The sequence below is a fragment of the Aegilops tauschii genome, chromosome 5 (assembly GCF_002575655.3).
Source record: "Aegilops tauschii subsp. strangulata cultivar AL8/78 chromosome 5, Aet v6.0, whole genome shotgun sequence".
Taxonomy (NCBI): Eukaryota; Viridiplantae; Streptophyta; class Magnoliopsida; order Poales; family Poaceae; genus Aegilops; species Aegilops tauschii.
The window spans coordinates 225,764,789-225,836,877 of NC_053039.3; the positions used below are offsets into that span (position 1 = coordinate 225,764,789).

A 72,089-nucleotide genomic window follows, 5' to 3' on the forward strand; every position below is an offset into this window, starting at 1 on the left:
TTGTAATGGGTCCTTTGATGTTAGTGAAAAGGGTCTTAGGAACCCAAATAGACCATTCAATGTACTCATAAGGAGAACCAACAAATTTGGCATAAACATGCCCATAACTAGCACGACACAACACATAAGAAGGGTTAAAGTCACCGGCTTTGTTGGAAGGGGTGGCATTGCTTCTCTTGGCACCACCACCCTTCACATTATTCTTCTTCTCCTTGGAAGCACCCTCTCCCTCCTTCACAAAGGTTTGCTTGAGAGGGGGAGGTCGTTTGGTCTTGTCATTCTTCTTCTTGTTCTTGGGCATGGGTGCGAACCCAATCCCTTCCTTGGCCACAACTTCCTTTTGATTGCTCAAAAGGTCATTGAGGTTCTTCTCACCTTGTATGCACGACACAAGGCCTTTCTCAAGTTGCATCTTCAACTTGGTATTCTCCTCAATAAGATGCACATGCTCACAACATGGGTTAGTAGCATTTGCATTATCAATCAAAACCATATGAGGAAAGGTGGCTTTCTCCTTAGTTAGCTTCACTTGGAGTTGATCGTGAGACTCTTTAAGACTAGCATGAACACCTTTCAAGGCTTTATGGGCCTTGTCAAGTATATCAAACTCTTACTTGAGTCTAGCAAGATCAACTTCAAGTTTGGCCTTCTCGGAATTTAGCACACGAGATAAGACACAAGCATGATCAAGATCTTTCTTTAATTTAGCATGATCATCGTTGTGTGACTCCTCAAGAGCCAAATGAAGACCACGCTCTTCCTCAAGAGCATTAGAGAGATCCGATATCTCATCGGCATAGTCACGACTATGCCCCTCCATCTTAGAGATGGTTTCTTCGTGAGCCTCGATGGTGTCATTGGCTTCACCAAGTTGTTCCAAGAGAGCAACAAAGTGCTTCTTGGACTTACCCTTGAGCTTACTCATAAAGGAATCAAACTCATTTTCTTCCTCATTAGGCCCCATATTTTCATCAATGCAATCCGTCAAGGAAGGATTAGTAATGATGGTAGTTTTGATGTTGGGGGTTACCTTGTTGGTTGCTTTAGCCATGAGGCACTTGGTGATGATGTTCTCATTGGGTGAGTCGAAGAGGGATACCCGAGGAGTTGTTGCAATGGCCACGGAGGCCATAGCAATCGAGTCACCGCCTTCATCGTCATCATCATCCTCATTGTACTCTTCTTGTGCAACCAACCCCTTGGGAGGAGTCCTCTTGGTGAAGTTGCTCTTGTTAGGGAAAGACTTGGCTTTGTCCTTTTGAATGAGCTTGCCACCATTGTCCTCTCTCTTCTCATAAGGGCATTCCGCAACAAAATGGCTCACATTGCCACAATTATAGCAAGTCCTCACGTGTTGCTTGACCTTGTTGCCACTTGAGTTGTTCTTGTTGAAGTTGGGCCTTGAGTTCTTCTTACTCCAAAATTGCCGTGAAGCGAGAGCCATGTGCTCATGATAATCATACTTTGTATCTTCGGGGTTGCTCTCCTCTTCTTCCTCTTCTTCTTCTTCTTCTTCTTCCACACTAACCTTGGCCTTTAATGCAAGGTTGGGCTTCTTTGCTCTTTGAGAATGTAGCACCGCATTGTCGGCGGTCTTGTCCATGATGCTCATAGCCACAAACTCATCCAACACTTCACTTGAGGACAAAGTGTGGAAGTCCGGCCTTTGATGATTGACAGAGGACATGGCCTTGTGGTAAGGCATCATTGCCTTGAGGAATTTGCGCTTGATCCAATTGTCATCCGTGTCCTTGCTCCCATGATCTCGGAGTGAGACCGCGAGTTTGGTTACTCTCCGATAAAGCTCACGAGGTTCTTCATCTTCTTTCATTGCAAACTCATCGGCTTCATCTTGCACCACTTCATAGTTGGAGCGTTAAATGCTTGTGCTACCCCGGTAGAGGGAGACAACACAATGCCATGCATCTTTGGCCAAGGCGAAGGGCCGAAGATGAGGGAGATCTTCGGGTGGAATTGCATCTTGGATGATGAAGAGAGCATTCTCATTGAATTGATTATCCGCGGCTTCTCTAGGGGTGAAGTTGCTTGGGTCATGCGGATAGAAACCTTCTTCAATGATTCTCCAAAGATTAGTATTCACATGATTTAAATGATGCTTAAAGCGATAAACCCAAGAATCAAAGTCCTCATTTTTCACAATCTTAGGGGGAGGACCGGCATGATTCAAATGAGTAGAAGGAATCGGTCCACCATAAACAAGTGGAGGTTCCACATGGGCAAAGATGCCGGTGCCATTCTTACCACTAGAAGAAGGACCTTTTTCACTAGTAGCTTCCCCCTTGTCGGAGTTAGCATCCGTCACCTTGTTAGTGGGATCACCCACTTTCAACGGTGCGGTGGATAGTTTAAGCCCTTCAATGAATTTATTAAACATGCTTTCAACCTCGGTCGTCATGGAGGTTTTCAATGTGTCCAAGGCCACATTGAATTCCTCACGAGAGACCGAGGTTCCCCCATCGCCCGTAGACGAGACCAGATTCAAACCGGAGTGCTCCTCCACACCGTCTACGGTGTCAACCATACTCTTCGGACGGCAAAGTCCTTAATAAAGAGACGAGGCTCTGATACCAATTGAAAGGATCGATATAGTTAACTAGAGGGGGGGTGAATAGGCAACTAACAATTTTTAGCCTTTTCTTTCTCAAATTAAACTTTGCATCAAAGTAGGTTGTCTAGATATGCAACTAGGTGAGCAACCTATATGATGCAACAACAACAAGCACACAAGCAAGCAAGAGATGCAACACAATATAAGCTTGCACAAGTAAAGGTACGAAATAACCAAGAGTGGAGCCGGTGAAGACGAGGATGTGTTACCGAGGTTCCTTCCCTTTGAGGGGAAGTACGTCTCCGTTGGAGCGGTGTGGAGGCACAATGCTCCCCAAGAAGCCACTAGGGCCACCGTATTCTCCTCACGCCCTCACACAATGCGAGATGCCGTAATTCCACTATTGGTGCCCTTGGATGCGGTGACCGGACCTTTACAAACAAGGTTGGGGCAATCTCCACAACTTAATTGGAGGCTCCCAACGACACCACGGAGCTTCACCACAATGGACTATGGCTCCAAGGTGACCTCAACCGTCTAGGGTGCTCAAACACCCAAGAGTAACAAGATCCGCAAGGGATTAGTGGGGGAATCAAATTTCTCTTGGTGGAAGTGTAGATCCGGGCCTTCTCAACCAATCCCTAGAAAATCAACAAGTTTGATTGGCTAGGGAGAGAGATCGGGCGAAAATGGAGCTTGGAGCAACAATGGAGTTTGGGGATGGAAGAGGTGAGTCTTCTTGGAGAAGAAGACCCCTTTATATAGTGGGGGACACATCTAACCGTTATGCAACCCGCAGCCCGCATCTGGGCGGTACTACCATTGTTGGAGCGGTAGTACCGCTGCCACAGCGGTACTTCCGCTGTGGAAGGCAGGCATAGGGCACCCATGACCGAGGGAAGAGGAGTACACGCACTAGGGCGGTACTACCGCCTTGAGAGCGGTACTACCGTCGATAGGCGGTACTGCCGCTTCCTACAGCTGCTGGAAAAACAGGGGAGGGCAGCGACCTGAGGGCAGTGGAGCAGAAGTAGGAGCGGTACTACCGCGCCCTACTACCGTCCCTACTACCGCCCCCCTGCGTGGTCTTCTACGAAAACCCACGAAGAAGTTGAGACCACAGTAGGGGCGGTAGTGCCAGCGGCACTAACAAGCGGTACTACCGCCAATAGGCGGTACTACCGCTTAGCACAAGGCACCCCATGTTTTTCACAACACGGAAACTCCAACAGGCAGGAAGACAACGTGGGTGCAAGGAAAATGTGTACGTGATGATTCCACCCATACTCTTCCGAAACGGGTCCCCTCTTGATAGTACGGTTATCCCTACGACTCAATTCCACCGAAAAGAAACGAAGGAAAATAATCCGTCCAAAGTGAAGACCTCGAGGGGTAACAATCGCAAAGTGCCCTTATATTAGATCACCTGAAACACTTAGTGCACACGATTAGTCCGCAAACGTATTGTCATCAATCACCAAAACTACTTAAGGGATAAATATGCCCTTACAGTGCCCCTGACCCTTCTCATTCGCGTGACATGTGTCACCCACGTACTGATAGGTGGCGATCGTGCGAGATCGTGGGTGAATAAGATAATGTATCGTGGAATGTGGAACGGTTTGAGCGGCAAACACCGAAAATTGAGATAAGATAAGTTTTAAAGTTTTCGTTCACAAATTCTTCAGCTGACAAGGACACAATGAAGATTTTGAACGAGTTTCAAATAGAACGCACATGAAGAATTTGTGAATAGACTGGGTTGAGTTTAGCATAGAGGGGGAATGGTCCAATCACATTCACTTAGCAGAAAAGGCAATTTGAAGAAATAGCAATAAGTGAATGTTGTAGAGGACATAAACTCATGTATATATATAGCCAATGAAGAACAACAGCGGAAAGAGTGAAGACATTGCAAAGTTGAAGAAAATGAACAACTGAGGAATTTTAAAAATGAGAAAAAAACTCAAATTGAAGATTTTTCAACTTTTGGTGGTGGCGTGACCCACCGTATAAGAATGATGATTTCAGACACCACGTACAATTGTCGTAGGGTTCTGAGAATCAAATTCTTCGTTAAATTCTTCACACTTAGAGTGTTAGTCTTTATTGATTGAAGAAAAATGTTTCTTCGTGTGTTGCACATCTAAGTCATCAATTTTGCATAAGTGTTAGGATGTGTGTCCTTTTCAAATGACATTCGAAGATTCTAGGATATTTAGCTCACACCGCAACTTGCTAAATCTCTTCTCATCCAAGGGGTTTGTGAAGATATCGGCTAGCTATTCTTCAGTCCTTACATGCTCAATAGAGATGTCGCCCTTCCACACATGATCACGAAGAAAATGATGACGAATCTGAATGTGCTTTGTCTTCGAGTGCTGAACTGGGTTATGAGCAATCTTGATGGCACTCTCATTGTCACAGTAGAGAGGCACATTCTTCATGTTGACGCCGTAGTCCTTGAGAGTTTGCTTCATCCACAGCAATTGAGCACAGCAAGAACCAGCAGTAATGTACTCAGCTTCAGCAGTAGACAGTGATACGCAGTTCTGTTTCTTCGAGGACCAACAGACCAAGGATCGTCCGAGGAAATGGCATGTGCCTGATGTTGACTTTCGGTCCACACGATCACCAGCATAGTCAGAGTCTGAATATCCAATGAGATCAAAAGCCGAGCCCTTGGGGTACCATAATCCAAGTGTTGGTGTGTGAGCTAGATATCGAAGAATATGCTTCACAGCCTTATGCTATGATTCCTTCGGTGTAGCTTGAAATCGGGCACACATGCAAACACTAAGCATAATATTTGGCCTAGATGCACATAAATACAATAAAGAACCAATCATGGAGCGGTATACCTTTTGATCGAAGTCAATACCATTTTCATCAGTGCATAGATGGCCATTTGTGGGCATAGGAATTTTGACCCCTTTGCAATCTTGCATGCCCAATTTCCTCAATACGTCATTGAGGCATTTCTCCTGAGATATGAATATGCCATTGTGCTGTTGACGAATTTGAAGACCTAAGAAGAATTTCAATTCTCCCATCATAGACATTTCATATTCCTCCCCCATCATATAACCAAATTCGTCAGTGTAACGTTGGTCAGTACAGCCAAAAATGATATCATCAACATATATTTGGCACACAAACAATTCACCATCATAAGATTTAGTGAAAAGAGTTGGGCCAAGTGAACCGGGTTTGAAGCCTTTCTTCATGAGGAATTCCTTCAAAGTATCATACCACGCCCGAGGGGCCTGCTTGAGGCTGTAGAGGGCCTTATTGAGTCTGAAGACTTTGTCGGGATGCTTTGGATCTTCAAAACCTGGGGGTTGAGCAACATATACTTCTTCCTCAAGCTTACCACTAAGGAATGCACTTTTCACATCCATTTGATATAAAGTGATATCATGATGGTTAGCATAAGCAAGTAATATGCGAATAGCCTCAAGTCTAGCAACAGGTGCAAAAGTTTCATCGAAATCAACTCCTTCAACCTGTGTGTAGCCTTGAGCTACAAGTCATGCCTTATTCCTCACCACAAAGCCATTTTCATCTTGCTTGTTATGGTAGGTCTACTTTGTGCCAATGATATTGTGCTTGTGAGGATTTGGACGTTTGAATAGTTCCCAGACATTGTTGAGCTCGAACTGATGTAATTCCTCTTGCATAGCTTGAATCCACTCAGGCTCCAGAAATGCTTCATCTACCTTAGTGGGCTCTGTGATAGAGACGAAAGCAAAGTGCCCACAAAAGTTAGACAAATGTGAAGCTTTTGAGCGTGTGAGAGGACCTGGAATGTTGATGTCCCTGATGATTTTCTCAATCTGAACTTCGTTTGCAACGCGAGGATGAGCGGGTTGTCATCGACGAATTGGATCATCATTTTCTTCAGCACCATTTTCTTCAGGTGCATCAGCATGATGTTCTTCACGTTCTGGGATGATTTCATCAACAGATTCTTCGGTGGGAATGACATCCTCAGTAGCCTTGAACTTGATAGTTTCCTCAGGTGACTGTTCATCTAACACAGAAGGTAGGTACTCTCTTTGTGAGCCATTAGTTTCATCGAACCGCACATCTACAGTTTCAACAACCTTGTGGTGAACGGCGTTGAAGACTCTGTAGGTGTGCGAGTCCTTTCCGTAACCAAGCATAAAACCTTCATGTGCTTTCGGTGCAAATTTAGAATTGTGATGAGGATCTCAAATCCAACATTTAGCACCGAAGATTTTGAAATAACTCACATTGGGTTTCTTGCCAGTGAGGAGTTCGTATGCAGTCTTCTTGAAGAATTTGTGAAGATATACCCTGTTGATGATGTGGCATGCAGTATCAATTGCCTCAATCCAGAAACGACGAGGCGTCTTGTATTCATCAAGCATAGTGCGAGCCATCTCAACAAGAGTCCTGTTCTTGCACTCCACGACGTCGTTCTGCTGAGGAGTATAAGGAGCAGATAACTCATGAGTAATACCAAGTTCATCAAGATAGTCATCAAGACCAGAATTCTTGAACTCGGTTCCATTGTCACTTCTAATGTGCTTGATCTTCACACCAAAGTTGGTTGAAGCCCTCGAGGAAAATCGTTTGAAGACTTCCTGCACCTCATGTTTGTAAGTGACAATATGCACCCATGTGTAACGAGAGTAATCATCAACAATAACAAAGCCATATAGAGATGCTTCATTTGTAAATGCAGAATAGTGATTAGGGCCAAAGAGATCCATGTGAAGCAATTCAAATGGTCGAGTGGTAGTCATGATAGTCTTCGCTGGATGCTTGGCCTTGGTCATCTTTCCAGCTTCACAGGCTCCGCACAAGTGATCCTTGAGGAATTTGACATTCTCAATGCCAATGACATGCTTCTTCTTCGCGAGCGTGTGCAAGTTCCCCATCCCAGCATGACCTAGTCGTCGATGCCATAGCCAGCCTTCTGAAGCTGTTGCAAGTAGACATATAGCTGGTTGTGTTCCTGTAGAGAAATCAACAATATACAGATCTCCTCTCCTAAAGCCTTCGAAGACTTTGGAATTGTCAGCTTCCATGATCACAACACAATGATACTTGCCAAATATAACAACCATATCAAGATCACAAAGCATTGAGACTGACATGAGGTTGTATCCTAAGGACTCAACAAGCATGACTTTGTCCATGTGTCGATCCTTTGAGATCGCAACCTTACCTAGACCCAATACCTTGCTTTTGCCTTTGTCAGCGAAGATGATATGCTTCAGATGCGATGGAGATAAGGGAACATCCATCAATAGATTCTTGTCACTAGTCATGTGATTTGTACATCCACTATCGAGGACCCACTCATTTGCTTTGGGTTGATCATCCTGTAGATGAATTAGTGCAGCTTACGAACTCATATACTTCATCAGTGAAGAATATGATATCAAATTCATCAGATCAATTTCATCAAGCAATGGAACAAATAAAGCAGTAAGAGGACGTGAGAAATGAGGATTCATTTCTTCACGATTAGCCTGCGTCCTTTCAGGCAATTTCAGGTCTCCAGCAAATTCTTCAGACGTTTAAGCACGTCTGGAGACCTGACCCTGCATATGAGATTAGTTCTTTTTCTTCACCACCCACATCTGAAGGGGTGGCAAAGAGTTCATCATTCTGCGAGCTCCATAAGAGAACGGTGGCATTGAAACCAGTCCACTTCGTTTCACATAAGAGGAGTTAGGGTAAGCATATGAATAAGCAGAGAAATTCTTCGAGGACTTATGAACATAATGGTTAGAAGAATAATGCTCATATTCATAGACCTTAAATCTTCCCTGCGAAACAGAAGCGTTAGCATGATGATGTTCATATGAGGACTTTGATCCTTTTGAGGAATTTGATCCACGTGAGGAATTTGGTCCGTATGAGGACTTGGATCCATATGAAGAATTTGATCCATATGAAGAATTTGATCTGGGGTTCCTATTCTTCACAGGTGGTGTCATGATGACATTCACCTGAAGACTTTCAAGGCACCTTTTGGGAACCCAGATTTTCTTCATAGGGGAACCGTTCCTGCAGTTAGTGCCAACATATCTAGGAAATACTCCACCATTCTGATTTTTGAATAGTTTATAGTTTGAGTCAAATGACTCATCAGAAGAATGAGGAGATTCACATGCAAAGCCAGATAAAGTGGATGGATCTACTGGAGGTCCCTTTGCAGCAACCCATGAGGTTTTGGGATACTACTCAGGCTTCCAGTATGTCCCATCAGCATTGAGTTTCCTCTCAAAGGCAATACCCTCTTTCCTAGGGTTCCTGTTGAGGATCTGTTTTTTAAGCACATCACAAAGAGCCTCATGCCCTTTGAGGCTTTTGTACATGCCTGTCATATACAATTCCTTCAGCCCTGCATCATTAGTGATACTAGCAGTGTCCTCAGATGAGGAATTAGTGATAGCAGAGACAGGTGAAGAATTTGTAACATTAGAAGCATTTGAACATTCAGGTGAAGAATTAGCAGATTCACATTCAATGCACTTCAAACATGGAGGAACAAATTCTTCCTGAGCAGCGCTGATTTGTTGAGCAAGTAATGAATCGCGCTCCTTCTGAAGATCTTCATAACTCACCCTTAGCTTTTCAAAATCTTGCTTTCTTTGAAGAAATTCATAAGAAAGCTTCTCATGATCAGATAAGAGAGTGTTATGATGACTTTGAAGGTTGTCAAACTTGGACTGAAGTCTCTGAAGATTTTCAGTCAAAGTTTTAGTGCGATCCATTTCTTCACCCAACATATCATCATTTTTGTCTAGCATGTTTTGAACCTTTTCAAAAGCCTTTTGTTGTTTCACAGCAATCTTAGCAAGTTTAGAATAGCTAGGCTTGAGGTTTTCATCAGATTCATCCTCACTTGATTCAGAGGAGGGATATTTGAGTACCTTGGCACCTTTTGCCATGAAGCAATAGGTGGGAATGTAGTCATCATCGCCTTCATCAGCCTTGTTGGTGAAGCCATTTTCTTCAGAGTTGAAGATGGACTTGCTGACGAACGCAGTAGCGAGAGCTAGGCTCGCCACACCAGATTCTCACTCCTCAGATGCCTCCTCTTCCTCATGTTCCTCAGATTCAGCTTCAGAGTCCATTTCCTTGCCAATGAATGCCCGAGCCTTCTTGGAGCTACTCTTCTTGTGAGATGAAGACTTCGAGGATTTTGATGATGAAGACTTTGAAGATTTCTTCTTCTTCTTTGAGTCATCAGAACTGTAATCCTTGTATTTCTTCTTCTTTGATTCCTTCTCCCACTAAGGACAGTCTTGAATGTAGTGACCGGGTTTCTTGCATTTGTGACATAGTCTCTTCTTATAGTCACTGGATGAGGAATCATTACTCCTTGAAGATTTTCCAAAGCGACCATGTCTTGAGAACTTCTGAAATTTCTTCGCGAGCAGTGCTAGCTCCTGGCTCAGTTCTTCAGGATCACCAAGGCTACTACCAGAATCTTCACCTTCAGATTCAGAGACGGCCTTGGCCTTCAGGGCACGTGATCTGCCATAGCTCGAACCATAGAGATCTCTCTTCTCAGCAAGCTGGAACTCATGAGTGTTTAGCCTCTCAAGGATATCAGTGGGATCAAGTGACTTGTAATCTCCACATTCTTGTATCATCAGTGCCAGAGTATCAAATGAGGAATCAAGCGATCTCAGCAATTTCTTCACCACCTCATGGTCGGTGATGTTAGTGGCACCAAGTGCTTGAAGCTCATTTGAGATGTCAGTGAGGCGATCAAAGGTTTGCTGGACATTCTCATTGTCGAGTCTTTTGAAGCGGTTGAAGAGACTGCGAGGAACGTCAACTCGAGAGTCACGCCGTGTTGGGACTCCTTCACTGACCTTGGACAGCCTATCCTAGATAAGCTTAGCAGTTTCCAAAGCACTCACTCTTCCATACTGCCCTTTGCTCAGATGGCCACATATGATGTTCTTCGCTTGAGAATCGAGTTGCTTGGATCTTTTCACATCAGCAGCATTCAGAGAAGGTGTGACTAAGGGAACACCATTTTCCACAACATACCAGAGATCGTTATCAATTGCCTCAAGATGCATTCGCATCTTATTCTTCCAGTAGGGGTAGTCTGTCCCATAGAAGGTAGGACACCCAGCAGAGACCTTGATCATACCTGCGGTCGACATAACTGAAACTCCAGGCGGTTAAACCAAAATCACACAGAACAAGGGAGTACCTTGCTCTGATACCAATTGAAAGTGCGTCATATCGACTAGAGGGGGGGTGAATAGGCGATTTTTATGAATTCTTCACTGAGGAATTCCAGGGTAAGGAAAATCCTAAGCGAAGAACTACTTGCAGCGGAATAAGTACTCAGATGCAAACATAACATAACATAAACATGAACATCGTGATGAAATGAAAACAGACACAGAGTACACGAAGCGTAAGCACATGATAAAACATGATGAAGACAAACAGACTGAAGAAATTAAACTGAGGAAATTGAACTGAGGAAATTGAGAAAGTCTCCAGTCAATGTCTTCGAACAGATATGAACAAGCACACAACACAATAATGAGGAAACGGAAGAGTTGAGGAAATAGAACCAGTAGGCTTGGTGAAGATAATGATTTGGTAAACAAGTTCCAACTATTGTGACAGTTGTATGTCTGGTTGGAGCGGCTAGGTATTTAAACCTGAGGACACACAGTCCCGGACACATAGTCCTCACCGTATTCTCCTTGAGCTAAGGTCACACAGACCTCGCCCAATCACTCGTGGTAAGTCTTCAGGTGACTTCCAAAACTTCACAAACTCAGTAACTCGGCGATCCACAATTTCCTCTTGGATGCTCTAGACCATGACGCCTAACCGTCTGGAAGATGCACAGTCTTCAAAGGTAGCAAGCGTCGGATCCACGCAGGATCAATCTCTTCAGTGATGCTCAATCACTTTGGGTTTGTAGGTGTTTGGGTTTGGGTTTCCTCACTTGATGATTTTCGCTCAAAGTCCTCGGAGGATGGGATGCTCTTAAATGACAAGTGTCAGTTTCTCTCGGAGCAGCCAACCAGCTAGTGGTTGTAGGGGGCGGCTATTTATAGTCTAGGGAGCAGCCCGACATGATAAGACATAAATGCCCTTCAATGATATGACCGTTAGGTGGGTAGATATTTTGGGACAGCTGGCGCATAGCACAACAACGGTCGAAAATTTGACTATCAAATTCCTCAGGGCTATCATGTTCCTCACTTGTAGGCAATCCGCACTGGCAAATTCCTAACTCTTCAGTCAGAACAAATTCCTCAGATACCAGAAGAACTTCGTCTCTGTCACTGAAGAAATTGACTGAACTGCATGAGATTTCCAATGGCTTCACTCAAAGGGATTGGTAGGTGTAGGATTTTGAGTTGAGCATCACATGGAAATTTTTCCTTAGTATTTCCTCGACCCCCTTTAACAGTACGGTGTTTCCTATGACTCAAGAAAGAGAATAATGAAACTACGAAAACAAAAGTCTTCACGCTTCATGTTCCTCGAATGAATACCAAGTCTTCAAGGTCATACCAATTTCTTCACTTTCAAAGTCTTCAGAAAGTCTTCAGAAATCCAAAGTCTTCACTCAAAGAACTTCATTTTTAGGGGTCGACTTTCTCTGTAAATATCAAACTCCTCATAGACTTATAGACCTGTGTACACTCACAAACGCATCAGTCCCTTAACCTATAAGTCTTCAATACACCAAAATCACTAAGGGGCACTAGATGCACTTACAATCTTGCAGCTATAGAACTTATTGGAGACTTCATATCTCTCAATTTGGGCATTGGTTGGAATATTAACTTCAACTCCTGGAACATCTCATATGCTCCATGACGTTCAAAACGTATTTGAAGTCCCGATTCTAAGCCGTAAAGCATGGCACACTGAACTATCGAGTAGTCATTAGCTTTGCTCTGCCAGACGTTCATAACGTCCGGAGTTGCTCCTGCAGCGGGTCTTGCACCTAGCGGTGCTTGCAGGACGTAATTCTTCTGTGTAGCAATGAGGATAATCCTCAAGTTACTGACCCAGTCCGTGTAGTTGCTACCATCATCTTTCAACTTAGCTTTCTCTAGGAACGCACTGAAATTCAAGGGAACGGTAGCACGGGCCATTGATCTACAACAACATAGACATGCAAAAACTATCAGCTACTAAGTTCATGATAAATTAAAGTTCAATTAATCATATTACTTAAGAACTCCCACTTAGATAGACATCTCTCTAGTCATCTAAATGATCACGTGATCCATATCAACTAAACATGTCCGATCATCACGTGAGATGGAGTAGTTTTCAATGGTGAACATCACTATGTTGATCATATCTACTATATGATTCACGTTCGACCTTTCCGTCTCAGTGTTCCGAGGCCATATCTGCATATGCTAGGCTCGTCAAGTTTAACCCTAAGTATTCTGCACGTGCAAAACTGGCTTGCACCATTGTATGTGAACGTAGAGCTTATCACACCCGATCATCACGTGGTGTCTCGGCACGATGAACTGTAGCAATGGCGCATACTCAGGGAGAACACTTATACCTTGTAATTTAGTGATGGATCATCTTATAATGCTACCGCCTTACTAAGCAAAATAAGATGCATAAAGGATAAACATCACATGCAATCAAAATATGTGACATGATATGGCCGTCATCATCTTGTGCCTTTGATCTCCATCTCCAAAGCACCGTCATGATCTCCATCGTCACCGGCTTGACACCTTGATCTCCATCGTAGCATCGTTGTCGTCTCGCCAACTATTGCTTCTACGACTATCGCTACCGCTTAGTGATAAAGTAAAGCAATTACACGGCGATTGCATTTCATACAATAAAGCGACAACCATAAGGCTCCTGCCAGTTGCCGATAACTTTTACAAAACATGATCATCTCATACAACAATTTATATCTCATCACGTCTTGACCATATCACATGACAACATGCCCTGCAAAAACAAGTTAGACGTCCTCTACTTTGTTGTTGCAAGTTTTACGTGGCTGCTACGGGCTTCTAGCAAGAACCGTTCTTACCTACGCATCAAAACCACAACGATTTTTCCTCAAGTGTGTTGTTTTAACCTTCAACAAGGACCGACCGTAGTCAAACTCGATTCAACTAAAGTTGGAGAAACATACACCCGCTAGCCACCTGTGTGCGAAGCACGTCGGTAGAACCAGTCTCCTGAATGCGGTCATGTAATGTCGGTCCGGGCCGTTTCATCCAACAATACCGCCGAATCAAAGTAAGACGTTGGTGGTAAGCAGTATGACTATTATCACCCACAACTCATTGTGTTCTACTCGTGCATATAACATCTATGCATAGACCTGGCTTGGATGCCACTGTTGGGGAACACAGTATTTCAAAAAAAAAATCCTACGATCACGCAAGATCTATCTAGGATATGCATAGCAACGAGACGGGAGAGTGTGTCCACGTACCCTCGTAGACCGAAAGCGGAAGCGTTTAGTAACGCGGTTGATGTAGTCGAACGTCTTCACGATCCAACCGATCCAAGTACCGAACATACGACACCTCCGTGTTCGGCACACGTTCAGCACGATGACGTCCCTCGAGCTCTTGATCTAGTTGAGGAAGAGGGAGAGTTCCATCAGCACGATGGCGTGGCGATGGTGATGATGAAGTTACCGGCGCATGCCTTCGCCTAAGCACTATGATGATATGACTGAGGTGTTAAACTATGGAGGGGGGCACCGCACACGACTAAGAGATTGTCTGTTGTGCTTTGGGGTGCCCCCCTGTCCACGTATATAAAGGAGGGGGAGGAGGAGGCCGACCAAGGGGGGCGCGCGCCACAGGGGAGTCCAACTAGGATTCCCAATCCTAGTTGGAGTCCCCTTCCTTTTTCCAAGAGGGGGAATTCGGACTTGCCATGGGGGGGGCACCCCTTGTGGCCCTTCTCTCCTTTCCACTAAAGCGTATTAAGGCCCAATACTTCCTCGGGGGGTTCCGGTAACCTCCCGGTACTCCGAAAAATACCCGAATCACTTCGGAACCATTCCGGTGTCCGAATATAACCTTCCAATATATCGATCTTTACCTCTCGACCATTTCGAGACTCCTCGTCATATCCGTGATCTCATCCAGGACTCCGAACAAACTTCGGTCATCAAATCGCATAACTCATAATATAAATCGTCATCAAACGTTAAGCGTGCGGACCCTACGGGTTCGAGAACTATGTAGACATGACCGAGACAGATCTTCGGTCAATAACCAATAGCGGAACCTGGATGCTCATATTGGCTCCTACATATTCTACGAAGATCTTTATCGGTCAAACCGCATAACAATATACGTTATTCCCTTTGTCATCGGTATGTTACTTGCCTGAGATTCGATCGTCGGTATCATCATACCTAGTTCAATCTCGTTACCGGCAAGTCTCTTTACTCGTTCCCTAATGCATTATCCCGTAACTAACTCGTTAGTCACATTGCTTGCAAGGCTTATAGTGATGTGCATTACCGAGAGGGCCCAGAGATACCTCTCCGATACTCGGAGTGACAAATCCTAATCTCGATCTATGCCAACTTAACAAACACCATCGGAGACACCCGTAGATCATCTTTATAATCACCCAGTTACGTTGTGACGTTTGATAGCACACAAAGTGTTCCTCCGGTATTCGGGAGTTGCATAATCTCATAGTCAGATGAATATGTATAAGTCATGAAGAAAGCAATAGCAATAAAACTAAACGATCATTATGCTAAGCTAACGGATGGGTCTTGTCCATCACATCATTTTGTAATGATGTGATCTCGTTCATCAAATGACAACACATGTCTATGGTTAGGAAACTTAACCATTTTTTATTAACGAGCTAGTCAAGTAGAGGCATACTAGGGACACTCTGTTTGTCTATGTATTCACACATGTACTAAGTTTTCGGTTAATACAATTCTAGCATGAATAATAAACATTTATCATGATATAAGAAATATAAATAACAACTTTATTATTGCCTCTGAGGCATATTTCCTTCTGTTAACTTGTGATTTACATGTAAATAATAATGCGATTGTGTAAATAAATGTTCATCAAATTCTGACCTTGAATTACCTTATATTTTGATTGGAAGTTTGGTAAGTAAATTAAAGTGTAATTGGTTCAGAAGATAAGTAAATTAAGGTGATTGGTTATCATATACATGGAAGGTTGGACGAAGGGGTGGTGGGAAGAAAGATGAAATGAGAACCTTACGTTCTTTTTAAGTTGTATGAAGAGATTAAAGTGGAATTGATTCAAAATGTAAGTAAATTAAGGTGATTGGTTATCATATACATGAAAGGTTGGACGAAGGGGTGGTGGAAAGAAAGATGAAATGAGAACCTTACGCTCGTTTTAAGTAGTAGAGATAAAGATAGAGATGACAGACATGACGACTACAGTTAATAACACATGGCAACTAAAGTTGATTACACACGCGCTTGCACTCACGGGGTGGAGGTGAGCAGTTGACACACATAATCGGTCGTAGTTGCACCCGAATGTGTGGACAGTTTTAACGTTCACCCACACACGGTCGTGTGGGCTGACTCCTGGTACAACCGGCCAGTCATGTGGTCGGGTATACATGGTGAGTATGGCCGTTAACCGAATCGTGATTCATAAACCCAACACGATCACCGTCAAAATCGGGATCCAACCACATTTTACGCGCCCGATCTCGTCTATCGCCGTGGTTTACGTGGACGGTTTCCTTCCGTGCCTTAACCTACGTGAAGGCGTTATAAGCCCCTATAAATACGAAGGCATTGTCACGCAGCTTTCGTTAATCATCCTCGCACTGCTCCGTCCCAGAAAGGAAGCCATTATTGCTCCGTTCACCTGCTGCTGCGCACGCCGCCTCTCCCTCCCCCGCTCCCAGCCTGCAACCTTGGGTTCACCAGCACAAGTACAACCGGAGAGAAGCGGGGTTTCGCCTCCAAAATCTCTCGGCGATTAAAAGAAGTTCTTGAGGTCGTCTATTATACTTGCTTTAATCGCACTGCTCCGTCCCAGGAAGGAAGCCATTATTGCTCCGTTCACCTGCTGCTGCGCACGCCGCCTCTCCCTCCCCCGCTCCCAGCCTGCAACCTTGGGTTCACCAGCACAAGTACAACCGGAGAGAAGCGGGGTTTCGCCTCCAAAATCTCTCGGCGATTAAAAGAAGTTCTTGAGGTCGATGTGACCCCGTTTCCATCTTTGGAGGTTTCGTGGAGAGGATGGGTTTTGCGCGGGGAATGTGCTGGATGGATTCTCGAGGTCTCTGTTGAATCCAGTTTCTTGGAGATTTGGGAGGTTTGATTTCGTCCGAGCTCAGGACGCCCAAGCCATTGTGCTTGTGTCCCGGGGAGATTATTTGGAGCGGCGGAAGGTGGTGCGACATGGTACGTGCTCTTATCTCATCTCTTCTTCTCATGTAGTTTTTTCTTCTTCTTTTGTTTCGTGCTGTGGCCAAAGCCAGAGCCAGATTCGTTAGTAATCTAAAACAGGGATATGTTTTTTCTGGTCGATTGTGCGTAGAGATATTGGCTTATTGTCGACTTGGGCATTGTTGCGGTGGACGCAGATCCCATTCGGCCCAGTGCAAGGCCAATCTGTTTAAGGGCCTCTTTGGATTGCAGGAAATTGAAAACTTAAGAATGAGAAAAGCACAAAATTGAGATGCCTTGTACAATGCTAGGTGCTTAGGGAGGCCCTTAAACAATGTTGGGTGCTTATGCACCAGTACTTAGGGCTTGTACAATGCTAGGTGCTTAGAAAACAAACAAAGTTTATCTTAAGCACCGGTGCCTATTTCTACATGAGAGATGCCTAATTAAGCGTCTACCCTCTACAAATAAGCACCATGCTTAAAGAAACTAATGTTTATTTCTCTAAGCACTTCCCCTAAGCGCCTTGCATTGTACAAGGCTTATTAGGAGAGACAATCCTTGCGCCTCAAATAAAAATTTGACTTACGTTAAGTAGACATGTTAGAACTGTATGGGAAAAGGGGTGGTTACTTTGGCAAGCACCAGGACAGGACCGAAGCAAACTCAAGCACTCGCTTCATTCTCCAAGCACCGGCTTATCTTGATGTGCACAAAAATAACCTGGATATTTTTATTTTGGCAGCTGTCTAGGCACCTGCACTGTACAGGACCTTACTATGAATTCCTATAGGATTTCAAAATACTGAAACAAGGCATTCATTTGTTGCTGTCTCTTTGTGGGTTGGGCCTCTCCACCTCTTCAAGGCCATGTAGATACCAACAAGTATCAGGATGTTGATGATTTTTTCCCCTTTTGCCAGTATGTAGCATGATATCCGACCAACTGACCGGTCACACTCAGATCGGATATCGTATGGTAACTAGTATGTTTTCCCATTCGAATAGATAGTTTTATAGATGTTTTTCAAGAGGTCTCATTGGAATTTGATAAATTGAGTTTATCCCGATATGGTTATGAAGAATACATATAGTTTGTTCCTTTTCCTGTTATGCTTGGCATTTTCTCAATCCAAACCTAGAATATAGGCAAACAATATATCTGTTACAACTGGAGAAGGTTATAATATTTTTGCGAGATACTCGTTTTGCCGAGATACTTCTACGCTCACCAATGCACTAGGCGGTGGTTCTATGCTCACCAATGCACTAGGTGGTGGCCAAACTGAGCACCTTTGGTCCCAGGTGAATGTTATAGAACGAAGGCTCAAGACGAGCTCGACTTTGAATTAACAAAGTTCTCAACCGGCCAGGAATTATGACGACCATCATCTTACAAGGAAAAGAAAACGACAAATACAAAGCGCTACCAAAAAGCTTACAAGCACAAGGAACAAGAAACAACCAACGAAATGAAAAATGAAAGACCTGCTTGATGTCGGCCATGCCACTTGAGAAACTCCGTCCCCGATGGGAGGCGATCACGCAGAAGCTGCCACATGAAGATCTTGATCTACACTGAGGGCCGCTTTCCACAAAGATGTAGTCCACGCAAGAGTATGCACATGACATAGGGCGCTATATGTTGAGCCAACAGAGAAGAACCCCAAAGGGGTCAAATGCCAACATATGGCGTCCAGATGGTCCAGAAGCATCGGCGGGAGGGCCGCCCGAAGGCAGGCCAAGCAACAGTTTCCTCAGGGCCAAATGTTCGTCGTAACGAGACATTCCAATTCCCATTTTTAGTGTCTGAGGAAACCAACATCATCGGGTCCACGTAGAAGAGGGTGTCATCTCCATTTCCTATAGAAACGAAAAGCCAGTTGAATCTCATGCTTGATCGACTGAATATACCTCCAGAACTAAGACCCTTCCCTATGTTCACATGTTCACAAGAAGAGGGCCGCACTATAGATACTAAATTTTAATAAGCTGCAACCACAAGCCCCCTCCCCCCCCCCAACCTCCATGATCCGCCACACCCATCCTCGCATAAGGGCCACATTCATGCGGTGGCGGGACGCGAGAGTACCTAGACCCCCAGGTCCTTGTGCAAGCAGATGTGTGCCCACTTGACCATATGGTATTTGTGGCGCCCATCCGCCGCCTGCCAAAAGAAGCGCAATAGATCCTTGTCGAAGGAGTTATGCACACCTTCCGGCACATTATACAAACCCATCATTATACATGGGGAGGCTAGAGACACGAGTCAATAAGCATGGATTTACTCCCTTTGGACGCAACCCGTCCCACAAGCAGGTCAAAATCCTTGACAAGGATCCTTGAGCCAAAAAGCGGCATCTCCAAGTACGCAATGGGGAAGAGGATAACTTGTAGTTAAGGTTGTTCGCAATCCGCTGCTGATCGGCGGACCAATACCCCATCAACACAATCTCACTCTTATCAAAATTGATCTTAAGGCCGCACATGACCTCAGAGCAGAGGAGAAGGGATTTGAAGATGATGGTATCAAGTTCTGACCCCTCTACCATGATCATGGTGTCATCTACATATTGGAGGTGGGTCACACCACCTTCAAGAATAATGTGCCCAACCACACCCAGAATGTGGCATGCCATCCTAGGCTTATCCAGGATGGCTGGAAGGGCATCAACTACAATGTTGAAGAGGAGGAGGGGGGATAGGCCCCCCTGCCTCACCCCGCAAGAAGACATAAATAGGGGCCCACCTCCCTTTTGATGTTAAGTGTTGTGCTACCGCTCATGATCAACTGCATGATCCAACAACACTAATGGTCATTGAACCACCTCCACTCCAAGACTAGGCGGAGGAAGGACCAGTCAAGGCGATCGTATGCCTTTTGGAAGTTGAGATTAAGGAATACGCCTTTCTGGCACTCCATATGAACAATTTCATGAAGAGCCAAAATCCCATCATGTATAGGACACCCCTTCAGAAAAGCGAACCGGCGTTCCACCACGGGGGAAAACTGCGTCGCACACACCTTACATACGATTCGTTGAAGAACATTCATCACTGTGATTGCCTGATCGGCCCAAAGTGTCGGATATCTGTCGCCCCAACTATTTTGGGGATCAGGGTAATGACACCAAATTTCAAGCGGGACATGACCAATGTCCCAATATAAAATTGGTGGAACATTATCATAATCATCGGCCGGAGTTGCGCCCAGAACTTCTGAAAGAAGGAGATCGAGAGGCCATCTGGCCTGGGGGCTGAATTAGCCTTCATCTCAGCAATTGTTCGACCAACCTCCTCTGGCGAGTTTGGCAGAGTAAGTTCTGCATTCTCATTCGCTAAGGTCTTGGCCTCTACCGGCTAGCAGTCAGCAGCCAAAGAAACCCTGGATCGTGGCTCTGCCATGAAGAGCTCCTTATAGAAGGAGTAAATGTGAGTAGCAATAGCTCATGCTTCCTCCAATAGGGCATAACCATCCCATAAACAAGGAATGGAGCACCTCCACCGCCTCCTATTTGCAATGGCATGAAAATATGGAGCTATTTTATTTGGTATAAAACTTTGTTTTAGAATCTTGGGGATTTACGGTTGCAGATTGGTTGATTGTTGTTATATATGGTTTACGGTATGTCTGTTTTGTATGATACTCTCTCCGTTCCAAAATATAGCGCGCCCGTGCTTCCCGAGGTTCAACTTTGACCATAAATTTAACCAACAAGACCGACTGCGGCGGGAGCAAAAATTATATAATTGAAAACTTCTTTTGAATACGAATTCACTGGTATAATTTTTGCTCCTCCCGCAGTCGGTCTCGTTGGTTAAATTTATGGTCAAAGTTGAAGCGCGGAAACAGAGGAAGCACTATATTTTGGAACGGAGGGAGTATATGACAACATACTTGTATTCTAGTGATTTTGATCAACTTCATATATTTGTAATCAGCAGTTGAGCACCATCCATGCTCAAATCCAAATCAACTATTGTAGCCTCAGTAGCTACTCTATGCTACATGCATCAAATTTGTCCTGTAAACATTGGTTGCATTTTTTGTACACTCTTAATTGTTGCTCTATCCGTTCACATTCACTTGTCATATGGATCTGATAGCCGGTAGGGCTAGCCAGCTCTTCAACATACTCTTGACTGTTAGTCCCTCATTTCATGTTCGCTTTACACTTTTGACCATGTGATTTGGTCACAAATACATGCCACCTCACCTTTCACAAAGTCACATTTCACAAGTTACACTTATCCACCCCCACCCACTCCACGATACATTTTGTAGGCCCATGGCATATGTTTTACTACCTCCTTTTTGGTTTATTAGGCTTGCGTGTATCCCTAGATTAACAATTTGACCAAAATAATACAATTTATATATCACAAAAAAAAATATATCATTAGAAACTTCCAAGTGGTATATTTTCTAGTGGTATAAAATTGGGATATATTGCTGGTATTATATTGGTTAAATTGTTAATCTAGGGATACGCGCAGGCCTACTAAACTGAAAAGGGGGTAGTAGTTATGAAGGGCATTTTGGTGATTTTGCACGAAACCTGATGATCATAGTTCTGCCTAAGTCAAATGTGACAACTATTTTTGAAAGGATAAGGTAATTAATTTAGTTTCTACAGATATTTACAAGTAAGGAAACAATGTACATTAAGTTTTTCTTAGACAATATGTCTATCATGTGTTCGATCAGAATAGCATTAAAAAAAGAAGTGTTGGGTCACAATCTATACTCGTAAGTTTGAATATAAGGTCATTACATGTTAGTACGCACGCCTAATATTTGAAACTATTGAAATGTATAATGTGGCAACCAACTATGTGTAGGATTGCCTACGAGCGAGCCTGCTAATGCCAAAATACCAATTCCCTACCTCTGCCTGTGAAGGAACGTGATTTAAAGCACAGAATAATTTCCCTTGCAACATATTAAAGTGTATAACCTCCCTAACATTTTTTATCACCATGCAGGCTGTTGTATGTGAAATCTGTGGAGATGTTGGTTATGGACATCTTTTGCTATCTTGCGATCACTGCAAGTGTGCCATGCACCAGTATGATTTTTTATCCACTATAATTATTTTCTTCTAAATACAGCATGCAGCAATTTAGCATAGATGCTTCGTTGATAGCTGTTTGTATAAAGACTTAGTAGTCAGCTCAATGTAAGAAAAGTCTTATGATAATTCCAGACCTGTCCTGTGTATTAAAATGCTTTTTCTGTAAGATGTTTAATACTTCCTCCATTCATAAATATAAGACGTTTTAATATTTTTGTGAATCGGATGTATATAGACACATTTTAGTGTGTTTGTTCACTCATTTCAGTCTGTATGTAGTCCGTATTGAAATATCTAAAACATCTTATATTTGTGAAAGGAGGGAGTACATGCATAATAATTTTTGTCAGAAAAGGAATACTAAAATGTATACATCCAGGAAGTGATGTAGTGTGCTAATGCTTTGCACTGAAACATGTTGGCAAATAATGGTGTACAATTTGAAGCAACACTATAATCATTGGGAGTCTAAAGTGCTAAAACTAATCAATGTAGGAATCAAACTTTTCCATGAAGGGAACTAATAGCACATCACATGCCTTTACCTTTAATAAGGCTAAAATATGTTTTGCACTGTTTATTTTCCGGAGCATATAGTTAATATGTGCTGTCACTTCTTAGTATTAATTTACCTATGATGACATAATTATGTAGCAATCTCTGAATAGTGACTCTGTGGACAGATACTTCAAGTTCTTTTTGTACGTTTCCTGGATGCATAATACATGGACGATTGCGGAACTTCTACCTCCTCACATATGAATGTTTCTTAGACCATGCAACTCATGTCTGCTTCTGTTGATTTCTGGACAATATATTATCATGGTGCTATGTTTTCAATAGCTGCTGCAACAAATTAGTTAGATTGTTGAAACATTTGCAAAATAGGTGGCTGCATTCATAGCTTGCTCATCTGTTCGCCACTTGTCCCGTAAAAGTTTTGGCTGCACTCATGGTGGAAGTGTAAATCAATACTCAATCAAATCTATTTTATTTATTGACGTTATGCTTGTTACAGGACAAACCCAATAAGTTTTAATGTTCTCATGGGAACTTATTATTGATCACATCAGATGCCATACATGTCATACATCTGATGTCATACATTGATTACAGGACAAACCCAATAAGTTCTGTTACTATGCTTCTTATCTTTTTGTTGGTTTCCCCAAAAGTGCTACTTGCTCTTTGCTTATTGTGAGTAATCATTTTGTAGATACTGTCTGGCCAAGGTTCTTTTTGATGGATCATTAGTAGAACGCTGGTTCTGTGATGAATGCCTGCCAAAGCGTGGTGAAGTTACTTATGAGGGATTTTTGCAGAAGGCGCCAAAACATACTCGTTCTGGTTCTGCAGTACGCCGGGCAAGTACCATAAGTGTGAGGTCAACAAGGGAAGCAGGGCCATGTAGAAACCATAAGAGTAAGTCAGAGAAGTCTAAAAGTAAATCTCGAAGAAAGAAATGTTTGTCAAGCAAGAATTCTATGCTAAGGAAGCACAAACAAAAGGGGTCAGATATGCAACCAATGGGTAACAAGACCATTACACGAGATTGCAATGCTCCCAATATTTATTGTGATAGTGAGAAGGAACTTCATTCCTGTGAAGTCATGTCCATTGAAACATCCAAGGCCGGCAAAGCGGAGAATCAGCAGATTGACCATGGACATTGTGTTCATACATTAAACAATGATTGTGTTGCAAATTGCTTGCCCGCAAGGGTAAAACAAATCAATCTCCAAAACCCATTGGATGAATTTGAACCTCCTCTAGGTGATGCAAGGCAATTGAACCCCTCAAAGGACAGTGACTGCCTGTCGCCAGGGAACGTTGGAATTGAAAATCCAAAGGGTCATGTTACACCAGTCATAGCACGGGGAAATCAGAGTGTACCCAATATTTCTTGTGATAGTGGGAAGGCACTTAATTCTTGTGAAGTCATGACCATTGAAACATCCAAGGCCGGCAAAGAGGAGAGTCAGCAGATTGGCCATGGACATTGTGTTCATACATTAAACAATGATTGTGTTGCAAATTGCTTGCCAGCAAGGGTAAAACAAATCAATCTCCAAAACCCATTGGATGAATTTGAACCTCCTCTAGGTGATGCAAGGCAATTGAACCCCTCAAAGGACAGTGACTGCCTGTCGCCAGGGAATGTTGAAATTGAAAATCAAAAGGGTCATGTTACACCAGTCGTAGCACGGGGAAATCAGAGTGTACCATCAACACTACTGGATCAGGTGGATTCAGGTTCCTTCCCAGGAACCAATTTGAAAGAAATCGTTCTTCTGGAGGACAGTGATACATCAGCGGAACTTTTTTATACTGTTGAGAATTGTGTTAAGGACAATCAAGGGAAGCAAACACAGCTCATTATACTGGACGATGATGAAGAAGAGGCTGCGGATGTGCAGTCAGAAGATTATAATCATCGGTCGCTTGAGTGTGATGGACCACTGAACAAGCGTAGAATAGGCATGGAAGATTGTGTCGAACAAGCTGTACAGACTGGTGATTTGAATGGTCAAAATCTCAATGCTGTACACCTAGATATTTTGATTCCTGAATCTTGTGAGATTACTCAGCCTGTGAAGAAACGGAGGAGAAATATAGAGGAGAATGAAGATAACAAAGATGAAGAGGTTTTAATAGGTACCAGTAATCGTAAATGTGCTCTTGATGATGCTTCAAAGTTGACATCAGAAACTTTAGTTGCAACGGATCCTGTTCTCGGATCCAGAATGGCATTTGATTCAGAGTTTGCCAATCAGCAATGTTCTATGTACTCACAACCCACTGATGAACCTATCTGGAGGTCTGCTTTTCCTCAACAATCATAGTTATATTATTATTGTGAGAAATACTGATGTCTCCCCATTCTTCTGTTTTCATGTCAACAGTGGAATACTTAAGATAAACAACGAAGTATATATCTCGTTGACTGCACACCTGTCGACCACAGCTTGTGGGTTCGTGCGGGAATTGTCAAGGTCGTTGCGACCAGTAGTTAAAGTAATCAAGCTCCCTCAGTTGGAAGCCTGGCCACAGAGTTGGAGGACTTCAAGACCTACTGATGGCGACATTGCATTGTATTTCTTCCCGCCCAGTGCGAGGTGTGTAATGTGTTTACCTTTATGATTCTCCGCATCTTTTCTTCAGCTCATTGTGATACTAAAGGTCCCATGTCCTCATCTCTAGCCCAAATGAAGAATCGGATGGTCCAGTGGAGGAAATCATTGATAGTGGTGCTGTCTTACAAGCTGTTATTGGTGTCGCTGAGCTGCTAATCTTCCCCTCCACAATGTTGCCAGCGCAATATCATTGTACGTGTCCAACTGGAGATTAATTTTCTTATTTCTGCATTGTCTTCATATGCTACACATGGCATGCCATTCCACATAGTCAACATGCTTAAATTGAGATTGAACACGGTTATGTGGTTATTATCAATCTTCTTACTTAGAGGTCTATTCTTGAGCCAACAAAATAATGATTGGATAAGCTTTGCTTTGCATCATAGACCATGGCTTTACCAGTCATTGATCAAACTGTGTTATGTACAGTGTGCCAGGGCAAACGCTACCTGTGGGGGATGTTCAAGCGTAGGGAAGATGAGTCCGACAAAGATCATCTAGTTGAACAACAATATGATTCAGCATGTGCCAAAGAAGGGGAGATACAAGAACACATTTTTATGGACCGGCAATATGAAGTACAATGTGAGTCACCAGATCATGAAACTTCCGCTGTGAAGCATGTCGTGCATGTTGAGAATCAAATGCTGGTGGAGCAGAACTGTGGAGGGCAAGAGGCGACGATGAGTGCTACGATGGGCCTTCACTCACCTGGCAACAATCCGTCATCCGCAGAGCCGAACCCACCAAAGGCTAGATCAAACTGTTTCACACAGCCAAGAGCTGACAGTAAACCAGATATGCCTGAAGAAGTGGACCACCAAGATGAGAAAAACTTCACCAAGCCATCAGCTGACCCTGCGGGACCTGCTGCAGCCACTCCCAGTTCAATCGATTCTACCGAGTGTGGGGCAGCGCCTCCCATGACCCAATTGTTTGGATTTGTCACGGCTCGGACACCAAGAGCGCAGAAGCTCATCCAGGAGATGGTCAGCGAAGGTGCGCTGTTATTTTCGGTGGCTGAAGAGATAGCGACTGGCGGATCTGCAGTAGGCAGTAATACTGGAGCACAAGTACATCTGGCACCTGACAGTGCGTCTCCGCCTATGCAGGAGCGCTGCCAGCCCATCGGATTCGTTCCACTGGATGATGATGTGGCTTCTGAAGCCTGCCTGGAACTGTTCCCAGTTCGGCAGGGGCATATTGGATGGACTCCTAGGGTAGAAACTAGCAAGGAGGTAGATCTTGACCTGAGCCTTAGTGCGCGTTCCCGAGCATCGTGTGGGTCAATCCTGTAATATTTGCTGCCGAGGCTCCTTACGAACCTGGCCGGGTACAATTTTGCTGAGAATTGCAATGGATTGCCGTCTACCAAGCCGGCAATCTTTTCTCTGTTATTTCCAGTGCATTCGTTTGCAATGTTGCTGGCCATGCTTTTTCTTGTAGTGAGTACTTTTTTGTACTAATAATAACCTTAATAGCTAAGCTATTAAACTGATGTGTTGTTTCAAAATATTTATTTAACCTTAATAGCTAAACTGATGTGTTGTTTCAAAATATTTATTTAACCTTAATAGCTAAACTGATGTGTTGTTTCAAAATGTTTATTTAACCTTAATAGCTAAACTGATGTGTTGTTGACGATGTCGTCTCCTAGTAATTTGGCGTTCAAATAATGGTCTGGAGAGTGAGTTGGCTTTTTGATAATGGTCTAGTCGTGGTTTTAGTTCATATACTTAATTTGTGTCCAACAACCATGTCAAGACCATCTATGGAACCCTAACTTTCATCAATACTTCATCTTTACTCGCAATATCTAGATTGCAAATCATAGTTACTTGTTTTTCAATTGCTTGCATGAATTAGACTTCATGGCCAAGTTGATCGTGCTTCGGCAATGGTCAATAACCTTTCGAAATTGATTTAGCGACTGCTAAGGCGCGGTGTCTTTGCACGTTATAGTTGAATGGTCAAAGTCTACTCCACCCAAACCAATAGAGACCTCTCACTGAAAGATCGGGACATCGTTGTGCCTATTAGTCGGCTCTTCTGAGCATGTTACCGGAATTGTCTTGGGTTGTTTGTTGATATGAAGTCGAAATTGTGACGGTGTGATCTGGGTAGCAAGTGGTATGTTCGATGATCTTCCACGACGTCGGGGTTGTATAATTCTCCTTCGTAGCTCGCCGTCTGAACCGGATCTGCGTTGTTGCCGACACGTGTGGCTAATTCCTTGTCATGGGCCTTCGTGTTGCTTCTCATGGCCTTTCCAGTGCTGGTTCCATCCATGGCTATTTTCGGTGAAGCCGAAGTCACTTGCTCCAGGAGAAGTGATGACGATGATTCAATATGAAACCTCGACGGGTTTTCTTCGCAATAGTGTGTGGTGTATCTTGAGTATGCCCCGTTAGCGAGTTGTGGTGGCTTTCCGTAAATTAATTAGGCAACTTTCTTCTTCTTAATGAATGGACGAGCTAAATCATGTGCCTCCATTTCAGGAAAAAAACATGTGAATCTAAGAGGCCCTTAGAGCATCAACAACCGGACCCCTCAAACCCTCCCCAAGCGCCCAGCGGGCAGCATGGTCACTGCCCGGTCACAAAATTGCCACCCAACTAGACCCCCCAAAACCAGCCCAAACGTCCAGGTTGTCTGGCACCCTCAAACTCAACCCATATGTGGGGTAGATTTGTGGATGCTTGGACGCGTCCGCCATGTTGTATTCGACGGGTCGGACCTAATTCAAATATGCTCCAAATTGACCAAGTCCACCAAATCGACAGCCCTGCACCCGCGTCCAACTCGCCGCCCTCCTTCACACCTGCTTCTCGTTCACGCTGCGATCTGATTCTGCCGTCCTAGATGTTTATGTTCACAAGTGGCTGGCCGGAACCAAAGTGGGACTAGAGTCCATAGCTATGTAAGTTTGACATGCTTCACATTATCATCATTTGTATATTGTCATCATTTGTATTGCTAGCTCCCTTCGTTGCGTTGTCTTGAGTGATTCTTGTTTGCTAGCTGGGGTTGGCGGCCACTTTGTACAACCAAACTGAGGACAAGCCATTCACTTTGTCCCATTGTTGGTTGAAATTGAATGGGAACTAAAGTGGCAACTCACCCTTGATGAGCTTAAAAACCCACCAAGAAGTTGAAGACAAATGATGGCTCAAGCTCCCAACAATCTATTGGATTGGATGACGATGATGAGCAAAGTGAAGGAGCTGACGGGCAAGCGACCATGCCAAAGAGGAACTGACATGTGATGGGAAACAAGTGGGGGAAGCAGAGGGACGTGCGTGACGCCGCGGCAAGCAAAGTGTTCGCCACATGGACAGACATTTTTTCCGTTCAAGGAGGAAAAGGAGGAGAGGTGCCTGCTCTTCTTGTATGTACAAAGGGAGGGGATGTGATAGGGCCGTAGGTGTCCTGTCTTTCGATGAGATATTAATTATCATTTTTGGTGGAAGTCAACTTTGACGATCCGACTAGGAACGTGCGAAGATGTCGCGCCTTAACAATCGCTAAACCAACTCCGAAAGATTATTGATCACGCCGAGCACGATCAACCTGACCACGAGGATCTATTTCCCGCAGGCAAACGAAGAACAAGTAAGAAACTGAGATTGCAATATGGATACTGCGGATTTAAAAGGTAAGCTTTATTGATCGAAGTGGGGTTCTGTGACGTCTTGGTCTGGTCGTTGAACACAAACGGAAGACGCGAGTTGCAGCTTTGGCGGTTTTGAATCTAAAAAAACCCAAGTCTAAATGACGCGTTAAGGGCTATATTTATAGTGAAAAAGAGAGGGCATTTCGTCCCCCCCCCCCCCGCAAGGTGGGACTAAAACACCTCCCGAGTTGTTTCCCCTATAATATGGACTCTAAAAATAGCCTACGGAAAGGTATTTCAAAATTACATGGCTTGGCCCAAAAATAAAGTGGCGGGACACCTATAATAAACTATGGATGAAATTTATGAAAGACCATCTTGTATTTTTCATCCAAGTCCTTGGATGTCATCATGGTTGCTTCAAACTGTTGAAATCTCCACTAGTAACTATGTTGTTATTCCCTTCGCGCAGCTTCATCTCCATACTTGATCATTCCCCAATGTTCATCCTTCTTGTCCATGCTAGGCCCTTCATTCGTAAGCAAAATAAATGTGTCCAATTTAGGCAGCATAATATTCTCAATTTCTCATGAACACTAGAATCATTACCAAAAACGAAAGTATCCGATAATTCAATTGGCGTGCGCGGGTACTAGTAATTGGTCTAATATGTGTAGCAGCAGGGGTTGTGGGTGTAACAGTGGTAGTGATGTCCTCATCGGGATGTTGTTCGACCAGGAGAGGGTGAAAAAGAAGTTAATCATTGAGAGGAAGAAGATAGATCTAGAGAAGATGAGAAATATGTAAAATGAGAACTTGAAAAGAAGAAGACAATACAATAATTGAGTTCCACGAAGAGAGGTTGAAGCTTGCAAAGGACACGGAGGATTCGAGAATCATGTTAGATGCTAGTGTCTTGGATGAAGAAAGCAAGTGGCTCCACATGAAAGAGATCAACACGTGCAAAGTGAGAGGCAGATGATTCATTCTTGTATCGCCTGAATTGTTGAATTTTATTATGGCATGTGTTGAATTATGATTTATTTTGCTTTGTCAAATTGATGACATATGATGAGCGTGCATTACTTTGCATGAATATGAGGATTTAGATATGAGGGCATCTCCAACAGTTTGTATGTTAGCTTGTTGATAAAATATGTCATATCATCAACCAACACCTTAACATACAACATTTTTTTAGACTATCAGGAGGGCAAAACACCCCCCCCCCCCGGTTCCATTTTTCATTCAAAACAAAACCAGAGCAGAATCTGTTACACGACTTTTAAGTTCTACCAGATTAAGGAACTAGAAAACTGGCGAGCCAACGGCCCCAAGGTGCAAATTATTACAGAGACACAACTCCTTACAATCTAAAAAGAAACGAAGGCTCACTCCGGAGCCTGTTTTACTACCCCCACTCCAACCATGAACAGAGACGAAGTTCTAAACCCCCAGCATCATCCCATTGCTGTTCATCAGCGCCTCCAGCTCCATTGCTTTGTGGTACTCGCCACTCTTGATTCTCTTGATTGCTTGGATCGGAGACAGCGGCAGCTCCAGCGGAGTGATGGGACTGAGCGCAGGCATGGTCTTGAAGTTCCTCCCAGGGCTCCTAGGAGGCGAACAACGCCCTTGTGATAGCTTACCAGAGCCCTCTCCTCCCATTCCCAGCGACATTTCTGTGAGTGCACCTTGGCTCAGGACACCCTCAGTGTCCATGCCTTCAGTCACCCCATTGTCAGCAGGGAAGGGGAAGTGAGTATTGACGCTATCTTCTGCAAGACAAGTTTCAGACTTTCCAGATGGGAGTCCTTGAAAAGGATCATCCACTTCTTGAGAGTTAGATGGATCTGCCACCAAATTTGTTTAAGGTTAGACCACATTACATTATTGAAAATCATGGAATTTCTGTACTTCCAAATGCACCACATTACATAGGCACATACTGAATTCAAAACTAAGTGTTTCTTTTGCGCTGGCCAATATCTGGCAACTGACAAGTAAGTAGTACCTAATTCACAAGAAAAAACATTAGAGATGCCCGACCAGAGCTGTTTAGCAACCACACAGTGGAAAAACAGATGATCAACAGTTTCATGCTCATTGCAAAATAAGCACTCTGGGGGCTTCACAATGCCTCTCTTTAAAAGATTATTTTTAGTCATCAGCTTATATGAGATAATAACCAGAGAAAAACTTGTACTCGAGGTGGGACGACTATAGACCACACAGAAGGTATAAAAACAAGCTGCACACCTCGAAAGTTAATCACATTGTAAAGCGAACTAGTAGAGTAAACTCCATTATTCTCGTATTGCCAGATCAGAGAGTCTTCTCCTTCAGAGAGCACAGTGCTTCTGATGATCTGTTCTAGACAGTACCGATCCTCCATCATGGCAGGTGAGAAGGTTCTCCTAAAAGTCAATTTTATATTTGTGCCATCCCAGGTTTCAGCCACAGTCACCCCTTGCTGATGGCAGATCGTGTACAGGGGCCAAAATTGCACTGACAAGGGGGATGTGCCAAACCAAATATCCTCCCAAAGTCTAATTTTTGTACCATCCCCTATTTGCCATCTATATCCAAACTTCAAAGCTTTAGCCGCCCACATAACACCTTGCCAGAATTTGGAGGTATTTTGAGTGCTAGAGGCAAAGATGTCCGGCCTCCTTTTAATGTACTTACTATCAACTATATCTCTCCAGATTTTTCCTCCATCCTGGGTGTACCTTCTCACCCAGGTGCCCAAGAGGCACAGGTTTACATCCTTGATGTTTGGGATACCTAGACCACCATACTCTTTTTTCATGCAGACTAGATGCCAGTTAGCAAGGTGTAACTTCCTGTCCCCCTCAAAGTCACTCCATAGGCAGTGAGCTAGTTGACTGTTGATCAAGTCAAGTGCCCATCTAGGAAATTTAAAGAAAGAGAGCAGGTATACAGGGATACTTGCAAGGCAGGTTTTGATCAAGACAATCCTAGCAGAATAGGAGAGCAGTTTACCCCTCCACCCTGCCATTCTCTTGAGGATCTTATCAATAAGAGGTTGTATGTCCTCTCTTCTAAGCTTGTCGTAATGAAGAGGGATACCTAGGTATTTTATGGGGAATGTACCCACAGTACAACCCATGATGTATTGGAAGGGTTCAATCTCCCCTTCAAAGAGGCCTAATGGTATGATTTCACTCTTAGAGTAGTTAATCTTCATACCAGAGACGTTCTCAAAGCAAGTTAGAATAGTTTTGAGCTTAGCTGCTTTTTCTATATCATTATCTAGGAAGAGGATAGTGTCATCTGCATATTGCAAGCAGATGACCCCTCCAGGGATGAGATCAGAGCACAGGCCTTACACTAGGTCATGTGAAGCAGCTTTAATTAGCATTCTAGTCAGCACATCAATTACAAGATTAAACAACAAAGGGGAGGCAGGGTCTCCCTGTCTAAGCCCTTTACTTGTAGTAAAGAAGTTCCCTTCTATTCCGTTAATTTTCACACCAATAGAACCCAATTGGGTAATTTGTTTGATCCAATTAATCCATCTAGGGCCAAAGTTCCTCTTTTCTAGCACCTCATACAAGAAGTCTAGATTAACTTTGTCAAAGGCTTTCTCATAATCTAGTTTAATCACTACACCAGAATTATTGGAATGGACAGTAGAGTGCAACGCCTCATGTGCTGTGACCACACTTACCAAAATAAACCTGCCTTTTATGAAGGCAGACTGGTTGCTAGAGGTAAGGATGTTCATTAACTTGGCTAATCTATTAGTCAAAACTTTTGTAAAAGTTTTGAAAATACAATTCAGGAGACTAATTGGTCTAATTTTTTTCATACTAGTAGCATCTTTCTCCTTAGGAACAAGAGTGATCATTGCAAAATTAAGTCTATATATGTCAAGCTCCCCCTCAAAGAAATCTTTGAAGAGGGCCATGACATCTTCCTTCAAAATCTCCCAGAACTGTTGGAGGAAGAGGAAAGAGAGGCCATCAGGACCAGGGGCTCCATCTGACTAGGATCCAAAGATAGCCTCTTTTACCTCTTCTTCAGTAAAGGGGGCTTGGAGGGACATATTATCTTCATTCTTGACTTTTTCTCCCTCAGATAAAAAATCATCACTGAGTCTAAAACCATTTCTATCTTCCTTTTTAAAAAGCTCTTTATAAAAAGAGGTGGCAATATCTAGCATATCTTTGGTTTCATTGGCAGTGCCATTAGGGCCTTCTAATACATGGATCAGGGTTTTCCTTCTCCTCTGGTTGGCTACAGCTTGAAAGTATTTAGTATTCCTATCTCCTTCCAAAATATCTTTATCTCTAGATCTTTGCTTGGCTTTAATCTCATCTTTCAGCCAAATCTGTTGAAGTTCCTGCATAATCCTTTTCATCCTATCAACCTCAGATTCAGACAACTGTTCAGTTTCAGCCCTAATATCTAGAGAGTCATACTCTTGTGTGAGGCTGGCTTTATGCTTCCTAAGCTCAGCTTCAATATTCCTACTCCATCCCTTAGCAAACTTTCTAAACCTCCTAGCTTTCACCTGCCAAACATCTATAGCTTTCTTTTCCTTAACAGGAGTTGTCCAATTTTTAATAACTAGTTCTCTAAAGTCTGCCCTCAACAACCACCACTTTTCAAATTTGAAACTGGTGGGTTTTGGGGGGCAGTTTAAGCCAGAGTCCCAAAGGAGTGGGGTGTGGTCACTCCCCACTTTGGGCAGGGCTTGGGAGCTACTTAATGGAAACAAAGCATCCAGCTCTGTATTATAGAAAATCCTATCTATGGTGGTCATCACCAAATTACTTTGGTTATTGGCCCAAGTGAATTTCCTGCCAGACATTTTAATCTCTAAGAGACTCCAAATTTCTATCCAGGCATTAAACTTATCACACCAGTGGTGATTGATGTTGCCATTACTTTTATCATGTTGATATCTAACCAGATTAAAATCCCCCCCAATCAGGGTAGGCTGGCGATCATCTATAAACAGGTTGTGCAGCTCAGAGATGAAAGCATCTTTTCCTTCATCATAAGGTGAACCATAGACACTAATCAACCTAAACTTGACCCCACTGGATCTAACAGTGAGATTACATGAGATAGAGAAATTAAAGGAACTCCAACTATTTACTTCATAAATATCTGCATCCACTCCTACTAGGATGCCTCCAGCAGAGCCCTCAGCAGGAAGGTGGTGCCAAACAAAATTCCTGTTATTGCTAATAGATTTCAAGAAAGCGGAAGAGAGTTCTTCTTTTTTCGTTTCTTGAAAGGTAATGATACTTGCTTTGGTCTTGCTAAGGACCTCCACTATGCAAGTTTTCCTCCCTGGGGTAGTTATACCTCTAATATTCCAGAAGAGGCAATTCATCTAAGAAGGTTTCTCTTAGGGTGCTTGCCCCGTCCATACTTGGATACTTTGGTCCACATTCCACTATAATCTACCTCACCACATTTGTCCCCATGACACCCGTCAGGTGTACGTGGGGAGTTTGTGAGTGTATCTAAACTATCAGGCAATTCTGAAACTTTATTAGCCTCTCCAATCAAGTTGAGCCCCCCTTGGTTGGTGCTGGCCACTTTTTTGGCTAAATCCAATGAGGCATCTATATGAATGTCAGCTCTACCGGACCCCCCAGGTCCCTTAGAGTGTTTACTATTCTTAGACATCTCATCTTTGTTTAACTCAACTACATCTACCTCTATGCCTACTTTTTGAGCAGTAGCAATAAATTCAGGATCAGAGAAATTCATAAAAGAGTTTTTGAGTAGAGTACCTTTGTAAGTCTCTTTCTCCTTCTCTAGATTCTGGATCTTCTTCTTGTTGACGGCTATCTCCAACATGGTCTTCCCTCCTACATCAACTCTGGCACTTTTTCTTTGTGCTTGCACTGGTCCCCATTTATTAGTTGCATCTTTTTGAGTATCCACCACTTGTTCAGTGATATCTTGGCTGGGGCTGAATACCACTTCATCTCCATCATTGGTGATTTCTCCACTTTCCTCTATCAGGTTGTTGTAGATCTCCTCATCTTCCTCATCTTCCAGCTCCATTGCTTGGAGCAGCTGGCAGCTATGTTCATCCACTCCTGAATCCAACATGCTCTGCATGAAGGTGGTGGCAGCTTGCTTGGTGTACTGAGAGCTACTGTTGTTTCCTTTAGTCATGTTTGTCCCAGCAGAGTTACTTTTACTAACAGATCCACCATTGTTGCTTGCCCCACCAGCAGCAGAGGTGTCTTTGTTGGCAACAGTGTCATCATCTTTCTCAGTAATGTCATCTAGCAGATCATCACTAAGTTCTTCTACAGGAGGCTCCACAGTGATACCTATCTTGTGAAGTTTCTTACCAATACCAAAGACCCTGCTGGTTGGTATTTTGGTGTAATCCTTGCATCTGATCTGAACTCTGACTACCTCAAAAAAGGACTTGAAATTCCCTTGCCAGTCTACATCAACTAGAGTACCCACCACTGAGATGAACTGTTCCAGTATTGACCATTCAGCCCATTTTGGTGCTACACCTGTCAGCTGCAGCCAGACTGTTTGCAGTTCAGCAAGGTGCTCTAGCTCTCCCTTCCATTCTTCAACATTAACAATAACCCCTTCCATCTCTGGCAGTCCAAAGTTTGGGTAGCCAGCTACTTGAGCTACTGGAATATGTGGGGGGAATTTCACTAAGTATGTCCAGTTGTCTAATTTCCTGACCTGCCAAGGCCAGTTGGTCTTATAGATCAAAGAGAAGTTGTGTGCCAGTTCTTCTTTAGTAACCTGCCCAGCTTCTATGTATACAATCCCTACATTCTTGCCTGTCCCCAAATGCTGATCATTGACATCTGGTACCTCAATTTGGAAGAACCCTAATCCAGTAGCAACACTGCCCATAAACTTGGTTGTGTTCCTCGGCTTTTCCTGACTGGGCATTCCTCCACCTTGTGGTTCACCATTTTGCAAATGAAACATGCAGGAGCCTGTTGGCATTGGGTTTTGTGGTGTCCAGGCTCACCGCAGCTGTAGCATATCACATCTGCATATTCCTGTGGTGACTCTTTGTTTTTGTACACTGCCTTGCTCTTGTTGACTGGCTTGTTCTTCCTCTGTTGATTTCCTGCATTGCTGTTTTTTTCCTTCATTTTGCCCTGAATAGTGCTGTTGTGGTTGCAGGGCAGGGCCTGCTCTGTTCTGTTGATTGCCTATCATGCCAGATCCTTGCAGATTTTGAGCACCTCCATGAGGCTGATTCTGCCCAGACTGGCCACCTGCCGAACCGAGTTGAGCCTGTTGGGGTGGATTCCCTCCTGAAGGCATGTTGGATGAATTCCCACCGCTCCAAGCATGGGGATTGTTCCATTGATTCAGAGGGGGGGGGGGAAGAACGGTCCCTGGTACCACGGGGGAGGTGGCCCTCCTTGGAATCCATACCCAAAAGCAAATTGGGGAGGCGGAGGCCCAAATTGAGGATCGAATGGCGGCATCCACTGCCCCTGATTGCCCCCCTCCGCGTTGTTGTTCTGGGATCTGTCTCCCGATCCCTTCTCACGCCCTTGCCCTCTTCCCCTCCCTCGATCTGCCATAACTCTGAGACTGGCAAGATCCGGGGGGGATCCTGCCCACTTATCCCGAGAAATCGAGATGGATCTCACCTTATTGCGATCAAATCCTCTCTCGGGTTGCTTCTGGACAGGGTAGCAGTCGGTGGTGGAGAAGCTTCGCGTGGGGATGAGATCTCTCCTCACCCACACAAGGACAGAGTGGGAATTTGTAGCTGCGCTAGGGCTAACAATTTCCTCATCGATCCATAATTGTCCAAAAATCTCACTCAGGCCCTCATCCTCATCTTCTCCTGGCACGCTTTCCACCTCAGCTTGATTTGACTTTTCCCTCCTCTTTTCCAGCTGCGTTGCATTCCCCAATTCCAGCAGGCCCTCTGAACCTTTCCCATCATCTGCGAAGCAGGGGATCTCGCCGACGACGGTGATCTGCACTGCCTGGCGAGCCCTGAAGTGGCGGGTTGTAGCCCCTTTGTTGATCAGATTCATCAGCTGCAGCGGGGACTGGTCTGCAGCTCTACGGAGTGGGGAATCCAAACCTGGCTCCAACGGAAACTCTGGCACGCTTCCACGGCAAGCTCCCCAGGTCGAGCCCCTCGGAGCGCCATGTAGGTTCAGCTGGGCGGCGGCTGGAGGGACCAGAACGCCTTCCATCTCGCCCGCTGCTCCGGATCTGATGAGTTCATCTCCGCGCGCGCCCATCTGACGATTTTCTCCGGCGAGGTCGATCTCCCTGGCAGCAGACGCTCTAATTCCTCCGGAGTGGCCTCCACACAGATCCTGATGATGAGCTTCTGGGTCGAATCGCCCCTCAGCGGGCGGCGCATCGACCGCTCCATGCGCTCTCGATGCCTCGCCTCCATCTCTTCTTCCCCCTCTGGATCTCGGAGTGGCCTCTCCTGCGCCATAGGGCAGGCGCAGGCAGGGGCGCTCTCCTTCGATGCAGGGCAGTAGGTGTGGTGGCGACGACGGCGAGCAGCGCGGCGAGCGGTGGTGGTGGTGGTGGTGGTGGTAGGCGGAGGGGATGAGGCAGGTCGCAGGAGCGCACATGAGGGGTTCCATACAACATTTTCAATGGATTGTATCTAGTTTGCTCAATAGAATGTGAGATAATAAATAAGGTGATCTCTCATTCTACATTGAAGCTTGTACAAGGGGTGTTGATTCATGTACATACAACCTTCCTCTCTTTCCTCATTTATTGTATGACACATCATCAAAAATCCTATGTGGCAAAGTCTATCAACACTTACAACCATTGGAGATGCCCTATGTGACAAAGTCTACCAACAATTATCTTACAACCATTGGAGATGCCCTGAACAACCATTGGAGATGCCCTGAACAGTGCGTGCATGGCTTTGCATGAATATGAGGACGTTCAGGGGGTCAGATTTTGTCCAGCCCAAGCTCTTAGGAGAAGCACACCAAAAAGTATTCCAAGTCCAGTAAGACAGCATGACACATTTGAAAACAAAGCCTCGTGATTTGCCAATAGTAAAACTCATGCTAGACAGATCAACCTAGAATTGTCATTCAGTAGATCAACAGAACAAAACTCGCTAATAGAAGAAACATCAGTAACAAAACAGGAACAAAGATTTTACAATCCAAACACTTCCTAGTGATCATTTTGTTAAACCAATTGTCGATGCCTTCATGGTTCTACTGTGTTAGGATTTCTGCACGCCCGGTTGTGAGAAAGATCCGTGGTACGTCACAAGAAACCAGCTAGTCGTGAGCTGACAACGCTAGTCATTGCAGAAGCGAGCTGAACCCCTGCTCTTAGCTCTTGAAAGGTGCCTTGATGGTGCCCATGCTCGATCACTCATCTAAGGTGGCCTGTCGCTGGGATAATCTGGTGCTGCGCAATCCCAAGAGGCATTTTTCCATTTTCTTGGTTCTCTCCTGATCCACTGCCATCACAACTGGGTTCCAACAAGCGCACGAGTGAGAGGAAAATCTCCATTCTAGTCACGTCCCTGTTGGCCTGCACAAATGGAACCAAATAAAGGAACACCTGTCAAAAGCAGGCACGGAAGGAAGCAACTGACAATTAAATTCATAGGAAGAAAATGTTGCAACTCGTAGAATCCAAGGATGATCTGTACAAGTGCATGATCCGTGCAATCTGACCCAACCAAGGGATCTTAATAACATTGAACTACTTACCTCAACAGTGAATCGTGCCCAGATTTTATTTTTGCGTGCTTCCATCACACCCCTCAAGATGGTTAGTCCAAGACCTTTGATAAAGTCGGCTATTTCCAGGAAGATTCCTCTGTCATCACAAATCATCTGCAGACATACTGACGTCAACAAATGGGAAGTATGCATATATAACAATATGTGAACTGAGATTAACAGGATGGATACAGAGAACAAACAATAGCAGAATCATTTACCTCCACAAGCATCTGACGAGGCCGGTCGAGATCCTCAACTATGATTGGGCATGTCATAGATTGACTGCCGACGTTGAAGGCCCAAGTTGCACCACCCTCAAAGTAGTCTTTCCAAAGAGGACCATTGTCACCGCTAAGTATCTGTTTGAAGATTATCAAACAGCACAGGAAAAGATTATACAGGGTTTGCAACTATTTTCTCATGGAATAAACTGCAGCGAAAAATAACTGAAATTAGAGTGTGGCGATTCGGTGCCCAGGTGCATCTGCATTGGGGTGTGAACGGTAAATTCAAATAAAATAGCAAAAGAATCGACATTGAAGATGCTCCAATACGCTAGGTGCGTGCAAAAAAATTGTGGTGAAATGGCATTTGAGGAGCTCTCAGGAAAAAAAAACTGGCCTCAAAGGAACTATGAAAAGAACACTTCGGAGCCGATTTTTTTCGTGGGTTAGAGCTCCTCGAATGTCATTTTGCCCAAAAATTTTGCACGCAGCTAGTGTGTTGGGAGCATCTTCGATGCCAAATAATTTCAGATTGTTTTGAACTTTTTACTATTTTTTTTGAATTTACTGTTCATCAGGTGCAGATGGGCCTGGGCTCAGACGTGGAATACTAGTGTATACCTTAGATTCATTACAATCTTTGAGATTGTCAGCATGCTTTGTCACACTCTGCAAGAAAACCATGTGCTTGATGGTCTTTTCCAGTAAAGCATCAATGCTACACTGTTGACAACAAATGACATGAGAATAGCAGTTATTATGCTACAAGTCCATGAGCATTTTAAAGTGAAGTGATATCTAAATAAAAAAATAATCACCAAAGGACCATAAAATGCAGAAGTCAAACTAGAGGGTACCTTTGCACCATTAGGTACAAGTTCCCGAAGCTCCTTTATACGATCCTGAATAAGCTGACGGTCTTTTGGCCGGGGCTTAGAACTCTCTCCTGGTCGAGATCTCTTTCGATTTGCCTTGTTTGGTGTATCATGACCTTTGCTGTTTGAGGCTGACACGCTTTCACACTTCATGTTATGTCCGCTCTCGATCCAAAGGCGTAACTGAGATTTGTGCATTCCATTGTTTTGGGAAAGACAACCATCCTCGGTCTTCTCTAGGAAACTTGGTTGTTTAACCAAATTTGATACAGCCAACTCATCCTTGACTAGCAAAGGAGGAGCACCAGATGATTCGTGTTGCTTCATCACTTTTGAACCACAATAAGAGCTGCTAGGCATGTCTGTCAATGAAGTCCTGCAAGAGGCACTGTCACCGGAGATCTGCTTGCCACCAGGATTGACACTGGAGATAACTGCGTCCAATAATTGGTCACTATCAGTTAGTGAGAAGATTCCAGAAAAGGGGAACTCATCGTCCAGTGCACCAAATACTGGAGAGGTATCAAGATAAACTGAGGATTCAAGTGCATCTTTTCCTGAGCTAGCCGGTTTTGCAGTGTTCCAGGTCGAATCGCCATCCACATTGCGGCACAGATGAGGAAATTCAGCACCAAATATATCAAACAAATCATTTCCTGCAGTTGGATCCACAAGAAGTGAGGAAGATCGCTCACTTGAAATGTCTGGGAGCTTCTGCCGATCCATATTCTTCAAACCTTGTATTCTTACAGCAATACTGGAGTCATTTACTTCTTTAGCCTTTCTGTTTTGGTAAACACGATCCGAAATATTCACTTGATTATCTTGAGAAAAGTCTGTTTTAAATTCACTAGAAGTTTGAACTTCAGAGCCAGAGGATGGAGCTGCAACAGCATGACATGAGTCTCTTTTGGGACTCCCCATTTTCATAATGAATTGAGCAGATTGGGGGTTTTTAAATGAAATAGCCGGTTTGTGCCCTATCATCCCAGAAGTAGAGTTACATCTTTGGTCTAATAGTTGACTTGCTGAGCAGTCATACAAGTTAGACTTGACTATGCTATTACCTTCAGGAAGAAAATCAAAGTTTCCATGACTGTTTAGAAAATCTAACACCTCACCCCCTCCATGCGATGGAGGCAGGTTCCGGAATGCAAGAGATTTTAGCAGAAGATTTCTGGTATCAGACGCCTCTTCCATGTTTCCCATTCCCAATTGTCCATCATTCATCAACAGTGGATGCTTTTCTGCTGATGTTGAGGTAGAAGAGAGAAAATCTGAGCTAACCACACTGCTTTGTGTGGTGCTTTCAACTCTCCTGTCACAGTAAGGAGTTTGTCGTCTGAACCTCACATCAGGAGCATATAAACTGTGGTCTCTGATAGCTTCACCATTTCTCTGTGCCACCTTAAGCAAGGAAGCTTTTCTTCCTATGTTTACTGATGCACTACTTGACATTGCCGTCGCATCAGGAACATAGCACTGTTCATAAGTCGCTGGAGAACCACTGAAGGCTTTTGAGCAACCATCTGTAGGGTAGACACTCAGAAGACCATGTGAAGAGCGTGACTGGACCTTCTGGCTAGAATCATTTTTAGCTGAAGTAGATGCAACCATACTTGATCGATTGTTTAACTGAGAACACAGCTTCTTATACTGAAGCACATAAGTTGTATTTTCCATAACCTGTCATAAAATAAGCATTTTATGAGCTCTGACATGTTGGAACCACAAAGACGAGAGCTAAGTCCTAGTGCTAATGGTACAACGCCAGAGCAAGTCCTCTTGATGCAGTTCGCAAAACGCTAAATAAGTAAATATATCAGAGAGAATTATATATCAATTTTTCATTCCAGTTCACCGCTCCAATCACAAGAAGCTTTGGTCTTCCTAGAACCTCACCGCAAATATAGTCTATATAAGGATTCGAAGGACAGAATATTTGACCAGTCAACTACATAATATTCACAAATTAGTACCACTGTTCTACCTCATGGCCCATACTTAAAAACAAGAATAAAGTTCAAGGCATGTTGAGTGGGATATGTATGCTGATATGCATTGTCAAAAGCAGGGCATCTTACCACACTAGTAGAGCCTAGCTGTAGTACACCACGTGGTAACACAGGAATAATTGCAATAGTCTGCGGAACAACCGAACAAGTATAAATTATTAAGAGATCAAAAGTAAAGAAGTCAGTAAATAATCTAACATGCAAGGGCGAAATTCTACTAACCTGAATGCCAGCTCTGAACTGATAATTCATCTCAGCAGCAACCTATCACCACCAGAAGACAACAGCTTATTGTTCCATTATGAAAGGGAACATAACAATTGGGGATAACCAAAACAGCCAGAGCAACTGATAAAATCAAATTGCATTGTTATTAAAAGAAAATTAGAAATCATCATGTAAAAAGATCATGGTTAGCTCAAGCCTGTGTGGCAAATCATGTTAAGTTGTTAATGAGAAACTCTACATGATTTCCACTTGTTCAAATACCATTTGTGTGCTTTTGCAACTAGCTTATCCAGTGACCACTTATGTGGCAGAACAATAGATCAAACTCACTACAAGCCAAAATTTCAACACAGAAGGAACAAATATGTGAGGACAAAATAACCCCACAAGGATTGTTGCGAACTTGCGATGACATAAATTCCTGGACAGCATGCTATTAATGACACAGCAGCAAAAATGAACCAGACAATACTGAATTAGGGCTACGGGCATGTTTGGTTCATGACTACTTTGCCACAACTAAACTTAGGCAAACTGTGGATGCCACAAAAAATGTGGCGAACAAAATGGCCACCACAAGTGTGGCAAGATTTGGCAAATAAATGAGCATGTAGTTAGAAAAGTGTGGCAAGCCATAAGTGTGACAATGAACCAAACACATGCCTAAGGTTTTGTGGCACGACTAATGTTAGGTGTGGCAACCTTAGGCTACAAACCAAACATGCCCTATATTTATATCAGTTCACGAGAACGAAGAAGAAGAATTTATACCTCGGATCTGAGCCTGTGATCATTGGCAGTATCATGGATAATCCACTGATGACTACCAGTAAAAGCAGCACGGCCGATGGTACTGAAAAAACAGAAAATGTAGCATCTATCCATCAATAAAAGAAATCAACCAAGAACATTGTGCTAGCTAGTAACAAACAAATGATGTTCCCGGTTCTTCCTTACCCTTCTCCAACAACATGAACCTGCGATGCCATAACCTTCCTAACTAGGGTGCACACAGTGCCACCTGATTCACAGCCAACCTCAGAAGCCTCAGATCCAGTTGGACAAGATGCGTGGCCACAGTAGCCATCCTCCCACACTAGATGCCTGCACATCACCAAAGGAAAACAGTGCGCGCAAATCATCAAACAAAACCCAAATTCCCAGCGCATCAAGAAGTTTATTCCACATTGCATTTAGCATTCCTCCATGATCCCCAAATCGTGTCCCCATTTCTCCCTCCCCCAAAAAAGCTTGCACGGAATTGCAACAACATCTCGCACATTCACGCTCTTTTAAGCCTCAGGAGCTAACATGAACTTGCACAGACAAGGCGGTAGTAGCTTTTTGGTTCATGTTCCTTGTTGTAAAGGCGTTACTAAATTTGCAAGCATGAGTGAACGCCCACACGAGCGTACGGGCGTTCTTTTTCCAGGCACCATCTTTCCCACAAGGAAAGGAGTCCCTTATTAGTAATTGCTGAGGAATATACCCATCCTACGAATCTTCCTCGCGGATGCTTCATTCGTACGAGACAAATCTAGCTGAAATGGAATGTTCAAGAAGACTTTGAACCCAGAAAAATGAAGAAAAGACACTGAAGCCTGGGGGGGAGAGAAAAACTAGAACTTGGTTTTGAGATTTTCCGCAAGATCGAGCGGGGGGAGAAGATTGTGACAAAAAAAGAAGTCCAGGAGAAGGATGGAAGGCTTACACGGGGTCAGCAGCGCCGATGGCCTTCCAGAAGACGGCGTAAGACCACCCGACCTCCTCGCAGAGCCGCCGCAGCGCCTCCCCCACCGCCATCGCCGCAGCCCCAAAGCCCAACGGAACCCTAACGAGCAAACCCTAGCTTCTTCGACGGGGGGAGAGGGCGACGAAAAGACGAGCAAGGACGCCGCTGCCTCCCTAGGCGCAGCGAGAGCCGGCGCGCCCGGCCTGCCTCGCGCGGACCCCGCCGTCCCTCTGCTCCGCCGCAACAGCAACGCCAACACTTGCTCCGTTGGCCGCCGGCGCGCGGCAAGCGGCCATCAGTGGGGCTCGCCACCAGCCGCTGGCGCTGGTCCCAGCGTTGGTGGGGACCTCGGGACCACGGCGCAGCACCAGAGGCAGAGATGCCCGGCAGGAGAATGGCGCGGGGTCCCCGGAGGAGCGTCGGAGCCGCACGGCGGCGGGCGAGCGAGCGAGCAATGCGGTCTTGGATTTGGCTGCTGCTGCTACAGCCGCTGCGCGTCCTCGTCAATCTCTTTCTTCCTTCTCCGCTTTCGCTTTGGTTTCTCACTCTGTTCTGGTCTGGTCTGGGAGTCTTTGGCCTCTTTGGGGTGTGCTTGGCTTGTGTGAGTGTGTGAGTAAAATTTCGTTCTGGCTTTTTCTTTGTCGCTTTCTTTGGTTGCCCCTCCTTTTCCTTTGTCCATCGCGGCTCCCGAGGCGGGCATCATTCCCTCCACGAGGGGCAGGATGGGCATTCCCCCAGCTAATCACCCTCATCCCCTCCTTTTCCTTTATGTATTTTCACCTAGGTTAAATAGTGCTCCTCTCCAACACACCACCATTCGCTAACAGCTAATATTGATCTAACTATAACCCATGGTCTTACTGAAAGCATATTTCAACATATTTCCTGGATTAATTGTTTAAAACTAATCCCTCCGTTTCACAATACAGGCATAGTTTTTTGTTGATTCTTTCAAAATCTTGAGAATTGACCCTCCATCCAGATTCTTTCAAAATCTTGTACCCATAAAAAATATATGGGTTCAAGATTCTAGAAGAAGCTGGGGCGAGCCCCAATTCTCAAGATTCTGAGAGAATCGGCCAAAAGAACTGGGCAATAAGAATGTTTTTTAGCATCTTCAAGGTGCATCCGTAAACTTCTCCCAACTGTTCGAACCGCGCTATTCGGACCGCGAAAACCATCCAACGATGTCCTGTATCGATACGTGGGGCGGTCCGGACGCGATTTCTCCCGCAAACCGGAGACAAAACATAGGGGGCTTTGAGGAGTCCGGATCGATCCCAAGCCCGCTTCTGACCTCCCTAACCCACCAAAACCTTTCCTCCCTCTTCCGCGTGCGTTCCCGCCCGGCGCCACCTGCCCACATTGAAGACGGCTCAGGGCGGACGCGACCTCTCACTGCCACCGTCATGGAAGCGGCATGTAGGCCGACGGCGCCGTCCGCGACGCGTCTCCGGTGTCCGCGTTGTTCAATGCCGGAGATGCGTGACTAGACGGGACATGGCAGATATCTACCACGCATGTTCAATGCCGCTGTCCGTCCGTATGCCGACATTAACCAAGTTCGCCGGCCAAGAAACCCACTCCGGCGCCACGCATTGATGCACCCAGACGCCTCGCCTCACCGAAATTTGCTATTTAAAGGCGATTACACCCGGCTAACTCCACACCACAACACAAGCCCCTACCCATCATTCTCCCTTGCACTGCATCTGTAATGACTGCAGGCGGCGAAGCTTTGTGGGAGAGCCTTTCCACGGAGATGAAGCACGTCGTGGCCACCCTCGTCGCCGCCTGGCAAAGCTGCCGTGCCAAGCGGATTGAGGCCGGCTTGCCGGTCAGCTCGCCCGAGGTCTCCGATGACAAGGACGAGACCACAATGGAGACGTGCTCCGACGACACCGCCCCGGCTCCCGTGCCTCATGTGCACATCGGCTTCACCATGGAGCAGGCGCAGGCGCACTACAACGCCGCCATGGTGGAGGTGTGACCTGCGCCGGCGAGCCAGGAGGTCGTGGCGGCCATGGCCGCGGCGAACCCCAACTTCGTGGCGGAGCAGCGTGCCATCTACAACGCCGTCCGTGCTCAAGCCGCCGCTCGCGACGAAGTGGCCGCTGCGGAGGCGCAGTTGCAAGCGACCGCAGAGGAGAACAACGCCAGGTGCGCCTCCTACGCGCCGCCGACAAACCATCAGGCGGCCCGGTGGGGCGATGACAGCGTCGGCGCCACCATTTCCATCGTGGACCTCACGTCCACTGGCGACGGATAAGAAGTTGACTCCTCCGAGGATGAGTAGGCCACGGGAGGCGGCATGGCTTGGTGTCCCATATGGGTCGGTCCGTCTCTCGTGTTCTACTCTTCCTCGCGCGGAGACCGCATCTTCACTTATCGGTCTTATCATTGGTGCTCGTGCAGACGGCGGATGGAGGACGACGCGGTCTTGGACGTCGAGCGTCGCCGCCGTAGGATAGGTTTAGGGTCAGGTCTTTCTTTTGTTCTAGATGTTCGAAATGTAATGAAATCATTGTGTTTCTATAAAATCCGTCAGGTCTATATGAAATTCGGCCGTGTTTGCATAAATTTCATCTGGGTTGTTGAAAAAGAGTTTGAAATGTATGCGGCTAGTGTTGAATGGCGGCTTCCTGCATCCATGTCCGCGGATCGGTTCCCCCTATTCGCGGACGGATACGAGAGGAAATTTGCGGGTTGTCGTTGAAGATACCCTGACAAAACTAATTCCCGTAAAAAAACAACAAGAAAATAACTTCCTTGTTAGAAAAACAACAACAAGAAAGTAACTTCCTTGTTAGAAAAAACAACAAACTGACTTATAGACACCATGGAGGTTTCTTTTTAACACAGTACAACTGCAGATGATCGCATACACTCCTTCCTGTGAACACACTCATGCATATTTTATTCTTATGAGCACACCCAAGATAATAAGCCAACACAACATTTTAAGATTCACAAAGTCACTATAAACACCTTGTAGTCGATGAGATTCTTTTTCCACTAAACGAACATCACCGAAAAATCTGAAACAAATCCAAAAAATACTAGCATCAGTGTTATTGTGTCCAATCCCAGCAAAAAAGATACAAAGTTGAGAAACTGCGCCAACTCACCTATGATCGTCGACCAAATTACCAAACAGTGGGTTCGATCTAACTGATAACAGATTAGTTAATGTGTACGTACCTCTGCACAACTTGACAGTCCATATAAAACGGCGAGCACCATCCTGTGCCACAAGCTTCAAGCAATGTATGATTAATTAGCCTATCTTTTGGATTAAAGAAAGATTGAAATAATTATATATCTTCTTCTCTTTCTACCAAAAAAACTAATCAGTTTGAGAAGCTTTCGTCAGATTGTACCATGTAGCATTCATTTTAAATTGAAAAGCTTCACATAACTTAACTACTCGTCAGAATCCATTGAAAGAAGACAAACCGGATAGCTTACAATATTATCCAACGAATGACCTGTCATGTACCAAAAACAACAGCACTTTTGTACCCTGAAACTCTATCTTAGTGCTATGACAGAGACGGTTATGCCCTCACCGTTTGTGAGTAATTACAAATATGTCAATATGGGGCATTCAAAAGGTGGGCATTGAGTGCAATTATGTGGTCGTGTATGCTTTTGAGGGGTGGTGGGGTAATTTTTAAATTAACATACACATAGTATATTTTATATTTTAACAGTGAGAGTACGAAAAGACACATGCTAATGGACAACAATGTCCTTGAACACGTTTGCGAACAGCTTGGCGGACGAAGGTCATTCAACCGTAGTAACCAAATATAAAACAAACACCAATTTTTCATTCATTTTCGAATCAATTTTTTACATATCCAAATAACCCTGAAAACAACTTTTGAAAAATTAAAAATGTAATTATCCCTGTTGTAGGTGAGATAGACAGCCCCACGCGAGACTGCCTGGCCCAGTTGACGTTGACATCCAATGCGACCAGGCAGAGGTGACGACAGATGCCTCTTTGGCATCATCGTTGTGCTACTTGGGCGCCTCGTCGTCCTTGGCCTCCTGCCCCTCAAAGAGCCGGTTGCGCTCCGCCTCGTTGACGCGAAGCTGCCAATGCTCGGGGCGGCGATGAGAACGGAGGCGGGCACGGCCCGGTTGACGTCGATCGTCGAGTCCGCCCCAACCTTGATCGCGAAGGTAGCTTCGGACACGTGCTCCATCTCCAGCTGGTCCTCAGCCAGTCGATGCTCTACATGAGCCGGAAAGTGTAGTGCTACTCCGTCTGCAACAGTCTGAATGCGGACATCTACAACTCCTTCACTTGGGCTCACCTCCTCCTCCTCCTCCTCCTCCTCCATCTCTTCCATGGCCATGGGGGCGCCCTCCTCCTCATCCTCCTCCGAGCGCTCTGGAGAGCTCAGAGATTGGCATGCACCAATGCGGGACTGGCCCCGGCCTCGACGTCATGGACCTTCACCATGATCTAGGTGCAGCACACCAACGTGAGCCTCCTTTACCAAAGGACCGGGCCATCGCGACGGTGGACGACGGACGAGGATGCGAAGGTGGTAGGACGATGGCTCAAACAGTGAGAGAAGGGCTCACAAGGGTTGAGTTTTGGGACGTAACTGTCCGGTTTAAATAGTCGTGGCAGGCGGAGCGGCGGGTTGAATGTGGGCCAGACAAACAAACAGACCAAAATTGCATCTCACAGCCTTAGGGCATCTCCAACGTGGACCCCTAATACGGACATAGTATTTGTGTGCGGACGGGTTCACAAACAGTGATACGGGATTTTCGCAAAAAAAAGACAGTGATATGGGAGACGACCATGAAGGAAATATGCCCTAGAGGCAATAATAAAGTTGTTATTTTATATTTCCTTATATCATGATAAATATTTATTATTCATTCTAGAATTGTATTAACCAGAAACTTGATGCATGTGTGGATACATAGACAAAACACTGTGTCCCTAGTAAGCCTCTACTAGACTAGCTCGTTAATCAAAGATGGTTAAGTTTCGTAAACCATAGACATGTGTTGTCATTTGATGAATGGGATCACATCATTAGGAGAATGATGTGATGGACAAGACCCATCCGTTAGCTTAGCATATTGATTGTTCAATTTTATTGCTATTGCTTTCTTCATGTCAAATACATATTCCTTCGACTATGAGATTATGCAACTCCCGGATACCGGAGGAATACCGTGTGTGCTATCAAACGTCACAACGTAACTGGGTGATTATAAAGATGCTCTACAGGTATCTCCGAAGGTGTTTGTTGGGTTGGCATAGATTGAGATTAGGATTTGTCAGTCCTGAGTATCGGAGAGGTATCTCTGGGCCCTCTCGGTAATGCACATCATAAGAAGCTTTGCAAGCAATGTGACTAATGAGTTAGTTAAGGGATGATGTATTACGGATCGAGTAAAGAGACTTGCTGGTAACAAGATTGAACTAGGTATGAAGATACCGACGATCGAATCTCGGGCAAGTAACATACCGATGACAAAGGGAATAACGTATGTTGTCATTACGGTTCGACCGATAAAGATCTTCGTAGATTATGTAGGAACCAATATGAGCATCCAGGTTCCGCTATTGGTTATTGACCGAAGAGGTGTCTCGGTCATGTCTACATAGTTCTCGAACCCGTAGGGTCCGGACACTTAACATTCAATGACGATTTTGTATTATATGAGTTATGTGATTTGGTGACTGAATGTTGTTTGGAGTCCGGATGAGATCACGGACATGACGAGGAGTACCGAAATGGTCGAGAAGTAAAGATTGATATATAGGACGATAGTATTCGGGCACCGGATGTGATTCGGGGTGTACCGAGTACATATCGGAGTACCTGGGGGGTTACCGTAACCCCCGGGGGAATAATGGGCCTTATGGGCCATAGGAGGGGAGCACACCAGCCCACAAGGGGTGCCCCCCCCTAATGAAGGAGGCCGAATAGGAGAAGGAGGAGGGGGTTCGCCCCCCCCCTTTCCTTCGTCCCCCCTCTCTTCCCTTTTCCCCTTCCGGTAAAAGGAAAGGGGGAGCCGAATTGGAATAGGGCCCCCAAGTAGGATTCCTCCTACTTGGGGCGCCCAAGGCAGATCCCCTCCCCCTCCCACCTATATATACATGGGTAGGGGGTGCCTAGAACACACACCAACAATTGTTAGCCGTGTGCGGCGCCCCCCTCCACAGTTTACCCCTTCGATCATATCTTCGTAGTGCTTAGGCGAAGCCCTGCGCAGATCACTTCACCATCACCGTCACCACGCCGTCGTGCTGACGGAACTCATCTACTTCCTCGACACTTTGCTGGATCAAGAGTTCGAGGACGTCATCGAGCTGAACGTGTGCAGTACTCGGAGGTGCCGTACGTTCGGTACTTGATCGGTCGGAACGAGAAGAAGTTCGACTACATCAACCGCGTTGTCAAACGCTTCCGCTTTTGGTCTACGAGGGTACGTGAACACACTCTCCCGCTCTCGTTGCTATGCATCTCCTAGATAGATCTTGCGTGAGCGTAAGAATTTTTTTGAAATTTCATTCTACGTTCCCAACAGTGGCATCCTAGCCAGGTTTATGCGTAGATGATATGCACGAGTAGAACACAAAGAGTTGTGGGCGGTGATCGTCATATTGCTTACCACCAATGTCTTATTTTGATTCGGCGTTGTTGGATGAAGCGGCCCGGACCAACCTTACATGACCACGTTCATGAGACCGGTTCCACCGACAGACATGCAACTAGTTTTGCATAAAGGTGGTTGGCGGGTGTCCGTTTCTCCAACTTTAGTTGAATCAAATTTGACTGCGGCGGTCCTTGTTGAAGGTTAAAACAACAAACTTGATAAATCGCCGTTGTGGTTTTGATGCGTAGGTAAGAACGGTTCTTGCTGGAAGCCCGTACCAGCCACGTGAAACTTGCAACAACAAAGTAGAGGACGTCTGACTTGTTTTTGCAGGGCATGTTGTGATGTGATATGGTCAAGACATGATGTGATATACAATATTGTATGAGATGATCATGTTTTGTAAAAGTTACTGGCAACCGGCAGGAGCCTTATGATTGTCTCTTTATTGTATGAAATGCAAACACCATGTAATTGCTTTATTTTATCACTATGCGTTAGCGATAGTTGTAGAAGAAATAATTGGCGAGACGACCACGACGCTATGATGGAGATAAAGGTGTCAAGCCGGTGACGATGGAGATCATGACGGTGCTTTGGAGATGGAGATCAAAGGCACAAGATGATGATAGCCATATCATGTCACATATTTTGATTGCATGTGATGTTTATCTTTTATGCATCTTATTTTGCTTAGTACGGTGGTAGCATTATAAGATGGTCCCTTCACAAAATTTCAAGGTAAAAGTGTTCTCCCTGAGTATGCACCGTTGCTACAGTTCATCACATTGAGACACCACGTGATGATCGGGTGTGATAAGCTCTACGTTCACATACAACTGGTGCAAGACAGTTTTGCACATGCGGAATATTCGGGTTAAACTTGACGAGCCTAGCATGTACAAACATGGCCTCGAAACACTGGAGACCGAAAGGTCGAACGTGAATCATATAGTAGATATGATCAACATAGAGATGTTCACCATTGATGACTACTCCATCTCACCTGATGATCGGACATGGTTTAGTTTATTTGTATCACGTATCATTTATATGACTTGAGGGGTGTCTATCTAAGTGGGAGTTCTTAAGTAATATGATTAATTGAACTTAATTTATCATGAACTTAGTCCTGATAGTTTTTGCATATCTATGTTGTAGATCAATAGCTCGTGATATAGCTCCCTTATTTTTTGATATGTTCCTAGAGAAAAACTAAGTTGAAAGATGATAGTAGCAATGATGCGGACTGGGCCCGTGATCTGAGGATTATCCTCATTGCTGCACAGAAGAATTATGTCCTTGATGCACCGCTAGGTGACAGACCTATTGCAGGAGCAGATGCAGACGTTATGAACGTTTGCAAGCTCGATATGATGAATACTTGATAGTTTAGTGTGCCATGCTTTACGGCTTAGAACCGGGACTTCAAAAACATTTTGAATGCCACGGAGCATATGAGATGTTCCAAGAGCTGAAATTGGTATTTCAGACTCATGCCCGTGTCGAGAGGTATGAGACCTTTGACAAAGTACTTTGCCTACAAGATGGAGGAGAATAGCTCAGCCAGTGAGCATGTACTCAGAATGTCTGGGCACTACAATCACTTGAATCAAGTGAGAGTTAATCTTCCAGATAAGATAGTGATTGCCAGAGTTCTCTAGTCACTATCACCAAGTTACTAGAACTTCATAATGAACTATAATATGCAAGGGATGTCGAAAACAATTCCCGAGCTCTTCGCGATGCTAAAATTAGCGAAGGTAGAAATCAAGAAAGAGCATCAAATGTTGATGGTTAACGAGACCACTAGTTTCAAGAAAAAGGTCAAAGGGAAAGAAAAGGGAACTTCAAGAAGAATGGCAAGCAAGTTTCCACTCCCGTGAAGAAGCCCAAAGCTAGACCCAAGCCCAAAACTGAGTGCTTCAACTGCAAAGGAAATGGTCACTGGAACCGGAACTACCCCAAATACTTGGCGGATAAGAAGGATGGCAAAGTGAACAAAAGTATATTTGATATACATGTTATTTATGTGTACTTTACTAGTGTTCGTAGTAACCCCTGGGTATTTGATACTGGTTCAGTTGCTAAGATTAGTAACTCAAAACAGGAGTTGCAGAATAAACAGAGACTAGTTAAGGGAGAGGTGACGATGAATGTTGGAATTGATTCCAAGGTTGATATGATCAACATCGCACACTCACCCTACATTCGGGATTAGTATTGAACCTAAATAAATGTTATTTGGTGTTTGCGTTGAGCATGAATATGATTAGATCATGTTTATTGCAATACGATTAGTCATTTAAGTCAGAGAATAATTATTGTTCTGTTTACATGAATAAAACCTTCTATGGTCATACACCCAATGTCAATGGTTTATTGAATCTCGATCGTAGTAATACACATATTCATATATTGATGCCAAAAGATACAAAGTTGATAATGATAGTGCAACATATTTGTGGCACTGTTGTTTAGGTCATATTGGTGTAAAGCGCATGAAGAAACTCCATGCAGATGGGCTTTTGAAATCACTTGGTTATGAATCATTTGATACTTGCGAACCATGCCTCATGGGCAAGATGACTAAAACTCCGTTCTCCGGAATAATGGAGCAAGCCAATGACTTATTGGAAATAATACACACCGATGTATGCGGTCCGATGAGTGTTGAGGCACACGACGGGTATCATTATTTTCTGACCTTCATAGATGATTTGAGCAAATATGGGTATATCTACTTAATGAAACACAAATCTGAAACATTTGAAAAGTTCAAAGAATTTCAGAGTGAAGTGGAGAATCATCGTAACAAGAAAAATAAAGTTTCTACAAGCTGATCATGGAGGCGAATATTTGAGTTACGAGTTTGGCCTTCATTTAAAACAATGTGGAGTAGTTTCACAACTCACGCCACCTGGAACACCACAGCGTAATGGTGTGTCCGAACATCATAATCATACTTTATTGGATATGGTGTGTTCTATGATGTCTCATACCGATTTACCACTATCGTTTTGGGGTTATGCATTAGAGACAGCTGCATTCACATTAAATAGGGCATCATCTAAATCCGTTGAGATGACACCGTATGAACTTTGGTTTGGCAAGAAACCTAAGTTGTCATTTCTTAAAGTTTGGGGTTGCGACACTTATGTCAAAAGGCTTCAGCCTGATAAGCTCGAACCCAAATCGGAAAAGTGCATCTTCATAGGATACCCTAAGGAAACAATCGGGTACACCTTCTACCACAGATCCAAAGGCAAGATCTTTGTTGCCAAGAATGGAACATTTCTAGAGAAGGAGTTTCTCTCGAAAGAAGTGAGTGGGAGGAAAGTAGAACTTGATGAGGTAGTTGTACCTTCTCTCAATTTGGAAAGTAGCACATCACAGAAATCCGTTCCCGTGATGCCTACACCAACTAGAGAGGAAGCTAATGATGATGATCATGAAACTTCAGATCAAGTTACTACTGGACCTCGTCAGTCGAACAAAGCACGTTCTGCACCAGAGTGGTACGATAATCCTGTTCTGGAAGTCATGTTACTAGACCATGACAAACCTACGAACTATGAAGAAGCTATGATGAGCCCAGATTCCGATAAATGGCTTGAGGCCATGAAATCTGAGATAGGATCCATGTATGAGAACAAAGTGTGGATTTTGGTGGACTGCCCGATGATTGGCAAGCCATTGAGAATAAATGGATCTTCAAGAAGAAGACTGACACTGATAGTATTGTCACTATCTACAAAGCTCGACTTGTTGCAAAAGGTTTTCAACAAAGTTCAAGGAGTTGACTACGATGAGACTTTCTCACCCATAACGATGCTTAAGTCTGTCCGAATCATGTTAGCACTTGACACATTTTATGATTATAAAATCTGGCAAATGGATGTCAAAAACTGCATTCCTTAATAGATATTAAAGAAGAGTTGTATATGATACAACCAGAAGGTTTTGTCAATCGTAAGGTGCTAACAAAGTGTGCGAGCTCCAGCGATCCATGTATGGACTTGTGCGAGCATCTCAGAGTTGGAATATGCGCTTTGATAAGGTGATCAAAGCATATGGTTTTATACAGACTTATGGTAAAGCCTGTATTTACAAGAAAGTGAGTGGGAGCTCTGTAGCATTTCTGATATTATATGTGGATGACATATTATTGATTGGAAATGATATAGAATTTCTAGATAGCATAAAAGGATACTTGAATAAAGATTTTTTCAATGAAAGACCTCGTTGAAGCTGCTTATATATTGGGCATCAAGATCTATAGAGATAGATCAAGACACTTAATAGGACTTTCACAGAGCACATACCTTGATAAAGTTTTTGAAGAAGTTCAAAATGGATGAGTCAAATAAAGGGTTCTTGCCTGTGTTACAAGGAGTGAAGTTGAGTAAGACTCAAAGCCCGACCACGGCAGAAGATAGAGAGAGAATGAAAGTCATTCCCTATGCCTCAGCCATAGGTTCTATAAAGTATGCCATGTTGTGTACCAGAAATATTGTGTACCTTGCCGTGAGTTTGACAAGGGGGTAAAATAGTGATCCAGGAGTAGATCACTGGATGGTGGTCAAAATTATCCTTAGTTACCTAAGAGGACTAAGGAAACATTTCTCGATTATGGAGGTGATAAAGAGTTCGTCGTAAAGAGTTACATCGATGCAAGCTTTGACACCGATTCAGATGACTCTGAGTCTCAATCTGGATACATATTGAAAGTGGGAGCAATTAGCTAGAGTAGCTCCATGCAGAGCATTGTAGACATAGAAATTTGCAAAATACATACAAATCTGAACGTGGCAGACCCGTTGACTAAACTTCTCTCACAAGCAAAACATGATCACACCTCGGCACTCTTTGGGTGTTAATCACATAGCGATGTGAACTAGATTATTGACTCTAGTAAACCCTTTGGGCGTTGGTCACATGGCGATGTGAACTATGGATGTTAATCACATAAAGATGGGAACTATTAGTGTTAAATCACATGGCGATGTGAACTAGATTATTTACTCTAGTGCAAGTGGGAGACTGAAGGAAATATGCCCTAGTGGCAATAATAAAGTTGTTATTTTATATTTCCTTATATCATGATAAATGTTTATTATTCATGCTACAATTGTATTAACCAGAAACTTGATACATGTGTAGATACATATACAAAACACCATGTCCCTAGTAAGCCTCTACTAGACTAGCTCGTTAATCAAAGATGGTTAAGTTTCCTAAACCATAGACATGTGTTGTCATTTGATGAACATGATCACATCATTAGGAGAATGATGTGATGGACAAGACCCATCCGTTAGCTTAGCATATTGATCGTTCAGTTTTATTGCCATTGCTTTCTTCATGTCAAATACATATTCCTTCGACTATGAGATTATGCAACTCCCGAATACCGGAGGAATACCTTGTGTTCTATTAAACATCACAACGTAACTGGGTGCTTATAAAGATGCTCTACAGGTATCTCCGAAGGTGTTTGTTGGGTTGGCATATATCGATATTAGGATTTGTCACTCCGAGTATCGGAGAGGTATCTCTGGGCCCTCTCGGTAATGCACATCATAAGAAGCCTTGCAAGCAATGTGACTAATGATAGTTGCGGGATGATGTATTACGGAACGAGTAAAGAGACTTGCCGGTAACGAGATTGAACTAGGTATGAAGATACCGATGATCGAATCTCGGGCAAGTAACATACCGATGACAAAGGGAATAACGTATGTTGTCATTACGGTTCGAGCGATAAAGATCTTCATAGAATATGTAGGAACCAATATGAGCATCCAGGTTCCGCTATTGTTTATTGACCGGAGAGGTTTCTCGGTCATGTCTACATAGTTCTCGAACCCGTAGGGTTCGCACGCTTAACATTCGATGACGATTTTGTATTATATGAGTTATGTGATTTGGTGACTGAATGTTGTTAGGAGTCCCGGATGAGATCACTGACATGACGAGGAGTCTCGAAATGGTTGAGAAGTAAAGAATTATATATAATACGATAGTATTCGTGCACCAGATGTGATTCGGGGTGTACCGGGTACATATCGGAGTACCGGGGGGGGGGGGTTACCAGAACCCCCCGGGGGAATAATGGGCCTTATGGGCCATAGGAGGGGAGCACACCAGCCCACAAGGGGTGGCGCCCCCCTAAGGAAGGAGGCCGAATAGGATAAGGAGGAGGGGGTTTGCCCCCCTTTCCTTCCTTCCCCCTCTCTTCCCTTTTCCCCCTTCCGGTAAAAGGAAAGAGGGGATTGGAATAGGGCCCCCAAGTAGGATTCCTCCTACTCTTGCTGGATCAGGAGTTTGAGGGACGTCATCGAGCTGAACGTGTGCAGAACTCGGAGGTGTCGTATGTTCGGTACTTGATCGGTCGGAACGGGAAGAAGTTCGACTACATCAACCGCGTTGTCAAACGCTTTCGCTTTCGGTCTACGAGGGTATGTGGACACACTCTCCCCCACTTGTTGCTATGCATCTCCTAGATAGATCTTGCGTGAGCGTAGGAATTTTTTTGAAATTGCATGCTACGTTCCCCAACAGACCATCCAAGGCTTGGCGTAAATGTTCGCTCACAATAGGAACGGTTTTGGATAGAATTCATTTAAGTTCAGACATAATCTACATAAACCCGACGATATTTCAAATGTTAAACTAATAAAACCTGAAAAAAAAACTAAACTACCTTGTAGCGGACGGTGACCTTGTACACATAGTTGGGGTAGCCGGCGGCACCTCCGTCGCCGTCCGTGCTGTCGTTGTAGTCGTCCTCGTCATCGGAGTGGTCCTTCCAGCAGTGGAAGGGTGCGGGGACGCGATAGCCTTGCTCAGCCACTGCCTGGTGCTCACGGAGGAGTCGTTCCCCTGTGTCGTGTGGAGGGCCGCCGCGGGTGACGCCAAGCCTAGTCGTGGAGCCTTGCCCTTGCCCCTGCTGGTGACGGCGACGGCGTCGATCTCGCTGACAGACCACTCCTCGTCGATACTAATGAGCTCCTCGTCGAGGTGTAGTCACTGCTACCTCTTGAGCATGCGTTGGTTTTCCCTTGAAGAGGAAAGGGTGATGCAGCAAAGTAGAGTAAGTATTTCCCTCAATTTTTGAGAACCAAGGTATCAATCCAGTAGGAGACTACACGCAAATCGCCTAGTACCTGCACAAACAATCAAGAACCTTGCAACCAACGCGATAAAGGGGTTGTCAATCCCTTCACGGCCATTTGCAAAAGTGAGATCTGATAAAGATAATAAGATAAATATTTTTGGTATTTTTGTTGTATAGATTGAAAAGTAAAGGTTGCAAAATAAACGGCGACAGAAATAGCTAGTTGACGATAAACTAATATGATGTAAAGTAGACCCGGGGGCCATAGGTTTCACTAATGGCTTCTCTAAAGATAGCATATATTACGGTGGGTGAACAAATTACTGCCGAGCAATTGATAGAAAAGTGCATAGTTATGAGAATATCTAGGCATGATCATGAACATAGGCATCACGTCCATGTCAAGTAGACCAAAACGATTCTGCATCTACTACTATTACTCCACACATCGACCGCTATCCAGCATGCATCTAGAGTATTAAGTTCATAAGAACAGAGTAACACATTAGGCAAGATGACATGATGTAGAGGGATAAACTCAAGCAATATGATATAAATCCCATCTTTTTATCCTCGATGGCAACAATACAATACGTGTCGGTTCCCTTTCTGTCACTGGGATCGAGCACCGCAAGATTGAACCCAAAGCTAAGCACTTCTCCCATTGCAAGAAAGATCAATCTAGTAGGCCAAACTAAACCGATAATTCGAAGAGACTTGCAAAGATATGAAATCATGCATATAATAATTCAGAGAAGAATCAAATATTGTTCATAGATAATCTTGATCATAAACCCACAATTCATCGGATCTCGGCAAACACACCGCAAAAAGCATTACATCGAATAGATCTCCAAGAATATCGAGGAGAACTTTGTATTGAGAACCAAAGAGAGAGAAGAAGCCATCTAGCTAATAACTATGGACCCAAAGGTCTGTGGTAAACTACTCACACATCATCGGAGAGGCCATGGTGTTGATGTAGAAGCCCTCGGTGATCGTATCCCCCTCCGGCAGACCGCCGGAAAAGGCCCCAAGATGGGATCTCACGGGTACAGAAGGTTGCGGCGGTGGAAAAGTAGTTTCGTGGCTCCCCGGGATGTTTTCAGGGTATAAGAGTATATATAGGCGAAAGAAGTAGGTCGGTGGAGCTACGAGGGGCCCACGAGGGTGGGGGCGCGCCTACCCCCTGGGCGCGCCCTCCTGCCTCGTGGCCGCCTCGTTGCTTCCTTGACTTCCACTCCAAGTCTTCTCGATTGCGTTTGTTCCAAGAAAGAGCCTCGCGAAGGTTTCGTTCCGTTTGGATTCCGTTTGATATTCCTTTTCTGCGAAACACTGAAATAGGCAAAAAAACAGCAATTTGCACTGGGCCTTCGGTTAATAGGTTAGTCCCAAAAATAATATAAAAGAGCATATTAAAGCCCATTAAACATCCAAAATAGATAATATAATAGCATGGAACAATCAAAAATTATAGATACGTTGGAGACGTATCAAGCATCCCCAAGCTTAATTCCTGCTCGTCCTCGAGTAGGTAAATGATAAAAATAGAATTTTTGATGTGGAATGCTACCTAACATAATTTTCAATATAATTTTCTTTATTGTGGCATGATTGTTCAGATCCGAAAGACTCAAGACAAAAGTTTAATATTGACATAAAAATAATAATACTTCAAGCATACTAACTAAGCAATTATGTCTTCTCAAAATAACATGGCCAAAGAAAGCTCAACCCTACAGAATCATATAGTTTGGCTATGCTTCATTTTCGTCACACAAAATGCTCTCATCATGCACAACCCCGATGACAAGCCAAGCAATTGTTTCATACTTTAGTATTCTCAAACTTCTTCAACTTTCACGCAATACATGAGCGTGAGCCATGGACATAACACTATGGGTGGAATAGAATATGATGATGGAGGTTGTGTGGAGAAGACAAAAAAAAGAAAGTCTCACATCGACGCGGCTAATCAACGAGCTATGGAGATGCCCATCAATTGATGTCAATGCGAGGAGTAGGGATTGCCTGCAACGGATGCACTAGAGCTATAAATGTATGAAAGCTCAACAAAAGAAACTAAGTGGGTGTGCATCCAACTTGCTTGCTCACGAAGACCTAGGGCACTTGAGGAAGTCCATTGTTGGAATATACAAGCCAAGTTCTATAATGAAAAATTCCCACTAGTATATGAAAGTGACAATATAAGAAACTCTCTATCATGAAGATCATGGTGCTACTTTGAAGCACAAGTGTGGAAAAAAGGATAGTAGCATTGTCCCTTCTCTCCTTTTCTCTCAATTTTTGGGCCTTCTCTTTTTTATTTGGCCTTTCTCTTTCATTTGGCCTTTTTTTTATTTGGCCTTTCTCTTTTTTTCCTCACACGGGACAATTCTCTAATAATGATGATCATCACACTTCTATTTACAACTCAAGGATTACAACTCGATACTAGAACAAAATATGACTCTATATGAGTGCCTCCGGCGGTGTACCGGGATAGGCAATGAATCAAGAGTGACATGTATGAAAAATTATGCATGGTGGCCTTGCCACAAATACGATGTCAACTACATGATCATGCAAGGCAATATGACAATGATGAAGCGTGTCATAATAAACGGAACGGTGGAAAGTTGCATGGCAATATATCTCGGAATGGCTATGGAAATGCCATAATAGGTAGGTATGGTGGCTGTTTTGAGGAAGATATAAGGAGGTTTATGTGTGATAGAGCGTATCATATCACGGGGTTAGGATGCACCGGCGAAGTTTGCACCAACTCTCAAGGTGAGAAAGGGCAATGCACGGTACCGAAGAGGCTAGCAATGATGGAAGGGTGAGAGTGCGTATAATCCATGGACTCAACATTAGTCATAAAGAACCCACATAATTTGCAAAAATCTACAAGTCATCAAAACCAAGCACTACGCACATGCTCCTAGGGGGTTACATTGGTAGGAAAAGACCATCGCTCGTCCCCGACCGGCACTCATAAGGAGGACAATCAAAGAACATCTCATGCTTCAAATTTGTCACACAACGTTTACCATACGTGCATGCTACGGGACTTGCAAACTCCAACACAAGTATTTCTCAAATTCACAATTACTCAACTAGCATGACTCTAATATTACCATCTTCATATCTCAAAACAATCATCAAGTATCAAACTTCTCATAGTATTCAATGCACTCTATATGGAAGTTTTTATTATACCCATCTTGGATGCCTATCATATTAGAACTAATTTTATAGCCAAAGAAAATTACCATGCTGTTATAAAAGACTCTCAAAATAATATAAGTGAAGCATGAGAGATCAATAATTTCTACAAAATAAAACCACCACCGTGCTCTAAAAAGGTATAAGTGAAGCACTAGAGCAAAATCATCTAGCTCAAAATATAAGTGAAGCACATAGAGTATTCTAATAAATTCCGATTCATGTGTGTCTCTCCAAAAGGTGTGTACAGCAAGGATGATTGTGGTAAACTAAAAAGCAAAGACTCAAATCATACAAGACGCTCCAAGCAAAACACATATCATGTGGTGAATAAAAATATAGCCTCAAGTAAAGTTACCGATAGACAAAGACGAAAGAGGGGATGCCTTCCGGGGCATCCCCAAGCTTAGGCTTTTGGTTGTCCTTGAATTTTACCTTGGGGTGCCTTGGGCATCCCCAAGCTTAGGCTCTTGCCACTCCTTATTCCGAAATCCATCAAATCTTTACCCAAAGACTTGAAAACTTCAGAAGACAAAACTTAAACAGAAAATCTCATGAGCTCCGTTAGTGTAAGAAAACAAACCACCACTTTAAGGTACTGTAATGAACTCATTCTTTATTTGTATTGGTGTTAAACCTACTGTATTCCAACTTCTCTATGGTTCATACCCCTGATATGTAATGAACTCATTCTTTATTTGTATTGGTGTTAAACCTACTGTATTCCAACTTCTCTATGGTTATACCCCTGATACTAGCCATAGATTCATCAAAATAAGCAAACAACACACGAAAAACAGAATCTGTTAAAAACAGAATAGTCTGTAGTAATCTGTATCAAACGTATACTTCTGGAACTCAAAAAATTCGGAAATAAATTGGTGGACGTGAGGAATTTATCTATTGATCAGCTGCAAAAGAATCAACCTAAAAGCACTCTCGAGTAAAAAATGGTAGCTAATCTCGTGAGCGCTAAAGTTTCTGTTTTTTACAGCAAGATCGCAAAGACTTCACCCAAGTCTTCCCAAAGGTTCTGCTTGGCACAAGCACTAATTAAAACATAAAAACACATCCAAACAGAGGCTAGATGAATTATTTATTACTAAACAGGAACAAAAAGCAAGGAACAAAAATAAAAATTGGGTTGCCTCCCAACAAGCGCTATCGTTTAACGCCCCTAGCTAGGCATAAAAACAAGAATAGATCTAGGTATTGTCATCTTTGGTATGCAATCCATAAGTGGCTCTCATAATAGATTCATAAAGTAATTTAATTTTATTCCTAGGAAAGTGTTCCATGCCTTTCCTTAACGGAAATTGGAATCTAGTATTTCCTTCTTTCATATCAATAATTGCAGCAATCGTTCTAAGGAAAGGTCTACCAAGGATAATAGGACATGCAGGATTGCAATCTATATCAAGAACAATGAAATCTACGGGCACATAATTCCTATTTGCAACAATAAGAACATCATTAATCCTTTCCATAGGTTTCTTAATGGTGGAATTCGCAAGGTGCAAATTTAAAGAACAATCATCGAATTCACGGAAACCCAGCACATCACACAAAGTTTTTGGAATCATGGAAACACTAGCACCCAAATCACATAAAGCATAGCATTCATGATCTTTAATCTTACTTTTAATAGTAGGTTCCCACTCATCATAAAGTTTTCTAGGGATAGAAACTTCTAATTCAAGTTTTTCTTCATAAGATTGCATTAAAGCATCAACGATATGTTTAGTAAAAGCTTTATTTTGATCATAAGCATGAGGAGAATTTAACACGGATTGCAACAAGGAAATACAATCTATCAAAGAGCAATTATCATAATTAAATTCCTTGAAATGCAAAATAGTGGGTTCATTGCTATAAGTTTTGACCTCTTCAATCCCACTTTTACCAATTTTTGCATCAAGATATAAAAACTCCGAATCATTGGGATGCCTTTTAACTAATGTTGACTCATATCCAGTCCCATATTTATCAAGATTAATATTGGAAAACAAAGATTTAATAGGAGACACATCAATCACTTTTAGATCTTCATTATTATCATGAAAACTAGAAGAACATGCTTTCACAAAGCAATCTTTTTTTTGCACGCATCCTAGCGGTTCTTTCTTTACACTCATCAATGGAAATTCTCATGGCTTTGAGAGACTCATTGATATCATGCTTAGGTGGAATAGATCAAAATTTCAAAGAATCAACATCAAGAGAAATTCTATCCACGTTCCTAGCCAACTCATCAATCTTAGGCAATTTTCTTCAAGCAAAGCATTGAAATTCTTTTGCAAAATCATAAATTCTTTAACACTAGTCTCAAAATTAGAGGGCATCTTATTAAAATTTCCATAAGAGTTGTTGTAGGAATTACCATAATTATTAGAGGAATTACTAGGGAACGACCTAGAATTAAAGTTTCCTCTATACGCGTTTTTACCAAAGTTGTTCCTACCAACAAAATTCACATCCATAGATTCATTATTATTCTCAATCAAAGTGGAAAAAGGCATATCATCAGGATCATAAGAAACACTCTTATTAGCAAACAATTTCATAAGTTCATCCATCTTCCCGCTCAAAACATTAATCTCTTCAATCGCATGAACCTTTTTACTAGTAGATCTTTCGGTGTGCCATTGAGAATAATTAACCATAATATTATCTAGGAGTTTAGTAGCTTATTCTAAAGTGATTTCCATAAAAGTGCCTCCTGTGGCCGAATCTAAAAGATTTCTAGAAGCAAAATTCAATCCGGCATAAATTCTTTGTATAATCATCCATAAATTCAAACCATGTGTAGGGCAATTACATATCATTAATTTCATCCTCTCCCAAGCTTGTGCAACATGCTCATGATCAAGTTGCTTAAAATTCATAATATCGTTTCTAAGAGAGATGATCTTAGCGGGAGAAAAATACTTAGAGATAAAAGCATCTTTGCACTTATTCCATGAATCAATACTATTTTTAGGCAAAGAAGAGAACCAAGTTTTAGCACGATCTCTAAGCGAAAACGGAAATAGCTTAAATTTAACAATATCATTATCCACATCTTTCTTCTTTTGCATATCGCACAAATCAACGAAGTTGTTTAGATGGGTAGCGGCATCTTCACTAGGAAGGCCAGAAAATTGATCTTTCATGACAAGATTCAACAAAGCAGCATTAATTTCACAAGATTCAGCATCGGTAATAGGAGCAATCGGAGTGCTAATAAAAGCATTGTTGTTGGTATTGAAAAAGTCACACAATTTAGTATTATCTTGAGCCATCGTGACAAACAATCAATCCAACACACAAGCATAGAAGAAGCAAGTGAAAAGAGCCGAACGAAAAAGGGCGAATAAAACGGCAAGGGTGAAGTGGGGGGAGGAAAACGAGAGGCAAATGGCAAATAATGTAATGCGAGGGATAAGAGTTTGTGATGGGTACTTGGTATGTCTTGACTTGAGCGTAGATCTCCCAGGCAACGGCGCCAGAAATCCTTTTGCTACCTCTTGAGCATGCGTTGGTTTTCCCTTGAAGAGGAAAGGGTGATGCAGCAAAGTAGCGTAAGTATTTCCCTCAGTTTTTGAGAACCAAGGTATTAATCCAATAGGAGACTACACGCAAATCGCCTAGTACCTGCACAAACAATCAAGAACCTTGCAACCAACACGATAAAGGGGTTTTCAATCCCTTCACGGCCACTTGCAAAAGTGAGATCTGATAAAGATAATAAGATAAATAGTTTTGGTATTTTTGTTGTATAGATTGAAAAGTAAAGATTGCAAAATAAATGGCGACAGAAATAGCTAGTTGACGATAAACTAATATGATGTAAAGTAGACCCGGGGGCCATAGGTTTCACTAATGGTTTCTCTCAAGATAGCATATATTACGGTGGGTGAACAAATTACTGCCGAGAAATTGATAGAAAAGCGCATAGTTATGAGAATATCTAGGCATGATCATGAACATAGGCATCACGTCTGTGTCAAGTAGACCGAAACGATTCTGCATCTACTACTATTACTCCACACATCAACCGCTATCCAGCATGTATCTAGAGTATTAAGTTCATAAGAACAGAGTAACGCATTAGGCAAGATGACATGATGTAGAGGGATAAACTCAAGCAATATGATATAAACGCCATCTTTTTATCCTCGATGGCAACAATACAATACGTGTCGGTTCCCTTTCTGTCAGTGGGATCGAGCACCGCAAGATTGAACCCAAAGCTAAGCACTTCTCCCATTGCAAGAAAGATCAATCTAGTAGGCCAAACTAAACCGATAATTCGAAGAGACTTGCAAAGATATGAAATCATGCATATAATAATTCAGAGAAGAATCAAATATTGTTCATAGATAATCTTGATCATAAACCCACAATTCATCGGATCTCGGCAAACACACCGCAAAAAGCATTACATCGAATAGATCTCCAAGAATATCGAGGAGAACTTTGTATTGAGAACCAAAGAGAGAGAAGAAGCCATCTAGCTAATAACTATGGACCCAAAGGTCTGTGGTAAACTACTCACACATCATCGGAGAGGCCATGGTGTTGATGTAGAAGCCCTCGGTGATCGTATCCCCCTCCGGCAGACCGCCGGAAAAGGCCCCAAGATGGGATCTCACGGGTACAGAAGGTTGCGGCGGTGGAAAAGTAGTTTCGTGGCTCCCCGGGATGTTTTCAGGGTATAAGAGTATATATAGGCGAAAGAAGTAGGTCGGTGGAGCTACGAGGGGCCCACGAGGGTGGGGGCGCGCCTACCCCCTGGGCGCGCCCTCCTGCCTCGTGGCCGCCTCGTTGCTTCCTTGACTTCCACTCCAAGTCTTCTCGATTGCGTTTGTTCCAAGAAAGAGCCTCGCGAAGGTTTCGTTCCGTTTGGATTCCGTTTGATATTCCTTTTCTGCGAAACACTGAAATAGGCAAAAAAACAGCAATTTGCACTGGGCCTTCGGTTAATAGGTTAGTCCCAAAAATAATATAAAAGAGCATATTAAAACCCATTAAACATCCAAAACAGATAATATAATAGCATGGAACAATAAAAAATTATAGATACGTTGGAGACTTATCAGTCACCTGCGCAACCATCTCCATGGTGGCCAGCGATCGGTCGCAGGCCCAGGCCTCCATGAGGTCACGGTCCATGTGGATCCAGGTTGGCGCCTTGTCGGACTTTGTGAACGTAGAGCGGCGCGCCGTCTCACTGTTTGTGCTCTCCTTGACCGCCATGGTGCTCTACGACTACGAGGAGCTACTACGGCCATCGAGGTAATGGAGGAGGCGCCTGCGTGCCTTCGCGATCACCGGTGGAGCCCCCTCATTCACGGCTTTGCCGCGCCAGACATGGCGGGGCGACAATGCCTGCTAGTCGATGCAGACGTAATGGTTCTGCGGCGGCGACGCCGGTCCTCCTTCATGAAGTCGGACATCGCGGCCACGATGGGGGAACCCCCACTCCGGCTTCATGCGTTGGAGAGGCAGTGACACCAGCTCCTTCTTCATGTGGCGGCGAGACGACACACTAGCTCCTCCTTCACGCGGGTTCATGGCGGCAAGGGCGGCAGTAGACTCCGATCCCGGAGCGACCCCTCGATCATGACCTCCATTTTTCTGTTGGTACTCATCGTTTGTGACTGTCGCCTTGGCGTAAAGGCACGTCCGCTCCTCCTCGTCATTGGAGGAGATGACGATCTCCTCCTTGGAGGAGGTGGCCACCATGGAGGTCGAGGGCCCAGGAGAGCGACGACGCGACGCAAAGACTCGGAGTCACCAGCGACCGACGCGTAGAACCATGACTTCGACATGATGTGTTGTGGTGCGACCGACATCGGAGTGAAGTGGATCGGATAAGCTGTGCGCAAAGAGGACTGGTGCGGTGTGGTGTAGACGACACTGGAGCGAAGAGGATCGGATACGTTTTGAGCGAAGAGGACCGGTGCGGTGTGATGTGGATGGCGTTGGACCTGTGCTTAAATAGGCGCGGCTAGGCGAAGGGACGAGAAGACGACTTCAATGCAGCGGATCAGCGGAAGTAGGCTTTTCGGCCGCCACGCCGGCATTGAAGCAGCGCCGTCCGCTCGTCCGGTCACATCGCTTTGAAAGACGTCATTGTCACGGAGTCACATTCGTTTTGGAACAGCACTGACCAACATAAATGCGCGGCAGCTGCTCCAAGCGAAGAGGGTTTTTAGGCAGAGAAGTTTTCTGGTTGGTCCGGGGTATCAGATGCGTACGTGCCAGCGGTCTGCTCTCTCGCAAAGTCCCCTTGTTTGCATCCAGTTTGTTAGATTTCGAACAACCGGGCTGGTATACGAATCGATGAGATACCGCATTTGATAACAAACTGCATCCGAACAGATATGTCCGGACATTTGCGTACAATTTGAGGTTCCGCGTTGAAGATGCCCTCACTACAAGCAACCAAACAATCCTCCATATGGAGACACATTAGGGCATCTCCAACGCTGACACGCAAATTTGCTCCGACATCCGTCCGTGGACAGGGAGGGCAAATTCGCAAACACAGATGCGGGAGCCGGCCATCCAGCTTGCCCGCATACATTTCAACCACTGTTTGAACTGAACGGACAAAATGCATGCGAACACGGCATATTTCATTCAAGTTCCGTCGTAATTTACGTAAAATGTTCGATATTTTGACCGTCTGACTTAAAAATTAGAAGAAAAAACCTAAACTATACAACGGACGACCACCTCGTACGCATGGCCACCCTGCCCCGCCATGCCACAGCCGCGTCTGCTACTTGTGAGCTGCGTTGGGATTTCCCCGAAGAAGAGGGGATGATGCAGTGAAAGATCGTGGATGTCGCCTAGAGGGGGGGGTGAATAGGCGCTTTAAAATAATTACGGTTGAGGCTTGAACAAATGCGGAATAAACCTAGCGGTTAATTTGTCAAGCACAAAACCTACAACAACTAGGCTCACCTATGTGCACCAACAACTTATGCTAAGCAAGAAAAACTACTTAGGTGATAGCAAGATATATGACAAGAAACAATATGGCTATCACAAAGTAAAGTGCATAAGTAAAGGGCTCGGGTAAGAGATAACCGAGGCACGCGGAGACGACGATGTATCCCGAAGTTCACACCCTTGCGGATGCTAATCTCCGTTTGGAGCGGTGTGGAGGCACAATGCTCCCCAAGAAGCCACTAGGGCCACCATGATCTCCTCACGCCCTCGCACAATGCAAGATGCCGTGATTCCACTAAGGGACCCTTGAGGGCGGTCACTGAACCCGTACAAATGGCAACCCTTGGGGGCGGTCACCGAACCCGTACACTTTGGCAACCCTTGGGGGCGGTCACCGGAACCCGTCAAATTGCTCGGGGCGATCTCCACAACCTAATTGGAGACCCCGACGCATGCCCGGAGCTTTACACCACAATGATTGAGCTCCGAACACCACCAACCGTCTAGGGCGCCCAAGCACCCAAGAGGAACAAGCTCAAGGGTACCAAGCACCCAAGAGTAATAAGCTTCTCAACTTGTAACTTCCACGTATCACCGTGGAGAACTCAAACTGATGCACCAAATGCAATGGCAAGGGCACACGGAGTGCCCAAGTCCTTCTCTCTCAAATCCCACCGAAGCAACTAATGCTAGGGAGGAAAATGAGAGGAAGAACAAGAAGGAGAACACCAAGAACTCCAAGATCTAGATCCAAGGGGTTCCCCTCACATAGAGGAGAAAGTGATTGGTGGAAATTTGGATCTAGATCTCCTCTCTCTTTTCCCTCAAAAACTAGCAAGAATCCATGGAGGGATTGAGAGTTAGCAAGCTCGAAGAAGGTCAACAATGGGGGAAGAACACGAGCTCAAAGGATAAGGTTCATTGGGGAAGAAGACCCCATTTTATAGGAGGGGGAAAATCCAACCGTTATGCTCACAGCCCGCACCGAGCGGTACTACCGCTAGGGCGGTAGAATCCCAATGAAACAACACTGCAAACGGGCAACAGGGCGGTACTACTGCAGGAGCGGTACTACCGCCTGCCCTTGCGGAACTACCGCGCGACCATGGAAGTAAAAATAACTGCCGCGCCTACAACCGCTGGAGCTAGCTACGAGAAAAAGGCGGCACGGTACTACTGCTCACAGGGAGCGGTACTACCGCGCAAGGGCGGATGTAAAAAATTACGTCCGCGCCTACTACCGCACGCAATCAGCGACAGGATGCCAGGCGGCGGTACTACCGCTCACTAGGAGCGGTACTACCGTGTAGGACGCGGAAGTAAAAAATTACTTCCGCGCCTACTTCCGTGCGGGCCAGCGTTCTGGGCTAGAGGCAGCGGTACTACCGCTCACAGGAGCGGTACTACCGCTGGCCCCTGCAGTACTACCGCTCCCTTGAGCAGTACTACCGCATGCCACAGAGACTTTAGCACTTGGATGCCTTCAAAACGCAGCTAAAGACAACAAATGGATCCAATAAAACCAGAACTGCCATAACTTCTGCAAATGAGCTCCGAATTGAGCAAACTCAAGCTTGTTGGATACAAGACAACGAGTGGCATCAAAACAGTGACTAGTTATAGTAAGAAGAGGCAGGGGAGGTATGCCTAACACATAGAGGAGTGAAACCTCCAACAGAGAAGAACCGGCATAACCTCCAACATCGAAAACATCATAGAAGATGCAAGCAAACTCCGTTTTCGATGAACTCAAGCTTGTCATCAAGATGACCATAAGCTCTAAGACTCACAAAGAGAACCAAACAAGAACCAAGAAACATGATGCAAGGATGCAATGGTTTGAGCTCTCGACGAACGATACGATCAAGCTACTCACTTGAGAGCCCCCCTTGATAGTACGACTATCGATCCTATAACCCGGTCTCCCAACTACCACCATGAGACCGGTAAAATAGAAAACCTATCAAGGGAAAACCTTTGCCTTGCACATGGTCCACTTGAGCTAGATGATGACGATCTTGACTCCCTCAAGTTGGACCACCTTTCTTGATTGCGTTGGCTCGATGAAGACTAGATGATTACTCCCCCATAGTCCACTATGGGTGAGCCACTCTTCGGCACATCTTCACAAGTCCATTGTCACCACAATGGACGGCAAGCTTCAAGCACTTGATCTCTTCGTGATGCTCCACTTGAACTTGCACACGGCAATCTTGATGACGATCACCACTTGATGTCATCCTCTCCATGGGTTGAGTGATATCTTCCTCTTGACGCAAGCCCATGAACACATACCTAACCCCACATAGAACTCTCACATAGACCATGGGTTAGTACACAAAGCACAATGGACAATGCTTACCATACCATGGGATCACTTGATCCCTCTCAGTACATCTTCTACGCTTTGTGAGTTGATCAACTTGATTCACTCTTGACTTAGTCTTGATCAACCTAGAATCTTTCCAACTCTCTTCATTTGGATGATGTCTTGAAGGTAAACATGAATGATCACACAATCTTCTTCTTCAAGACATGCTTGCAATAAGCTCAACTCTCACATGACCAATCTTTGGATAATTCCTTAATAGCACCTTGGTCAACACAAACTCTCCTTGAAACCAACACATGTACTCCAAGAAAAGCCTATGGACAAAACCTTCAAATATAACTCAAGGCAACCATTAGTCCATAGAGATTGTCGTCAATTACCAAAACCAAACATGGGGGCACCACTTGTTCTTTCATGCAGTACAGTAGAGATAAGTATTTCCCTTAGTTATGAAACCAAGGTTATCAATCCAGTAGGAGAACCAAGCAACACTATGTAAATAGCACCTGCACACAAAGAACAAATACTTGCAACCCAACACGTACAGGGGTTGTCAATCCCTCAACGGTATTGAGATAGATAAAATTGTCTAGGATTTGATAAATAGATCTAACTAAAACACAAAATAAAATAAATAAAAGAAAATTGCAGCAAGGTATTTTTAGGATTTTTATATGATAAAAGATAGACCCGGGAGCCATAGTTTTCACTAGAGGCTTCTCTCGAGAAAATAGCATACGGGGGATAAACAAATTACTGTTGGGCAATTGATGGAAAAGCAAAATAATTTTGACGATATCCAAGGCAATGATCATGTATATAGGCATCACATCCAAGATTAGTAGACTGAAGTGATTCTGCATCTACTACTATTACTCCACACATCAACCGCGCCAGCATGCATCTAGTGTATTAAGTTCATGGAAAAATGGAGTAATGCATTAGGCAAGATGACATGATGTAGACAATATAAACTCACATATGAATAAACCCCATCCTGTTACCCTTAATAGCAACGATACATGTTTGTCATGTCTCTTTCTGTCACTGAGATTGAGCACCGCAAGATCAAACCCATCACAAAGCACCTCTTCCCATGGCAAGATAAATCAATCTAGTTGGCCAAACCAAACCAATAAATCGAAGAAGAAATACGAGGCTATAACAATCATGCATAAAAGAGTTCAAAGAAAACTCAAATAATATTCATGGATAGATCCGATCATAAACTCACAATTCATCGAATCCCAACAAACAGACCGCAAAAAGTCATGACATCAAATAGAACTCCAAGAACATCGAGGAGAACATTGTATTGAAGATCCAAAAGAGAGAAGAAGCCAACTAGCTACTAACTACGGACCCGTAGGTCTGTGGTAAACTACTCACGCATCATCGGAGGGGCGGGAAGGATGATGAAGAACCCTACGTGATTGTTGCCCCCTCCGGCAGAGTGCCGAAAAAAGGCCTCTAGATTGGATCTCGTGGTCCTGGAACTTGCGGCGGCGGAAAAAGTATTTCGTCGACTCCCCTAGGGTTTTTGGGATTTTAGAGTATTTATAGAGGCGGAGGTAGGTCAAGATGGTGCTCGTGGGCCCCACTACCCATCAGGGCGCGCTAGAGGCCCTTGGCGCACCATAGTGCCTAGTGGGCCGCACGAGCCTCTTCTCGTGGCCTCCAGAAGCTTTCAGGGTCTCTTCTTGTCAAAAAAATCTCCAAAAAGTTTCATGGCATTTGGACTTCGTTTGGTATTGATATTTTGCAAAGTAAAAACCAAGCAAAAAACAGCAACTGGCACTGGGCACTAAGTTAGTAGGTTAGTCCCAAAATGATATAAAGTTGCTAGTAAATGTATATAGGACATCCAAGATTGATAATATAATAGCATGGAACAATAAAAAATTATAGATACGTTGGAGACTATGACCGTCCATGCCATTGTCATCGTCTCTCCAGCAGCGAAACGGCGCTGGACGGCCGCGGTAGCCTTGTCCGATGGTTCCTTCCGCTCGCGGAGGAGCCACTCTGCCTTCTGCCGCGTGGTGCGGAGGGCTGTCGCGGCCACTGTCGATGTGGCCTTCGAAGCCTGGGCAGCAGCCTTGTCGCGGCTGGCGTTGGCGGAGGAGCGGCTAAGCGACCACTCCTCGCCGATCTTGGCGTGCTTGCCATCAAGGCGGGGGCGGCGCCTAGCAGCCATCTCCGCAGTGGTAACGGAG

At 44.2% G+C, this 72,089-nt stretch overlaps 2 protein-coding genes across 4 annotated transcripts; one reads left to right on the plus strand and one right to left on the minus strand.

The window, feature by feature from the left end:
* The first annotated feature begins 16,438 nt into the window (after positions 1 to 16,438).
* On the plus strand, positions 16,439 to 26,718 carry LOC109763364 (uncharacterized). 2 transcript variants are annotated; one of them, XM_020322205.4, is made up of 7 exons: positions 16,440 to 16,991; positions 21,963 to 22,045; positions 23,070 to 23,181; positions 23,268 to 24,869; positions 24,955 to 25,167; positions 25,253 to 25,377; positions 25,618 to 26,718. In XM_020322205.4, exons 4-7 carry the CDS (start codon positions 23,536 to 23,538, stop codon positions 26,484 to 26,486), a joined length of 2,541 nt encoding a protein of 846 aa, XP_020177794.3. In that variant the 5' UTR covers positions 16,440 to 16,991; positions 21,963 to 22,045; positions 23,070 to 23,181; positions 23,268 to 23,535; the 3' UTR covers positions 26,487 to 26,718. The 2 variants fall into 2 exon arrangements, with proteins under 2 accessions (XP_045084773.2, XP_020177794.3); XM_045228838.2 differs by lacking the exon at positions 23,070 to 23,181 and having other exon boundaries at positions 16,439 to 16,991.
* An 11,099-nt stretch (positions 26,719 to 37,817) lies between these two features.
* On the minus strand, positions 37,818 to 44,252 carry LOC109763362 (transcription factor LHW). Of its 2 annotated transcripts, XM_020322200.4 has the most exons (10): positions 43,592 to 44,252; positions 42,838 to 42,984; positions 42,652 to 42,733; positions 41,875 to 41,916; positions 41,722 to 41,781; positions 39,620 to 41,323; positions 39,384 to 39,485; positions 38,757 to 38,897; positions 38,524 to 38,649; positions 37,818 to 38,341 (listed from the first exon to the last, which is right to left on the minus strand). In XM_020322200.4, exons 1-10 carry the CDS (start codon positions 43,681 to 43,683, stop codon positions 38,180 to 38,182), a joined length of 2,658 nt encoding a protein of 885 aa, XP_020177789.1. In that variant the 5' UTR covers positions 43,684 to 44,252; the 3' UTR covers positions 37,818 to 38,179. The 2 variants fall into 2 exon arrangements, 1 of the variants encoding a protein (XP_020177789.1); XR_012184519.1 differs by lacking the exon at positions 37,818 to 38,341 and having other exon boundaries at positions 38,547 to 38,649; positions 38,757 to 39,083; positions 39,281 to 39,485.
* Positions 44,253 to 72,089: the final 27,837 nt, after the last annotated feature.

Coding starts and splice junctions, on each gene's coding strand:
- LOC109763362 (XM_020322200.4), bottom strand. CDS start 43,683: ATGGCGGTGGGGGAGGCGCTGCGGCGGCTCTGCGAGGAGGTCGGGTGG. Junction 41,917..42,651: donor ATCACAGGCTCAGATCCGAG/GTATAAATTCTT, acceptor TGGTGGTGATAG/GTTGCTGCTGAGATGAATTA. Junction 38,898..39,383: donor AAGATTGTAATGAATCTAAG/GTATACACTAGT, acceptor ATCTTCAAACAG/ATACTTAGCGGTGACAATGG.
- LOC109763364 (XM_045228838.2), top strand. Junction 24,870..24,954: donor ACTGATGAACCTATCTGGAG/GTCTGCTTTTCC, acceptor TCATGTCAACAG/TGGAATACTTAAGATAAACA. Junction 25,168..25,252: donor TTCTTCCCGCCCAGTGCGAG/GTGTGTAATGTG, acceptor CCTCATCTCTAG/CCCAAATGAAGAATCGGATG.